General features: G+C 37.0%; 3 protein-coding genes across 3 annotated transcripts in view; 1 reads left to right on the forward strand and 2 right to left on the reverse strand.

Moving 5' to 3' along the window:
- Positions 1-13777: 13777 nt before the first annotated feature.
- On the reverse strand, positions 13778-38951 carry LOC145998571 (uncharacterized). Its single transcript, XM_083135000.1, has 2 exons — positions 38869-38951; positions 13778-14599 (listed from the first exon to the last, which is right to left on the reverse strand). The coding sequence occupies exon 2, from the start codon at positions 14589-14591 to the stop codon at positions 13830-13832; it is 762 nt and encodes a 253-aa protein (XP_082991126.1). The 5' UTR covers positions 14592-14599; positions 38869-38951; the 3' UTR covers positions 13778-13829.
- On the reverse strand, positions 37996-38881 carry LOC145998572 (c-Myc-binding protein). Its single transcript, XM_083135001.1, has one exon. The coding sequence runs from the start codon at positions 38739-38741 to the stop codon at positions 38409-38411; it is 333 nt and encodes a 110-aa protein (XP_082991127.1). The 5' UTR covers positions 38742-38881; the 3' UTR covers positions 37996-38408.
- A 13512-nt stretch (positions 38952-52463) lies between the features above and the next one.
- Positions 52464-72089, forward strand: part of LOC145998951 (uncharacterized) — a 115169-nt gene continuing 95543 nt past the window's right edge. Inside the window, exon 1 of the mRNA XM_083135780.1 lies at positions 52464-52568. The gene's annotated coding sequence lies outside the window, so the exon portion shown is untranslated. The remainder of the gene's footprint in view (positions 52569-72089) is intronic.

Consider the following 72089-nt stretch of genomic DNA (forward strand, 5'->3'; position numbering starts at 1 on the left):
CACTACAGTATGCTATAAATGCCTCTATCAATAGTGGAATTTCCCCAAAAGTACTGAAGAAAAGTATAATTAAACCAATACTCAAAAAAGGACTGGAGACAGAAATAAAAAAAAACTATACACCAATAACGATCACATCATCTTTCTCAAAACTGTTAGAGAAAATCATTTGTAATAAAATATACGAATTCTGTGCCAAATATAACAATTAGTCAACTACAACATGGTTTCCAAAAGGGTAATCGACAAGTACAGCTACTTCTCAATTTATTGAGATAATTGTAGATGCATTAGAAGATAATGATATACCCAGTGCTATTTTCCTGGATCTGTCCAAAGCCTTTGACTGCTTAGACCACTCTATGCTCATGCAAAAATTAAAAAAAAATTAAAAAAATACAATCTTGGCATTAGAGGAAATACATACAAACTGATAAAATCTTTTCTCACGAATAGAACACAGTACACCCAGATACTACATACTGAAAACTCCGTGGTTCACAAAATTATATCTGCCACTGAATATGCAAAAACAGGAGTCCCTCAAGGCTCCATACTAGGCCCGCTACTGTTCATACTATATACCAACGACTTACCCACTCCAGACAATACAAATATTTTAACATACGCAGATGACACAATTATAACTTGCAGTGCAAATACACAAGAACAATTAGAAAGACAAACCTACATATCAGTAAATATAATAACTCAGCACTTAAATTCATATAACTTGAATATAAACTATCAAAAAACAATGTATATGGCTTTCAATCCTGGAAATAAACCCAATTTTGATAATATAAAGTTACAAATAGATGATAATCAAATCAATTATGAAAATCCAGTTAAATTTTTAGGTTTAGTTATTGATGACAAATTAAGATGGACATACCATATTGACCATGTATGCAAAAAAGTAGGGAAAAACTTATATCTCCTAAAACTCCTAACACAATATCATGTGTCTGAAATAAACACAAATCTATAGTATGGACTCGTATATCCATAACTAAAATATTGCATAATAGCATGGGGAGGAGCTGTGCAGGAATACACTCAAAGATTGCTTACTCTACAGAAAAGAGTAATACGGTATATGTTCAAAATACCAATTAGAAACTCATGGATAGAATTATTTAGAGAAAGTAAAATTATGGCCATATATTCCCTATATGTTTATAAAGTAATTGATTATGTACTATTCACCGTAAATTAGATAAAAAATCGACCATCCATCAGCACAACACATGTCAAAAAGAGAACTTCCCACATGCAAGCACACAGACTTGCTCTTTCAGACAAATCAACTCATGTTGCAGGATTAAAATACTATAACAAATAACAAACTTCCCACACACATCAAACAAATTACAGAAACTCACAAGAAACTGAAAGCAATTAAACAGTATTTAACAGATATACCTCTATGTAATCTCAATGAATCTAAATAGTTAAACTCAGTGACGTGTGGTGACGTCGACACTTGGGGTAGCAATCAGTGGCGTGCTCAAGGGGGTTAGGTGTGGCTCATACCCCTCCCCCCTTTAGGGCCTAGTATTCCTAAAAATAGAATGTCAATAACAGGAAAAGATTACAAAATGATGAATGAGTACTAAAAAAGTACACGTAACCCCCACCCCCATTTGAAAATAAAAAAGATTTGATTTGACTACTAAGCGAGAGATCCTGGGTTCGAATCTCGGCTTGGCCATGGGCATTCTTTGAGTGTGTCCCTTCATCAATTATATTGTATCATCTTCGCGATTAGCCAAAAGTGGCGGAAAAGCAAAGTAAAATAAACCAAATCAAGCAATCAATCATTGATTTGACTTGATTTTTGTTACTTAGCGTCGCTTTTTTCTCACATTTGGTTAATTGCGAAGATGATACGATAAATTAATGAAGGGACAAACACAAAGAACACCCATGCTCATGTCGCAGTTCGAACCCGGAACTCCTGGTGTCCTAGCGCACTGTGATAACCACTCCCCCCCGGTTGGTTGATTTAGTGTTTTAAGTCCACTTTATGCACAGAAACAAAACAGGTAACAAAACACACTTTTTTGTAGTTTCTTCAATAATATTCATTTGGCTTCTTGAGTTCTGAGATACATTTTTCATTACAATTATTTCATTATTCACTGCAGAGTACAACACAGGAACAAGAATGCACGCTCATCACGGGTTCGAATCCCGGCCTAGATTGTTCGAGGTCCCTTCATTAATTTCATCACATCATGCTCATTTTCGCGATAACCAAATGTGGCAGAAAAGCGAAGTAAAATAAACCAAGCCAACAACAATATGAATGTGCGTTCTCTTGCCCAAATAAATACATCCGTTGGAGGCCAAGAGATTAGTATATTAAAAAAAAACCTACTAAAACGAGAGCGAGAGAGAGCCTGAGCAAATATTTGTAATTTAATCATTACATATTCCATATTTGAAAAAAAAAAAAAAAAAGCATAACATTATTGTCTACACATAAAACGTTCCCATTTCATAAATAATAAAACTACATCCCATATTATACATACATATTGTACAACGTGTAAAATGTTGTGTAAATACAGAGACCATAAGTACTGCAGAAAATTTTCCCTTGAGTTCTTTAGAGGATTTACAAAGGAATCGAATGGAAACCAATCCCCTATCTGTCCTATAGGAGATAGACTGAGGGACATGAAAGCACGGGCTTTCAACCATTGCAGCGGGGGCGAGGGTTCAAGGGAGGTAGAGGCAGAAATCTTCCCTTTTCCTTCGAAAACCTGTTTCTACCTGGAACTGCTAAGGCGGAAGAAGAGCGAGCTAGGCCAGTTTTGTCCGCGGATCACACCGACGGGCGAGAAGCGCGTGAAAAAGAAAGTGTTGCATATGAACTGTGGCTTTAACAAGACAATAAATATTGTGATTTGGAAATAATTAGAGATGTGAGATTGATTAATCTATCTCTGCTAGACTAGCTACTCCTCAGTGCACGTCACTGGTTAAACTGGATTAGTAAATTGAAGCATTTAAATTATTTTGATATTGTATGTTTCCTATATTTGGATTTTCTCTTTTACAAGTTTAGTATGTGACACTTATAACTGTTTAACCCATATGATTTATTTGTATTTTTGTGTTTGCATTTTGTTCTTTTCATTGTAATCCTACTCCATTTGTATTATTTAGTATTGTATGACGTTTTCCACACCCATGGATATGGGTCTACGGAAATAAAGAATTTATTATTATTATTATTATGAAATGCAAGAAGGTAATATATAATACATACTATATACCAATAATGATGTATGGAGCAAAGACTTGGACAATGAGAGAGAGAGACAAGAGAAAGATGCAGGTAGTGGAGATGAAATATTTAAGGAGTATATTGGGGAAGTCTAGAAGGGACAGAATAAGGAATGAGGAGATTCCACAGACAGTGGGTGTGGTGAACCTTCCGGACAAGATAGATCAGACACAGACGAGATGGTTTGGACACATGAAGAGGATGAATGCAGAAAGACTGCCAGTAAGAGCTTACAATGCACAAGAGTGGGAATAAGGCCAAGGGGGAGACCAAGATGTCGGTGGAAAGAGCAGATAAGGGAGTGTGTTAGGAGAAGAGTACAAGATTGGAACACCATGGAAAGAGAGGAATGTTGGAAGACCAGAAGAAAATGGAGGGGGTTGATTTGTATGGCGACCCAGCCAGAGGCAGGAAACAGTGAAGGATGATGATGATATCCGAGTCTTGAAATTAGAATTAAATTAATGTTTACAGCTACATATAAATATAATGGTGTATATCAACATACTTTAACTAGGAGCAATGCAGTATTTTGAATGAACAATATGGATGGCAATTATTTTCGTCACCAACTCCTTCCAGGATGATAATTATTATGATCATGATAGACAGCAAAATTTTCTGAACTTGCAGAAAATCTTGGTAACTGATATCCAGGTATCTGAATTGTCTAGATATCTGTTATTAAGAGAAAATGGTAAATTTCTCGTATCGGACAAACTGATTTCTTCAAATTTACAGGAGAAATTACTTACCGAATGCAGTTTCTTTATACTTCTGGAAGTTCGGGGAGGTGTTTTCTCGAACCGTTCAATAATTTTGCCAGTAAATCATCTATTTTTCGATATAAATGTGTGACCGATGTACGGAAGTTGTTGCATCCATTTCCTTCCAGCTGGATGTTGCCTGTGTGTAATGACGTAATCACGGTCAATGCCAGTCAGTGTTTCCAAACAAGTGCTTTTGTAACTGAAGAAAGTACGTTTCCGCAAATGGTTTGTGGGGCTGTCTGTCAATGGTTCGTGGGGCTATGCAAGAATGGTGTGTGGGGCTACGCATATTATTTCTAAACCAATTTTTAACTATTTTAACCTGAACGTGACCCTACCTAACCTAACCTTACCGGAAATGGTTCGTGGGGCTACATAGGTATTTTTGGGTGCAGTGGGGTGGAAACACTGCATGCCAAGTACGGTAGTGAAACTGTGACCGCCATTTTGCGTGTTACCGAAGGCAAAAAGAAATGAAGAAAACTTACTCGATATGTCGCAAATAGAGCTTCTTTCCGTGAAATAAACGAAATGCCACCTTCAACAATGTTTCTCAATGCAGAATACATAAGTACGAATATTGAAATTAGAAGAACTAGCAAATTTCAGTTGTTTGTCCAATACGAGAAATTTACCAAGAAGATAATTCTTCAATATTGGAAACTATATTTTGGATATCTTGATATGTATTTTTATCTCATATTTGGATTATCCATACTGTCAGTAATATATAGGTATCCATCAAATCAAATTATCTGGATATATATCATCCAAATATTTGGATATCCATTCTCTGTATATTTAGTTATGTGTCAATGTATCCAAATAACTGTAGACAACATTATCAGGATAGTAGAATTATTCACATAAATTACTTACATAGATATTTACAACCTGGGATATAATATCCATCATCTGGATTATCCGGATTGTCATTACCTTGTAATAGACTTGCTTTTTAGTAACCTTCTGCACAAGTAATCATTATTGTTGATGAATTGCTGACACTTTTGCCACAAATACAAAATTTGCCTCAAAATCCCAAGAAGAAATATACCTGTAGTGAAATTTTTGCTACACGTAACAAATTTTGTAGCAACACTATGGCTACAGCGAAAAAATGTAGTATTGCTACAGCTACAAATTTTGTAGCTACCTACTGTAGCACACTACTTCTGAATATTGTGTTTCACTAATCATCAACTTACATAGTTGGCAGTGCTCAAAGTGAGGGGGGGAGCAGAGGGATTGTATCTTCCAGCTAGGAAAATCTTCACACAGCATCCCCCCAGGTGTAAATGTAAGCAGCAGTGACAAACTGACATTTTCGTCAGACAGCAGATAGGCAGTGACATGCACTGAGGAGTAGCTAGTCTAGCAGAGATAGATCAATCAATCTCACATCTCGAATTATATTCAAATCACAATATTTATTGTCTTGTTAAAGCCACCACAGCTCATATGCAACACCTTTTTTTCCACGCTCTTCTCGTCCATCGGTGTTCTCCGAGGGCAAAGCTGGCTGGATACCCTAGCTCGCTCTTCTTCCGCCTGACCAGTTTCCAGGTAGAAACGGACGCCCAAAAGAAAAGGAAGATTTCTACCTCTACCTCCCTTGCCCCCTAACCCCGCTGCAATGGTTGAAAGCCCGTGCTTTCAGGTCCCCCAGTCTATCTCCTATAGGACAGATAGGGGATTGGTTTCTCATAGATTTTTTTGTAAATCCTCTAAAGAACTCAGGATAAAATTTTCTGCAGTTCTCTCTATTTACACAACATTTTACACGTTGTACAATATGTATGTATAATATGCGATGTACTTTCATTATTTATGAAATGGGAACGTGTTATGTGCAGACAATGTTATGCTTTCTTTTTTTTCATTTTTTTTTTTTCAAGTATGGAATATATAATGATTAAATTACAAATATGTGCCCGGGCTCTCTCTCACTCTCGTTTTAGTAGTGTTTTATTTAAATATACTACTCTTGGCCTCTAACAGTCATAAATACGGATGCATTTATTTGGGCAAGAGAACGCAGGTTCATATTGTTGTTGGATTGGTTTATTTTACTTCGCTTTTCTGCCACATTTGGTTATTGCGAAAATGAGGATGAGTGATAATATGATGAAATTGATGAAGGGACCTCATGCGAACAATCCAGGCCAGGATTCGAACTCGTGATGAGTGCGCATTCTTGTCCTATGTGTTGTACTCTGCAGTGAATAATGAAATAATTTGGAATGAAAAATGTATCTCAGAACTCAAAAAGCCAAATGAATATTATTGAAGAAACTACAAAAAAGTGTGTTTTGTTTCCTGTTTTGTTTCTGTGCATAAAGTGGACTTAAAACACCAAATCAATCAACTGTGCGGGAGTGGTTTTCACAGCGCGCTACGACACCAGGAGTACCGGGTTCGAACCCCATCCTGGGCATGGGTGTTCTTTGTGTTTGTACCTTCATTAATGTTATCGTATCACTTTCGCAATTAACCAAATGTGGCAAAAAAGCGACAAAAATGGAATCAAATCATTGATTGATTGCTCGATTTGGTTTATTTTACTTCGTTTTTCCGCCACTTTTGGCTAATCGCGAAGATGATATGATAAAATTGATGAAGGGACACACACAAAGAATACCCATGGCCAAGCTGAGATTCTAACCCAGGATCTCTGGCTTAGTAGTCAAATCAAATCGTTTTTTATTTTCGAATGTGGGTGGGTTTACGTGTACTTTTTTTTTAGTACTCATTCATCATTTTGTAATCTTTTCTTGTTATTGACATTCTTGTTTTTAGGAATACTGGGCCCTAAAGGGGGAGGGGTGTGACCCACACCAACCCCCCAACCCCCCTTGAGCACCCCACTGACTGCTACCCCAAGTGTCGACGTCACCGCATGTCACTGCAGATACGTAAATTTCTCGTAAGGGACAGACGGCTGAAATTTGCTAGTTCATTTAATTTGAATATTCGTACTTACGTATTCTGCATTGAGAAACATTTCTGAAGGTGGCATTTCACTTGTTTCACGGAAATAAGCTCTATTTGCGACATATCAAGTAAGTTTTCTTCATTTCTTTCTGCCTTCGGTAACACACAAAATGGCGGTCACAGTTTCACTACGGTACTTGGCATTCAGTGTTTCCACCCCACTGCACCTAAAAATACCTACGGAGCCCCACAAACCATTGATGCATAGCCCCACGAACCATTCATACATAGCCCCACAAACTATTTCCGGTAAGGTTAGGTTAGGTAGGGTCACATATAGGTTACAATAGTTAAAAATTGGTTTCGAAAAAAATATGCGTAGCCCCACAGACCATTCTTGCATATCCCCACGAACCATTGACACATAGCCCCACAAACCATTTGCGGAAACATACCTTCTTCAGTTACAAAAACACACGTTAGGAAACACTGACCGTGATTACGTCATCACACACAGGCCACATCCACCTGGAAGTAAATGGATGCGAGCTTTTGTGCATCAGTCACACATTTATATCGAAAAATAGATGATTTACCGGCAAAATTCAATGAACGATGTGAGAAAACACTTCCTTGAACTTCCAGAAGTATAAAGAAACTGCATACGGTAAGTAATTTCTCATGTAAATTTGATGAAATCCGTCTGTCTCTTACGAGAAATTTACCCAGCAGATAACTTCACCTGCCGCCTTTATGTAAAGTTAAGTGATTTCATCCATCATGAAACTTAGTGTATACCCTGTGAAATTTTTGAGACTAAGCACAGACCATGCATCAATTTAATTTAGGTTTTGTAGTGACAGTAAGATGAATCACGTTGTTCATTGCCAACAATGTGTGATGACTGTAAATACCTGCTAACTTCAGCAATTGGACTTAAAATATAAGGCAATATGTCTGAACATATGATGAACTGAAATATTCTCATCTGTGAAAGCAGACTTTTTGCTGCCACCTTCACTTCAGCAACCTGTTTTCATATAGCAGATCCAAAGCAACTGCACATAATTTATTCATTTCCAATATATGTGCAATTTATTCAGCAGCCAAATAGGGGTAACATAACTAATGAAGAAAGTATGTGAGTGTGTTAACAATAAGGAATTTACCAGGGAATGAAGTGGAATAGTTCAATTACATGAGAAATATGGCTCCCTCCTCTCCCGTTGGTTGCAACTTTCATCGACTTGTGTTTTTATAGAGTATGACATTGTTTAATAACAGTGATAAGATCCTTCTACAAGAAATTGTAAGTGAATATATTAGTGGGGACAACTCCCTCCCCATCAATGTGCATGCCTATGATCCAATCCTGATTAGGCTATCAGTGCATAAGGTGAAATTAAACTGTGTCAAACAGTAGATTAGTTGGTGTACAAAAACAACATCTGCTTCCACAAAAATATTGGGTATAATTACAGAATTATTTTCTTGTAGTTTACGGTTATTACAAGCATAAGAAAACAGTTTTTCTTTGTGACGTTTCAGGAGAACACACGCTCCTTTCGTCAGACATTTATTTTCATTTTGACTAAAGATACAGTTATAACAATGGTTAGTAATTTTTAAACAAAAAGAATCCATTATATAATGGACGTTGTCAATGTTACATTGTTGTAATATAGCAACTTAACTGTGAAAAAAAAGCAGTCTGTTGTATTTTTGAGATTTTTTAAATTATGAATCCCAAATATCATCAGGTAATTCAAATTCATCATTGTTTTCACACAGTCTCTTGATGTTTTCTGTTACATTAAATTTCAAAGATGGTGGCTTACTCCATTTGTGAAAAAGAAAACTCCATACTGGATCTACATTACCATTTTCATTATTTAATTTATTCCAGTGTTCTTCTGCAATGAACGAAGCTTCCCAGACATTCAACTCTGTGTTTCCCGTTAATCTTTTTAAAACCCTTCTCTTTTTAATCAAATGTTTCTCTTCGATGATATGAGTTGACAAACCTGTTCTTGGGTTTAGATTTATAATGTCCAAATCGTGTTCGTGCCATCTTATTGCCATTTTCCTTGCTGTTTGTCCCACATAATCCTTTGAACATGAACAACTTATATTATATATTCCTGTGGTTTCCGCATCTGGTAGAGAGTTTCTCATTTTGAATTCATTAAATGTACATTCCAAACTTCTTGGTGATTTAAAAACAATTTTGAAATCAAAACTTCTGAAAATTTTTGCAATTTTATGTGAGAATCCCTTGTGGAATGGAATGCACACAAATTTCTTTTCAACAGATTTTTCATCTTTGTCTGTATTTCTCTTTTCCTTTAGTTTTCTTGCTACTTGTTTTTTGATTTGGTTTATTCTGTTAGTGTGAAAGCCATTTTCTTTTGCTATATTAAAGAGCCTTTCTTCTTCATTTTTGATATCCTCATTATTAGAACATAGTCTTTGTGCTCTCAGGAAAAAAATTAAAAATATGTTATCCTTTGTTATACGCGAATGTTCTGAATTGGCATGGATGTATTTTTCACCCGCTAATTTTTTTCTATGGACTGATGTTTGAATTGTTGAGTCAATTGTCTTAATTTGCAGATCAAGGAAAGAAATTACATTGTTATTCATGGGTTCACAAGTGAATTTTATGCGACGATGTGATTCATTTAACAATTTAAATACGTCCATGATGGTGTTATCATTTTTAGCAATAATTAGCACATCATCTACATATCTGATGTAGAGTTTGATATCCGCACCTATTGCATTAACAATTGGAGATTCTATGTAATGAAGGAAAATGCTGGAGATGATTCCGGATACTGGGTTTCCCATTGATAGACCATTACTTTGCTGATAGATTTTGCCATCAAATATAAAGTAATTGTAATTTGCACATACAGTAAACCATCGAACCATTTCCCATGATTCTACTGGGTTAACCTTCATCTCAATAAGCCATCTGTGTAATGCATCTGTGGCACCTTCTATTGGGACACTTGGATATAAATTTTCAACATCAAAACTTGCAATACGATACTCATTATTCCAAACAATATTTTTTAGTTTCTGTTTCACTTCATATGCATTTTTAACACTGAATGGTGTTTGTTGTTTAATTATAGCAAGTCTTTCAACTAAATATTTGGATAGTTTGTATGCAGGATGTGTGAAAGTTGCAATGATGGGTCGTATTGGAGTTCCTGGTTTGTGAGTTTTTGGTAGTCCAAAGGCAATCGGCAGGGTTGAATTTTTGACAATGAGTTTTTTCTTCATTTCCCTTGGTATTGTGATACTGCTTTCAATTACTTTCTTTACCTCATTTATTATTTTATTTATAGGGTTTCGAGAGGTTTCTGTGAAATTGTTTACTTTGAAACATTCTTCCATTTTTTCTTTATAGTCCTTAATTCGGATAAGGACAGGTTTATTTTCCTTGTCTGATTTTATTAAGAAAATGTTGTTTTCTTTCAACCAGATCTTGAAGCCATGAACTTTTTTCCCCAACCTTATATGCTCTTTCTCCCGTTCTGTGTATTTTGGACCTCTGTTATTTCTTCTGTTGTATTCAAAACTTAACCGTTCATCAAGAGCATCATGTGTGAGACTTCATAATTTTCTCTTTTCCTCCTCATCATCTAAGAAATTCAGTGCTTTTTCTATTGAAATCACAAAATCTTCTTTGTGTATATAAGCATTACCAACTGCAAATTTCATTCCGAATTGAAAAATTTGTATATACTCATCAGGTACCTCAATATCCGTAAGATTTATAAATAATCTGTTGTCAATGTTCTTAGTTTCTATTTTACCAGTGACATTAACTGCTTCTCTTCTTTCATTGTTGTTGTGTGTAACTTGTTCTTCTTGAATTAGCTGGTAGAATTTCCTATCAAGTCTCCTTTCTGAAAGCTTGCTGTAGTGTTCTACAACTTGTTGTGTAGCTCTGTTTACTTTATCCCATATGAGTGGATGCAAAGAATTTGAATACAACAGAAGAAATAACAGAGGTCCAAAATACACAGAACGGGAGAAAGAGCATATAAGGTTGGGGAAAAAAGTTCATGGCATCAAGATCTGGTTGAAAGAAAACAACATTTTCTTAATAAAATCAGACAAGGAAAATAAACCTGTCCTTATCCGAATTAAGGACTATAATGAAAAAATGGAAGAATGTTTCAAAGTAAACAATTTCACAGAAACCTCTCGAAACCCTATAAATAAAATAATAAATGAGGTAAAGAAAGTAATTGAAAGCAGTATCACAATACCAAGGGAAATGAAGAAAAAACTCATTGTCAAAAATTCAACCCTGCCGATTGCCTTTGGACTACCAAAAACTCACAAACCAGGAACTCCAATACGACCCATCATTGCAACTTTCACACATCCTGCATACAAACTATCCAAATATTTAGTTGAAAGACTTGCTATAATTAAACAACAAACACCATTCAGTGTTAAAAATGCATATGAAGTGAAACAGAAACTAAAAAATATTGTTTGGAATAATGAGTATCGTATTGCAAGTTTTGATGTTGAAAATTTATATCCAAGTGTCCCAATAGAAGGTGCCACAGATGCATTACACAGATGGCTTATTGAGATGAAGGTTAACCCAGTAGAATCATGGGAAATGGTTCGATGGTTTACTGTATGTGCAAATTACAATTACTTTATATTTGATGGCAAAATCTATCAGCAAAGTAATGGTCTATCAATGGGAAACCCAGTATCCGGAATCATCTCCAGCATTTTCCTTCATTACATAGAATCTCCAATTGTTAATGCAATAGGTGCGGATATCAAACTCTACATCAGATATGTAGATGATGTGCTAATTATTGCTAAAAATGATAACACCATCATGGACGTATTTAAATTGTTAAATGAATCACATCGTCGCATAAAATTCACTTGTGAACCCATGAATAACAATGTAATTTCTTTCCTTGATCTGCAAATTAAGACAACTGACTCAACAATTCAAACATCAGTCCATAGAAAAAAATTAGCGGGTGAAAAATACATCCATGCCAATTCAGAACATTCGCGTATAACAAAGGATAACATATTTTTAAATTTTTTCCTGAGAGCACAAAGACTATGTTCTAATAATGAGGATATCAAAAATGAAGAAGAAAGGCTCTTTAATATAGCAAAAGAAAATGGCTTTCAAACTAACAGAATAAACCAAATCAAAAAACAAGTAGCAAGAAAACTAAAGGAAAAGAGAAATACAGACAAAGATGAAAAATCTGTTGAAAAGAAATTTGTGTGCATTCCATTCCACAAGGGATTCTCACATAAAATTGCAAAAATTTTCAGAAGTTTTGATTTCAAAATTGTTTTTAAATCACCAAGAAGTTTGGAATGTACATTTAATGAATTCAAAATGAGAAACTCTCTACCAGATGCGGAAACCACAGGAATATATAATATAAGTTGTTCATGTTCAAAGGATTATGTGGGACAAACAGCAAGGAAAATGGCAATAAGATGGCACGAACACGATTTGGACATTATAAATCTAAACCCAAGAACAGGTTTGTCAACTCATATCATCGAAGAGAAACATTTGATTAAAAAGAGAAGGGTTTTAAAAAGATTAACGGGAAACACAGAGTTGAATGTCTGGGAAGCTTCGTTCATTGCAGAAGAACACTGGAATAAATTAAATAATGAAAATGGTAATGTAGATCCAGTATGGAGTTTTCTTTTTCACAAATGGAGTAAGCCACCATCTTTGAAATTTAATGTAACAGAAAACATCAAGAGACTGTGTGAAAACAATGATGAATTTGAATTACCTGATGATATTTGGGATTCATAATTTAAAAAATCTCAAAAATACAACAGACTGCTTTTTTTCACAGTTAAGTTGCTATATTACAACAATGTAACATTGACAACGTCCATTATATAACGGATTCTTTTTGTTTAAAAATTACTAACCATTGTTATAACTGTATCTTTAGTCAAAATGAAAATAAATGTCTGATGAAAGGAGCGTGTGTTCTCCTGAAACGTCACAAAGAAAAACTGTTTTCTTATGCTTGTAATAACCGTAAACTACAAGAAAATAATTCTATAATGCAAGCAATGCGTACATACAAGAAAAACAATAATTACAGAATACCAGAAGTATCTCCGGTTGCTTTCAAATTTGGTATACTCACTAATTTTGACCTCAAAATCACAAATCTGCGGTTAAAAATTGGTGGTCACGTCTAGAAAATGCAAAATACCATGCATACATTACCGCTATGATTGTCGATACAATGGTCGCCATGTTTGATGATGTAAACAAGTGAAGTTCGCCATCTGTTCCATGGAACGTTACTTTACATGTGACAATATGGTATCTTCAGTAAATGTGGAAAACATACTTGCCCCACGAACCATTCATGTAAGGTTAAGTTAGGTTAGGCAAGCAAAGTTAAAATTCAGGGTATTCATAAACTATAAAATTGTTGTTTGCTTCATAAATCACCGGTGTTTACTTCGTTCACGGATCCCCTTATTTCTACTTATTTCACATTTTCTAGACCTGACCGCCAATTTTTAACTGCAGATTCGTGATTAGGATGCCAAAATTAGTGAGTATACCGAATTTGAAAGCAATCAAAGATACTTCCGGTATTCTGTAATTGCCCAAATATTGTAAGCAAAAGTTTAGAATAACTAGTCCATGCATGAACATTTATTAATAGAGAAGTTCAAATGAAAATACAGAAGTTATACACTACATCCTTATAGTACACAATGCAATATTAAAATTAAACAAAAATTATGACCACAATGAAAATATTTTACTCTTTGTGGAGCATTCTATTGAAGTCTTCGGATCGCCGAAAATAGTCTTCAAGAAGATAAATTTTGCGACCATTTACTCTGTAAATATCTTTCTCCCCTGTCGTTATTTTGTAAAGGTCACCTTCTCTAAATTCAGACACTTTCGAGTTAAAAGCACTAAGGTACACTGATTTGTAACTTTTAGCTTGATTGTTATGATATATGCGTAATGGAAATCTAACAACTACATACCTGATAGCCAAATATGTTAGCAACAATGCTACCAGAGCACCGTAATATTCATTGGCACTCTGGATAAATTCATTTGAACTGAAATCAATGGTTAATACATCTACAAAAGTGTAATACACAAAGTATAAACCTGATGCCACTACACAAACAAGAGATACTCGATAAGCACTTGACAGGTAACCTTGCATTGGTGCTCTGTATATTAGATCATAATCATCACTTATGCCATCCTTATGTCTTAACTTCAACTCCTTCTTTGTGGACTGCCCGTATTTGAAGCTTCTGTTGAACACTGCTGAAGGAATTTTGTGCTTATGAGAATGCAGAATGGTGGAATCTGGCACTAATTGGAATCTATTCCAAGTATTATTTGTAGCAAATGTACAGCTTTTGATAATTCCTGTAGACAAACTTCTGCAAATGTTTGAAATTGGCTTTTTGTGACATGAAATAATTTTGGTAACCCACAAAGGACTACTCCAAACACATACACTTGAGGGCCGTATCAGATGACAACAGTGGTACATTATGGTTCCTGAAAAGTACAACAAATATTATTATTCACAAAAGAGAAGTACGTATAATCAAAGGACTTAACAGTTAAGTTTGAAGACAAAATTCTAACTTGATGTCAGGTTTTAATAGCCATAAGCTCACCGGACAAAAAAATTAGTCACACCCTGGAGACATCACTCTAGTACCGAGTAACACCACCCCTGACCCTGATAATTGCCTCGATTCGGCGAGTAATTGCCTCGATTCGGCAAGGTAAGGAGTCCACAAGGTTCTGCAGGTATTCCACATCCAGTTAACACCATTCGTTGATCAGAGGATCATGTACGGCCTCCAAAATTGCCAGGATGCTGATTTCGGCGTTTCACCCGCTGTTCCAAATGTTCTATGGGATTAAGATCAGGTGATTTAGCAGGGCAGGCGAGGTGCGATAGAGTGCCTAAGTGTTTATCAAACCACTCACATATGCGTGCTGACCTGTGAACACGGCAGTTGTCATCTTGGTAAATGGGGGTGTACACAGTTTGCTCATCATGAAGATGTTGACTGAAGGGATACACCCGATCACCGAGAATGTTCAAATAAACATACTGGTTCATGTTCACGGTCACCTGAATGAATGGGCCCACTGCATATTAAGAAAAACACCCCCTGCCTGAATGACACCCTCCACACAGTGAGGATGACATGCCTCATTTGACTGTCTGTGCACTCAACGCCTAGCGTCATTTGAAAAGAGGCAAAATCGTAATTCAGCAGACCACGTTTGGTGTTGTCTGGATGCTCATGTAAGACGTGCAACTTTATGTGCCGCTGTGAGCAAAGGTCTCTTTCGAGGTACTTGACTCCATATACCCATGGCATGAAGTTCTCGTCGCAATGTTCACTCGGAAATTGGCTGGAATGGACCTTCATTCACTGACTGCAACAATTCCTATCTGCTTTGAAACCGATTGTCATTCACAAGACGTGGCACTCGTCTCCGGTCCCTCTGGGTTAGATCTTTTTCCGACCACAGTTCTCACGCCGTGTTTCATTGCCACCAGTGGTACACCTTTCCTTGTACACATGTTGGACAGTTCACGTCAATACCCCTAACAAATCTGGCAACTTCACTCACTGTCTGACCATGGGCATGCCCAAACACGATAGCCCCTTTTTTGCCACTCAGACACATCCCTGGCTTTGCCCATCTTGACACACTATTCCCGTACTGGACAACGTCTTCCACACTCAACGTTACTGCTATGGTCGCACAGCAATGATCCAGACACAATGCACCATGCCACTCTCTGCAACGCCATCTGTAGGGACATCAGGAAACCACCTTGCTTTTGCACAGTGGTGACTAATTTTTTGTCCCGTGAGCTTATAATTGCTTGCTAGAAGATAAGTGTGTCCAACTATTAGGTTTACATTTTTCATATTTCTGCATGTTGAGTCCAAACATTGTTATGTGTGTGACCAGTATCACCAGTTGAGGACAATTGAAAGAAATGAGAACCAATAAATCATTCTGAATCTCTGTTTCTCTTAAAACTAAAGCTGGCCTCTGTGACAGAGTGGTTAGCACAGCATGTTAGGTGATGTCTGGAGTCCCAGGTTCGAATCCCAGGCAGGGCATGAGTGTCTCTTCATCAATTTCATATCATTACTTTGTTCATCTCCACAATTAGCTAAAAATGGAAGAAAAACGAAGCAAAGTAAAATAAACCAAATCATTGATCAATCAATCTAAAAACTAAGATTAAATGAATGGGGAATGCAGAGAGAGCAATCCCTCCTTTTTTGCTCCCCAAATTAAAAGAAACACTTCCTTCTATGTATAAGGAGGTACATCTTACATAAAGTCTAATCTCTGGATGTGGTTTAATGAACAAAAATGATCCAAACTATTTATGAATGATCACTGGAAGCCCAATGTTTTAAGTTCAGCAAGTGGGTTAAAAGTTGTTCAAAAAAGTTTGGTTAAAAGTTGTTAAAAAAAGTTTGGTATAAAAGCAAACTCGTGGTTGTACGTACAAAAAAATCACATCATCTTATTGTCAAAACTTGCAGAACTTCACACTGTCTGAAATTTAAAACCATTTTATTCCCAAATTGACACATTGTAAAGCATTTTTTTTTATCCCTATACAACATATTGATTACAATAAGATGTGTTTACATCAGGCCATTTAAGTCATTCAAAGCACATAGGTAATAAGCGATCAGAGGGGGTTACATCATCTGAAGATAAGTTTAGCAACAGATATAAAGCTTTCATAATTACCCTTTATATTTCCCATTTTACAAGGAGAGGGCATGGCTTGGAAAATTGAGATACGGAAGGGACTTCGTGTAATGGTAGGGTACCTTATAGGTATTGATATGCCAAAGTACTAGAATGCACTAGATAGTCATTTACGAGAAAAAACACATCAAAGTTTTGAAGTTTCCATGCGTGTCTCATTAGGAGACGATATTGTGCAACTTCAAACACAGAACCTTTGACATGTGAAACTGATATGCTACCACCTGGCAGTCCCACAATATCTTTGCGTAATGAGGTGCGCATGGAAACTTCAAAACTTTGAAGCCTTTTTCCTCGGAAATGGTTGGCTAGTTCATACTAATACCTTGGCATATCAATACCTATGGGGTACCCTGTTGCTACATGAATTTTTGTCCCAAACTCAATCTACCAAGCCATCCTTCTTCTTGTTAGAGACTTTTCAACATGTGTGTTTCTTTCTTTCCTCTTCCTTTCATCAAGCACATGGTGAATTTCCAAACCAATCTTAATGGCTGTCAGTTGTTTTATTGACCTCTACCAATCTCCTCTAAATTAAAGACAACACACCAACCATTCACAAGCTTTTATGATCCTGTCATTGGAACAGGGTAAGATGCCTGGGCAGATATGATCAAAAATTTCCTTTTCTAAGGAAAACTCCCTCAATTTGCAATGATACAAGAGTTGCTCACATCTTCCCAAATGGAATGTTGTTGCAACACTACATGACAGAAGACACATGCCTGGTGGTTGCCACTCACAAAATTTCTTGTAAGTGAAGCCCCAACTGAACCAAGCCAGAAGAGCAGCCTACCTACTTTCTCTACTCGCTCGCTAGGGATGATGAGAACATAGCTCACTTCTAAAATTGGAGCCTCAGTTGGAATGGTTGCAGGTAGAAATGATGGTGCAGTGTGGAAGCAAATGAAAGGTAAAGTGACATGGGAACATTTTAGTTTTTCAAGTCCACTTTATGCACAGATAGGCTAATCGGGACTGGACATATAGTTTAAAGTGGCATCCGCACCACTGTGCAATGTGCCTCCACTGGGTTTCGAACCCGAGATGCACTTCATTGCAAGGCAATAACGTTACCATGCCTATAATGAATAACATAATGAAACTAATTGTGTTACAAATTTATTTGAGCATGCATATTCAACTGTGTGAACAGGCACAAGCAACCAAGACACTAAGAATCTGTACTGAATAAAAAAAAAATAATTAAAGACTTGTAGTCTCAATGAGCAAAGCATTACTAGATGTCCTCTACATGCTGTAAAAGTATGTCTGTGTTGTACAACACCCTGTCTACATGTGCATGTATATCTTGTGCGTACACACATATTAATCAAGCAGCCCAGAGCTTAATACTCGGTGGAGGAACATAGTGGTTCAGATCCCACTTTAAAAAGTAGGACCAACTCCAAATAGCTTTTCTGTGCATGAAGTGGACTTAAGAACAAATTTAAACAAGCATATACACATATTATTCATAGGATTGTTTAACATTTTGACCCTTCTCATTGTTTATGCCCTTAGTGATAAACTATTCTGGACATCACAATTTTTTTCAGATTCTGAATACCCTTATGCAAACATATTTTACTGGTGGCTGGAAAGGAAAGACATCCGATCGAAATTGTAATGGATGCTTAGGCTATTTTTTATGGCACATCAGAGAGGACAAGACTCTTATCAGAAAACAAATGTTGTAGAGAGAGATCATGAACTGAAAGGAAAGGATCAAGATCCATATGCATCAGAGAGAGAACATGAAATATCAAGCTTACTAACACACTAATTTCCAGGATCACGATCCCAAGTTTCTGTAAGTTTACAGGAAATGGTTGTGGAAGTAAGTTTGAAGATCAGAGAAACTAATCTGCATTTTAAAGATGCAGAAAGTTTATCGCCTTCATTTGGTTATTCACGATAAAAATTACCACCTGAGCGTTAGTGTTGCTTCCAATATGGCCGCTGTATGTAGGATACATACATACCTTGCTTACGTTCAGTTAGTAGACGTAGGTAGTACTAGCGTGTGATCATGCATGTTATGGAAGAAACGTTGAATATATGCTATATTTTTTAATATTGTGAATACCAGGAACTATAACGAAGGTCGAGCTGTGCTGAGAATGACACATTTAATAATGATTGGCAAAATAACACGGAAAATGCAGACAAAACTAATACATACAAACTGGCCCTTCAAAGCAGTGCTGAATAATCTGCACCTCATGTAACTGAAGCTCTCAGAAATTATTTGAAAATAAAGCAATTGGCCTTTACTTGAAAAGCTGGGGAGGAGAAAAATACCAAAATATCGTGCAGTTCTTCCTCCAAGGAGGCAGGATGGTTTAATAATAAAAAAAAAATCCACAATTTCATAACCAGGCTATCTTCACTGAAAAGTGAAAACAGATATCATGCTGAATGAAACAGCAATATTAGCATGCTCATTGTCTTTTTGTGGTTACATTCAAGACATTAATTCATTCTCAAACTATGGTAATTTTTGCACTTAATCGACTTGCACCTGCTCCAAATGTCACACCATAATACATTGCTTATCTGGATGCATTGGGCATAGAAAAAGAAATGTTTTATTTAAAACTTTATTTGCATGGTAAGATATAATCTCCAAAAATAAAGTGAGTAGACCCGTGTATTCTTTATAATTTTCTGCAGGATTTCAGTGTTATCCCTAATGCCAGTCTTCTGTCAATCAATCCTGTTTTTCCTTGATTTATTTACAAATTTCACTTTGTTGATTCCATTGGGTAGTATCAACAAAAAACTGAACATTAGACATTGTTCTTTCGCACATTTCCCATGATTTGAACCATCATGGGAAAAGGCTTAGCTTGCATTTCAGAACAATTACCCCTGATTTAATTTAACAAGCTGTTGAATTAGAGAACAAAAAAATATTATTTTCAGTTCTCCATTACTGGAACCAGTGAAAGAAACATTCCCATTATTTTAAGCAGGCCATCAATTTGCAAGGAAGCATGTCCCCTCAAGGTTGTTGACGCTTGCATCGGCATGAGAAATGGTTCATTGCTGTCCCAACCAGATGTGAAAGTGGAATGGGGGTTGCGAATGGGATCAAGTTCCAAGATTCCTTCACTTTTCCACAAGATTTCCAGAGGATGCTGCGGTGGGAAGCAGGAATCCATAGGCGTAACTTGACAGGGCAAGGCACAAGGGAGGACACCCCCCCCCACCATTCACAAATTCTGATGTTCATTAAATGTACAATGGTAGAAGAAATTTTTAAAAACCTTTTGGTACCTAATGCTCATGTTTTGCCCCCCCCCCCTTTTCTCAAAGTTAGGCCTCAAGTTATGCTGGTGCCGGAACCTAGAGGGGAAATATGTTGCTTTGATTAAATGGATGAGCGATAATCAGCATGCACTTTATTCGATATTTCAACCCAAGATTTCATATTGCAAAAATTGGTATATGGTGTCATGAAACTAGTCATACTCTGCTACACCATGCAAATATCCATACCTCATATAAGATTTGAACTCGGTACTACCAATATTGCAAGACACTAGTTTGCTCGTAAAGAGTGCCTATTTGTAATATGACTATAACAGGCCTATAAAAATACATGCATGTGAAAGTAATAAACATACTTTCAAATACTCTGTTCTCAGAACAAAAGAAATTGCATGGCATGTTCTGAGATTATTCATCCAATTGTTTGTGGTGCATGATTAATTAAATTATTATATTATTACCATACATTATTATTATTATTATTCCGAGATGCTTGGTTTGGACCCCTCCCCCAAAATATATTTCTAGATATATGCCCTTTGTCCATGTGTAAACAGTTTCTGTAATTTTCTCTGTTGTTCAGTTTTAAACTCATTCAGCAAATTCATATGGCTGTATGTACAATTCTCATTGCAAAAAAACAGAATCTGTACCTTTTTTCATTTTTAAAAGGGCACTATCTAAAATAACATCGAAACAAGCACCTCTGCTGTGTTTTGAAAAAACAGGAGCCATGTCTGGCCCTGAGAAATTGACAGAATGCAATGGATGGGCGAAGCTAAGAAAATGCAACTAAAAACAAGCAGTGTTCATTTCCCAGCTGCAAGTGTGCAACTATTTGACTCCAGCTTTTGGCAATCTTAGTGCCTTTGCCTTCCATGCAAGAAGTCCCAGGTTTGAATACCAGTGGGAAGTGCAAATCTTCAGTGTCGATCCAGAATCGTGAGGACAATTGGGGAGCTACTTGGAAGCAATGGTAGTAGACTCCTTGTTTGTTGTTCGTGATCCATCTGAACCTTCTACAAATTTCCTGTCAAAAACTTTATTGTTTGAGAGGGTACAGCACACCTCCTCCCACCCTCTTGGCTAAACTGAGAAAATATGACAAGAAGGTAGACCCAGGGCAAACACAGGTCAACAGACCTCGGGGGATAGACTGTGGCGGACACACTTGTCCCGGCCAGCATATTCCTATTAGTATGAGGCAAAATTGATAAATTTTGCTAAATTGCTAAAATTGAAATAAAGAACTGGAGATACTTATTTTTATTTCATCGAAACCCAGAGAAGGGACGTCTGTAGATTTTGCCAAGTTTCAAGTCATAATGGTACCAGTAGTATCCCAAGTATTATATTCGCAGGCGATATATATATATAAACAGCTAATAGTTGAATGCCAAAATGAGCATATCTCTAGTTTACAATTAATAAAGACGTATTTGAGAACTCACGTCTGGGTTTGATTGAATTGGTGTTTTAAGTTCACTTTATGCACAGTAAGGCTAACAGGGACTCGACCTACAGTTTAAAGAGAAATGTGAACCACTGTGTGCTTCCAACAGGTTTCGGACCCGGGACCCCTTGCTTACAAGGTGACAATGCCATCACTACGTAATCGGGGAGGCCAATGGGAATTCCCATTTGGTTACTGCATCCCCTCTCTGCTAATTTTTGGCTGGGGTGGGGGAGTATGTATGTAATATATAAAAATATTCCGATGCTTCAGGAGCAGTGGCTGAAATTTCACTCACCTCTCTGAAAATTTTTACAAAACCGTACTCTCTCACATTAGTTATGCGACATAAAAATTTGATTTCAGAGATGCGATTGACAACTTTGTTAAGCAAAAGGAGCAAGAGAAAGTACATACGAGAGGTAATCTAAATTGTTTTCTCTTCATTGTATTTGTGTTCTCTAAAGGAATTTCCTTCTAACATACCATGCTATATGAAATGCTCATACTTTCAGAATAACTAACTAACTAACTAACTCTCTAGCCTTCTTAAACCCGAAGGTTCATGGCTGCAGCAACACAGGCCTTCCATCTGTCCCTATCTTGAGCAAGATCTATATACTCTTTTCCATCCCTACCGATTTCCTTTAGGTCCATCTCAACGTTGTCCCTCCATCTTCGTCTTGGCCTTCCTACAGGTCTCTTACCATCTGGTTTCCCAACAAGAATCCTGTAAACTCCTCTTTCCTCTCCCATTCGTGCCACATGGCCTGCCCACCTAAGTCTTCTTGATTTAATTATTCTAATAATATCTGGACATGAATACAAATTATGTAGTTCTAAATTATGTAAACTTCTCCACTCACCTGTCTCCTCATCCCTTTTAGGTCCAAATATTTTCCTAAGAATCTTATTTTCAAATACTATCAATTTATGTTCCTCTTTTAATGTAAGGGACCAAGTTTCACACCCGTATAATACTACAGGCAAAATTACTGTTTTGTATATTTTAACTTTTAGTTTCTTAGATATTAAACGAGAAGACAAAAGTTTATGAAGAGAGAAGTAACATGCATTTCCTGAATTAAGCCTACTTTTTATTTCCTCTTTAATATAATTTTCATTTGTTAATATTACTCCTAAGTATTTGAATTTGGAAACTGGTTCAAACGAGTTGTTATCAATAATTAGATTTTGATTATTACCTAACACTTGGTTTCGGCCTGTAAGCATATATTTAGTTTTCTCTTTGTTAACTTCCAAACCTATCTCTTAAACAGTTTTGAAAAATATTTTAGCATTATTCTTAATCGTATTTATATCATCCCCCAGTAAGTCTACATCATCTGCATATGCTAACAACTGAGTCACACCATTTAATTTTAGTCCTTCTTTAGTTTCTTTTACCTTCCGAACAGCATATTCTAAGGCAAAATTAAAGAGCAATGGAGATAATGCATCTCCTTGTTTTAACCCATCATGAATTATAAATTTGTCAGACATATTATTACCCACACGAATTTTACTTTCTGTTTCACTGGTGCATATTTTTATCATACTAACAAGCTTCTTAGGTATTCCAAACTCTACTAATATATTATATAATTTATCTCTTTTGACCGAATCATATGCTTTTTTGAAATCAATGAATAGCTGATGGACATTTTGATTATATTCCCACTTTTTTTCAAGTGTCTGTCTGATGTGAAAAATTTGATCTGTAGTTGATCTGTTACGTTTAAATCCACATTGATAATCACCTATAATTTCATTAGCATATGGGGTTAGTCTTGTTAAAAGAATGTTAGACAATATTTTGTATGTTGTTGAGAGTAGAGAAATTCCACGGTAATTATTGCAGTTCATTTTATCACCTTTTTTAAACACAGGAACAATTATGGATTCTTTCCACTGTTGAGGGATTTCTTCTTTATTCCATATTAAACAAATTAATTTATGAATTTGACATATTAATGAATTTCCACCATATTTAATTAACTCAGCTGGTATTAAATCAATGCCAGGTGCTTTGTTATTCTTAAGCCTTTTAATAGCATCTTTAACTTCAGTCAAGTTAGGTTCTGGAACTAAAGGTTCTGCTGTGTGGACTTCATTTACTTCTGATTTATCTCCTACATGGACATTTAAAAGGTCATTAAAGTAGTTCTTCCATCTATTTAGAATATCGCTTGGGTCAGCTAGAAAATCACCGTCTTTATCTTTTATCAAGTTTACTTTAGGTTGCCACCCCTTTCTAAATTCATTTACACCTTTATATAAATCTCTGATATTTTTATTTTTGCTGTTTGTTTCAATTTCGTTAATTTTGCTTTTCAAGTAATCTCTTTTACTTCTAAACGTGCGGTTAACTTCTCGCTTTATTGTATTATAATTGCTTAGATTTGTATCATCCGAGTTATTTAACCACCTAAGTCTAGCCTGATTTCTTATTTCTATTAGATTATGACATTCATTATCAAACCATGGCTTACTTTTTCTTGGTTTATGGTATCCTATACTTTCTTTAGCTGCTGATTCTATTGCATTACGTATGTGCTCCCAATTCTTATTTACGTCTGTTTCATTTATATTTTCATCATCATTTAAATCCTGCAAGACATCGAATCTATTTGACAGTTTAATTTGGTAATCTTTCTTAATTCTTTCATCAGCAAACTTTCCTGTATCAAATTTTAAAACTTTTAGATTTTGTTGCTTATGATTTATCACTGAGAGTCTTTCTCTTAATTTAGCAATTACTAAATAATGGTCACTGGCACAGTCAGCACCTCTGTGTGTACGAACGTCAATTATACTAGTATGCCTTCTCTTATCAATGAGAATATGGTCTATCTGATTATGAGTTTTACCATCTGGAGAAGACCAGGTATATTTATGGATATCTTTATGTTTAAAAGTGGTACTTTTCACAATTAAATTCTTTGAGGTTGCAAAAGTAATCAATCTTATACCATTATCATTACTTAATTCATGAAGACTTTCTTTACCAATCGTGGGTTTAAATGTCTCTTCTTTGCCAATTTGTGCATTACAGTCACCTAACAGAATTTTCATATCATACTGAGAAAATTTATCAAAGACCTGATCTAACTCTGTATAAAAATCATCTTTAGTATTATCATCTTTATCTTCCGTTGGTGCATGTATGTTTATTAAAATAATTTTACACCACCTACCCTGTAAAACTGCATATGATATCCTATCATTAATAAATTCTATTGTTTTAAGAGCCGAGATAATTCTATTATTTATGAAAAAGCCTGTTCCAAAATTATGATTTTCAGTACCACCATAGAAAAAAGTATAATTTTTAGTTTTACAATTCCCTTCTCCTGGCCACCTAACTTCCTGGACAGCTACTACATCTAATTTATACTTCACTATCTCATTAACTGTACACTGAAATGCCCCAGGCCGGTAAAGGCTCAGAACATTCCAGGTGCCTAATTTAATATCCTTATTCCTAACGTAGATCTTATCCTTAGTCCAGGGACCTCCCAAAGTAGTCCCCACCCGGAGATCCGAACGGGGGACTATTTTACCTCCGGAATATTTTACCTTGGGAACATCCATGGCCTTATATTTCTGTTTCTTGACATGTCTTTTTACAGTGCAGAGTTGTCAGCTCTACGCCTAACCCCCGATATGAATGGAGGAACTACTACACAAGACAAACACAAACATATTAGACAGCACAATTACTACACAAGACGAACACAAACACATTAGACAGCATAACTACTACACAAGACACACACAAACACATCACAACTACTACACAAGACACACACAAACACATCACAACTATAACACAATATAAACACACACACACCACAACTACTACACAATATAAAAAAACAAACAAACAAACACACACACACACACATACATACACACACACACACACACACACTCGTGGAAGTGATCGATTTGCAATACCGGGACGGCGCCACTCGTCGCCTCCATGCTTCACTGTTGGAATAATACAAGCTTCCAAAACTCTTTCTCCAGGGTGGCGACGAATGTATTGGCGGTAGTTAGAACAAAAATTTTCTTATTTTGATTCATCCTTGCAAAGTACTTGTTTCCATTTTCGATGGTCCAATTAGCATGATCTTTGGCCCACTCCAGCCTTTTACGCTTGTGTACGGCTTTTTTCTTGTAACAAAAAGCTAAGGAAAAAGTTACTTTCGGTGTAGGGATTACGTTATAGTTTCAGGGCGCAAATGATATGATTTGGGTCATACTTTCAGAATACAATGTGTAAAGATCACTGCTTGAAGTGGAAATTGTTAGTTGGGATCTGAGGATATGCTTTGCATAACATCTCCAAGCTGAAGGGATACCATCAATAAAGATTTTAAGTAACACACATATACTTATATGGATATCCATGTATCCAGGGTTTAGCTGTGAACCAAGGACAAACTTTAACGGCATGTACAGGACATCAAAGAGAGTGATTTTTCTTGATAACATTTTGTTTGTTTAGGTCTCATTTCAAATCTACAAACTATCAAAAACAAAAACCCAATATAATCCTATATGTACTCAATGGGCAGATAGGAAATGATCACCATCAGAATATGAATATATCTGGATAATACTAAATGAGTCTCTTATGCAAGGGCATAAAATACAACAAGCAAGAATGAATTAATTAATTAATTAAGCAAAAGGATTAAAATCAGGGGTTTCATCTTATCAGCTTCTCTGCTAGCGTGATCTCGCTTCCTTCGAGTACCAACGTCTTTAGTGCGTTATCTGATAGAAAAAATGTCAGTGGCAAGAATGTTATGCATGACTACATACACACAGGGTAAATTATTGTTTTTCGAGGGGTGGTACACCGAAACAAGACCTGAACTAGCAAAAGTTTAAAAAAACTGTTTGTCATGCTGCCAAGTTTCGTTGGAGGTTCACAGGAAGTCCTTGTGCTGAAAGGGGGGGGGGGGGGGGATGAAGCTTGAGTCGAGTTTTAAGTTCATTTTATGTACACATAGGCTAATTGGGATTGGACCTATAGTTTAAAATGGGATTAGAAGCATTACTGGTATTGTTCCCGAAACCCTTCATTACATGGTAACAGAATTATCACTACGTCATCGGAAGGCACGAAAGATGTGTGTATGGGGGGGGGGGGGAGGGGGGGGTAATAATAATGTTGGTTGGAGCGTAGATTTTTACAAGGCATTGAAGGTGTACATATTTTTAATTTTCATAATATTAGGGCCTCGTGTTTACTAACAGAGGCCCTTGTTTTGCACCATGGGATTTGTTTTAGAGTTTCCACTCATTTTGTCAATCTAAATTCTTCCAATTATTCTGTGATATTTTAACATACTTTAACCCCGTTTACACTCTATTTTTAAAGTGACAATTCAAAGACAATGACTCCAGTTGGAATATTATTTTTCACTTACAGAAACCTGTTATGCCGATTACTAGAGGCACATATTTTTGGTAAATAAAAAAGCAAAATTTCGGTACAAAAACAGAGTCAATTTCGGGTTCAAAAGCGGTAAATAAATTGAAATTTCGTTGTTATAGCGGTGAAAAAAGCAGCATATAAAATGCATTTTGGTTTTAAAAATGTAAATATAATCACAAATTTGATTTAAAAACTGTACTATTACACAAAATAAACATATCCCTTCTAATAGCACATTAAATCATTACCAGAATATTAAGTTTATTCCTGTTTAAAGGAGTCAATTTTTGCTTCTCAAATGTTTGAGGCAGAATTAATCAATTTATCCGTGAATTGCATAACTCACAGCATACTTCAGAAAGTGTCGCGTCGGTATATAAATGGTAAATTTCGTGTTTAAGAGTCTATTTCGCATCATTTCGTGACAAAACAGGGTAGAAAAATGCACCTCACACCTTTCAGAAACATGAAAAATTAACATTACAATGTGTTATTTCACATTTCGTGTTTTCGTCAAATATGAAATATGCATGCCTCTACCGATTACAGTTTATAAATACTGTGGAAAATCAATTTTTATAATAGATCCAACAATCAATATTCCATAACTTTCAAAGATTTTTTTATATTGTTGTGAAATTATGACTTTTTCAACCAGAAGCCAACTTCCCACACTTTACCGGTCAGTGGGAACCCTGACTTATAATAATTTTTACCAGTTCATGATGAAAATGTGAAGATTTAACTTTTACAGCCAAGTCTTTTCAGGATATTCAACAAACTTTAACTATATGAGGCCATGTGACAACTGACTCTCTGGAGAATAATTTTAAACTGTTTGATGAAAATAATTTCCCCACACACATGTATTTGTATTTCTCTTATGGAAGACTCACAAATAAACAAACATGCCTGGGCTGGAGCTTGAAACTGTTTCATTCAATGACAAGATTGGAAGTCCACAGTTAATAAGTTTAACATATTCAGAATTTTGTTTTGTAACATAATCCTCTGAAGGGATCAGGTACATTTTGACCCACTGTAACCCATCCCCCCTGAGAATTATGTTGAATCATTTTTAATTCACAGATTTTGATGTTTTCCATAATATAAAATTGATGCCAACATGCAGAAAACACAAATATTGGATACATTTAATCCCAAAATATTGCCCACATAAGTAAAAACCTGCCATCTCTGTGTACTTTTGCCATTTTTCATTACTAAATATCATTTGTATGTACACTGAAATAGCTAAAAACATGTACAAAAGATCACACCATCATTCTTAACACTACTAACTGAAAGAAAACATCAAAAATTGCTATCAGCTCTAAACCTAAAAGTACTAACAAAACCTTGTAAAATTATAAACACCAATAAATCTAACTATTCCTAATGATAATTTGACTTCTATTTTGTTTTTATAAGTTTAAAGTTCTTTGCGTTTGATTTACTTTATTCTGTAACACGTTTATGAAACAGTAATCTGCTGCAGTTGTGGAATGTTATGTTGGGTGCTATATTAACTTGCGCAAAGCCTTTGGGCTATTCTGCTTCACGCAAAGGTAACAGACTTGCTTCACAATAACACATTCTCATGAGTTAAAACAACTGAAAACGTTGTTCATAAAGTTCCAAAATATTTCACTTTCTCAAGGGGCTACGATTGGACAAGGGTAACACATTTGCACATAAGGTACACATGCACAGATGGAATGGATTAATGTTCTTTTCACATGGAAAATAAAAATGATATGGAAAAAAGAATGCAAGCTTACTTTAATTGACACTTTAAGTAATCAGCATACCTTTCAAATACATGTACATGGGTGATTCCATGTAACATTTTCAAATGTTGTGTATTCTTCTAAGGATTGTATAAAAGCTTGGATTTTACTTTACAAAGTTAGTGTTGACAAGTATCACACTTTTGGAGAGTTAGGCTGCAATTATTCTCAAAAATTATACTGTTACTCAAACTCTGAAAATACCCCTTGAATCATTAATTGCCATTATGTGAGATGAATAGGCACACAAGAAAAATTCTGATTAAGCAAATGATGAAAGGTCAACTTGTTATAAATTGGATGCAACAAATAATTAGTTGTCTTTGATTTCCTAAATACTGACATGTAAAAATGTTATGGAAATGACATTTTCACTTTATGGATGTAACTTTTCTGCTGACATCATCACAGCAGTAATAAAAACTTCTACAAATACTCGTCACATAACCATCATACACATTTTCAGCCAAGTTGTGAGAATTGGCATTTTGGTTTCACTTTTCATGGAATTGCCCATAAGCTAGCATATATGAATACAATTTGATTCATGTAGGAAATGTGCGTACATGAGATGACTTACCAGCATTTTGATTTATTCAACATTCCAGTTTTCCTCTGACATTTCTCATAAATCAATATTTTCTTATTTCTAAATGTTCTTATTTAGCTTTATCAAACTTACTGTCACTAATTGCCAGGGTCACAATTCCAATTGTGTAATGGTTGTTGTCAGTTTACTGGAGATTCAGGAATGCATTTAGATTACTGTCAATGTGTGGGTTTTAAAGATGCAAAATTTATTAATTTGGAGGCAGTTATGGATGCTCCTATGTTGCCACTGGCTGAAGTGTTCCTTTCACATGGAAAATTTTGTATACACATGCAGGAAATACAGGAAGGTGTGAAAATATTAAGGCAACCAAATCAAACAATCCTTACCTACTAAAAACATATAGTGACACAATAAACATGTAGGAGCATAATTATAATGCTAAGAGTGCAAAACAGACCCACTTACCCCTTGCCTGACCATGGTCAAAAAGTTATGCAAACAGTGAAGTGTGGAACCAAAGTGACCGACAGAAAAAGCTGACTATTTTGAAATGTGTTTATAAATAAAACAATTAATGTAATGCAAGGTTTAATAATCAAAACTGCTACAAAAATAATTGCCATTTTCAGTGTTTACATTAAATTTTCTTTGTTTTGAAAATTGTGTCCAATAAATGATGACCTCCATTCCCTACACATTCATGTAGCCTTGCCTTTAAGTTGGACGTCGCCCAGGAACGGGCATGGGTGGGCAAGCGCCCACCCAAAAATTCCTGTGCCCACCCGATCAAATTCACTAAGTACATACTTGGAGATATGTGAATGTTGCAATAAATAAGTGTACTCTGGTGTTCATTATATGTATATTTTACTAACGAATATTATCTATACTAGAAATGTTCACATATCATCATCCCATAAAAAGCTGATTTAACTTTGTCATTAGAAAGCAATAAGGAATTACTAGAGATCTTGGAACAAGAAAACTGTGACCAATTGAATACTTCTATGATTAGAAGCTGCTATAGCTCGACCACAAGGAAAAAAACCTTCCGTCAAAGCGTTCGCGCAACTTCCGTACCGTTATCGGTGTTCGGGACAGTGTTGCCAGGTCAGATTTGAAAAATTCGGGAGATCGTTCCTTGGGAAACCAGAAGATCTGCTACAAAATCCGATGATCTAATAGTTGCGGATGAACGACATTCTTGAGGGCGGAGGGGCGGCATAGTCGTGCTCACGGGGGGGGGGGGGGGCAAGGGGAGTGGCGCTCATTGTTTACGGTGTAAACGTCACAGATACTTTTGTAACAATGGTGCTAAACCCAGCACCCTGTGTTTGGCGAAAATATTCCGAAGATCTCCATTTCAGGAGTGCACATGTTTCAAACAAAAGAAAGTAAACCGCCCGAGGGAACCGACCAACATCTTTCATCTCTTCCGCATTTTCCGGTTAGAGGGTGCGTGGAAAACACCCTCAAATTTGCCCTTTCTCAGCACCGACACAAGGGGTTTGCGATGCCTCTATTATCGCGAGGAATTTTTATGACAGGAAATGGTAGAAAGTTGTGTTCACAGATGAACGTGCCGCCTTTCGTTGTCGGCGATTTTCCACAATCTTTCAAGTCGAATGCTAACAAAAACAAATCAATTTGCCTTCTGCTGGTGTTCGGTGTACAGCTATCGATAGGGGTGGGCACGCGTTCTGCACCATAATGAGAAAATGCATTACGTATGTGAAATATATTTGGTGAATTAGACAGCATGTCTTCCTCAATAATTCAAGATAGCAACGCTTATGCTAGGGTGCCACCCATCCTCCCCATCTGCTAGAAATACACCCACACCCACAAACACATACATGTATAACATAATTAGCCCACGCTACGAAGTCAGCGTTTCTACCTAGCAAGGCAAGGACGTTTCACTGTGTTTGTGTCACTTCATCCATTTCATCAGTTTTTCATTCATACATATTATCGTACTTACCCGTAGAGGCACAAAAGCGACGTAAAATAACTAAAATAGAAATAGAGTTTAGGGTGGGATAAAATACAGCCATCTAAAAATAGTAATGTAGTAAAAGTAATAAAATAATGTCCTAGCACAATTGAGTAGCGTTTGACATAATTCCACAGTTCAAACAGCACTTTTCACGGCTGAGTGGAGTTCCACTCCACATCTCCCCTCCATGTTCAAGTAATATGAGCAGGAAACGTGTTTTTGAGCTGCCCGTTGGACGTTCCATAGCAATAGTTTATTAAGGATTTCTCCCGAGAAATCAATAGCCCTGGCAACGCTGACGTGAGCCAGCTGAATGTTCCTTCCCCCCTGCCCTTTCCCGCACCCGCCGGCGCGATGTGCTTCTGCGCAGGTTTTTTTGCTTGTGGTTCCACTATAGTGGCCTTAGGAGGCGCAAAATTATGCAGGGTATGGTCAAAATGAGATCAGGATTTAGGGTGAGCTTGAGGGCTGGAGCTCCCCTGTCGCAGTCTTCACTGAAAAAAAAAAAAACTGCTTTGAAAAGTAGGCTACCACATATAGAAAAAATTAGGTACACTGGATGTGATTAAAAAATGTAGATTAACGTATAACTAACCACCTCATGTAGCTTGGCGAAATGATATAACTGAAACTGTGGAGGGGATTGGGGGGTGGGGTCTTGGTGTTGTAAGCTCCAGGTCTTCACATATATAAATCCCGGCCTGCGTATGATTAAATTAATCTCTAAATAAACAAATAAAAACCTCAGCGTTGCTTCCTCCAGCAACACAATAAATTATTTCGACTTTTGAATTAGGTCTACATTGAAATTCGTTCTACTAATAAGAAGCAATCACAATAACCACTATAATACCGAGGTATATTCATTTTGATGTAACAGTTATGGGTTTGAAAATACATTGAAAATACAATCCCCCACAAATTATTATTTTGACTGGTTCCAGGCGCCAGAGAATCGTTTGCCTGCAAGATTAAAGTTTCCATGTATACTGCTCAGGATAGAGGTTGACATTTGAGCCCTTTCGAAAAGTTACCAGTATAGTGACCAATTTCGATGAATTCCTTGTGTCCAAAATCACATTCTACAAAATGTAAACTATTTGTTACCTCAGTGTATGTGTTCATCTAACCCTACGTGTATCACTTCTCCCGCATGATTAACGAAGATTACTTCAGAAACAGAATAACTACTTAGCTAACAGATTTTTCAATCTTACTTGACTATTACTTTTGGGCTATCTTTTGTCAAAATAGCCTTTCATAAGCCTGGGGATACTTTATGCAGAATGAAAAAAGAATTGGGTTTTCCGTGTGTGTGTGTTTACATTCCCAATAAGACATAACTTTCAATCCAAATATCCGATGGCGGCGATTAGGAGTAGCAAGGGGGGAAGTTCCCCCGCCACATTTTGCTATACTTGTTACACCCGGCCTCTTATAGACTTCAGACAGGCATATGACAGCGTCAAGAGAAACAGACTTCTAAAAATCATGAAAGAAATGAAAATACCAACGAAATTAGTTAAATTAACAGGAATGACATTAAGCAATACAACAAGTAAAGTAAAGATTGAAGGAGAACTTTCAAGAGAATTTCAAATAGAGAGAGGAGTAAGACAAGGAGATGTCATGTCAACCCTGTTATTCAATATAGCATTGGAAAAGGCAATTATGCATTTAAGTATAAATCCAGGAGGTACAATCTTTAACAGGATGAGTCAGTGCCTAGCTTATGCAGATGATATTGATCTTATATCACGAAACAAAACAGAACTAAGTAACGAATTAAAAAAATTAGAAGAGAATGCAGAGAATATAGGATTACAGATCAATGTACAAAAGACTAAATACATGCTCGCATCAAGAGAAGAGTCCACAGTTAATGAAAGAACGAAAAAGGTAGGAGACAAAGAATTTGAAAAATGTGATAATTTTAAGTACCTAGGATCGATAATAAACAAAACAAACAATGTATCTGAGGAAATTAAGGCAAGAATAGTTGCAGGCAATAGATGTTCACTGGGACTCAAGGAAGTTTTCTCTTCCAAATACATAAGCAGAAAAAACAAGATTAATATATACAAAACAATTGTACGCCCAGTAGTGACATATGGGTCAGAAACTTGGACGTTAGTGGAAAAGGACGAAGAGTTACTAAGAAGATGGGAGCGGAAGATTTTGAGAAGAATTTTTGGGCCGGTGAGAGAGGAGGAGTTTTGGAGGATGAGAACAAACGTGGAAATACAAGAACTATATAATAATTCAGATATTGTAACAGAGATTAAGTGTGGACGAATTAGATGGCTGGGACATGTATGGCGAATGGAAGATTGTAGAGTGCCAAAGAAGGTGTTAACAGGAGGACCAGGTGGAACAAGAAGAAAAGGAAGACCTAGAAAAAGATGGCTCGATGATGTAGAGGGAGACCTGAGAAGACTGGGAGTCCGAAGATGGAGGAGGAAGGCGATGGATCGAGACGACTGGAGGCTCGTCGTGAAGGAGGCCAAGGCCCTGCAAGGGCTGTAGCGCCAAGGAGTAAGTAAGTAAGTAAGTACACCCGGCCTCTTACTTGGCCTCTTAATGCTACCTAAGAAGTAAACTGTCCTTGCCCAGAGGTTTTGGCACCCGATAGCCGGTATTGCAAACATTCAGATACATTTGTCAGTTGTAATAACCTTGTAAGCCAAGAAGAGTGGTCATTAACCCCCAAGTTTCAGTCAAAATCTCATATGATGAAAATAATATGATCAGGAACATGGATTTAAACACAATTTATATCAGTGTCGCCTAATATATAAAGTGGAGTAGGTATGAGCCTTGTATTTTTGCACTTGAAGGACAAAATGTGATTAGAATGTATGGCTGCGCACACACAAACACTTCCTTGAAGTAATTGTGTCCATCGGAGACAAAGAAGTAGAACAAGATGCGAGAATAGATTAGAAAAGGAAGAGGGAAGATACCAAACACACATACATGTGATGTGTTGTGCATGGCAGTTAAGAGAAACATTTGAAGAATGGAACGAGAGAAAGTGAAAGGGAGAAAGATGTAACACGCTGAGAAAGAAAGATATAAGAAGGCATTAGGGAGTAAAACAGAAAAAATGAAAAGGAAAGTGAAAACAGAAGGGAACTCGGGAGTGTAAGAGAGAAGGAGATACATATGCATGCATGTCGTACATATATGTGTCTTACATGCATATATATATTTACATTTATACTGCCCACCCTAATCTATCAATATAAAGCTTCTGCCCACCCGGTCGAAAATTTCTGGCGCCGCCCCTGACGTCGCCCCCATGAGCATTCATTCGTACACTCAACTTTTGCACTGTTACCATTTTGTAGGGGTGGAAATGAAGATCCAAATGCAGCATCCTTCTAACACTACAGTCTGACACACCCAAAGCAGCAGCATGTTGGTATCTTTTTCAGACTTGACCCTGTCTCTCAAAAAGTTCTGACCCAAAGCAGTATCGTATCGACATGGAACTTCCTTCAAAACATCATAGGGTTTGGACAACTGACTCACCATTTTTAAAATATGCTTCTAACACAAAAGCACGGTGTCATCCAGTCCACTGCTCCATCTTAACTGAAATGGCGTTAAGCGCCCCCCCCCCCCCTTTTGCCCTTGAAAGACCTCACACAACAATCCAATTGTGTCAAAGGTAAACACCATTTTTGAACAACAATTGGTGATCTCAAGTTAGCTATTTGCAACAAAATAGCGGCAATTCCGAATGAAATGCTCATGAGGGCAACGTCCAACTTAAAGGCAAGGCTACATGAATGTGTAAGGAATGGAGGTCATCATTTATTGGACAATTTTTAGAGCAAAGAAAAATTAATGTTAGAACTGAATTTTGTTTTTATTCTACAAAAAATCCATGGATGAAAATAAATAACTACGTAATCAGTAAAGTACTGAGTTGGTAGATTTTTTAATTACATGGACCATGAGAGCAAATGCAGTTATTTGTGTTGGATCGATTTTACAATACTGGACAATTCCCCAAATTCGTTCATATTTCGCATACTCAATAATTTAAAGCTCTTAATCACGAATCTGCAGTTAATATTTGGCGGTCACGTTTAGAATTTTGAGAAAAAAGGTCTCCAATACTTAAAAAACGAAATATACATTCCTGATATTAATATGACCCCAAATTTTAACTATGTTTGCCTTGCCTGACCTGAATTTTGAGAAATAGGGTCTCCAATACTTAAAAAACGAAATATACATTCCTGATATTACTATGACCCCAAATTTTAACTATGTTTGCCTTGCCTGACCTGACCTTACCATGAATGGTTTTGTGGGACTATGCGTGAATGTTTTGTGGGGCACCGTAAAAAAAATGTCAGTTTCGTAGCATTTCAGCGACAATTCTTTTACTGCACAATCGTGATCAAGTGTCCTAAATTATTGACAATGCGAAATATGAACGAATGCCCTGTATTATAAATATGTACCCAACTGAAAGTTACTAAAAAAAACTTACGAAAGAAAGAACTTAATTTCATACCATCAAAGTCTAAGTCTCCATCTTCCTCATACCACGCAGATTACTGAACAAGTGAACACTACGTTGAAGATTCTATGCTTGTATACGGAGAACAATCGCAGTAATTGAAAAGCTTAATTGAACGAATGCCCTGTATTATAAATATGTACCCAACTGAAAGTTACTAAAAAAACTTACGAAAGAAAGAACTTAATTTCATACCATCAAAGTCTAAGTCTCCATCTTCCTCATACCACGCAGATTACTGAACAAGTGAACACTACGTTGAAGATTCTATGCTTGTATACGGAGAACAATCGCAGTAATTGAAAAGCTTAATTTACAACTTCTACATGTCAATTAACAATGTCAACACGTCACCCCATGTTAACCTCAGATACTTCATCGGGACTACGTATTTTTTTTCAGTATTAGAAACACAAAATCTTCCGGTACATAATGAGGAATCGTGTATTGTCGGTTGCGATCACGGATCCCCTTTTTTTAAAAATTCCACACGTGACCGCCAAACATTAACTGCAGATTCATGATTAGGAGCCCTAAATTATTGAGTATGCGAAATATGAACAAAATCGGGGAATTGTCCGGTATTGTAAAATCTTACCTTTGTCTCTTCCATGTGTTGGAACAAGTTTTGTATTACATAAAACATCAAAATCTGTCGATTAAAAAATAAATTCAATATACTTCTCGAGAGGGTACAGTGGGTAAACAGCCCCATCAAAAACATGTGTTTAAACAATATCTGGGTAACAGTTTCATACATCGGAGACACATTTCTTCAATTTTACACAAGAAACTACTTACGGAAATGAGTTTCTCCAAGATTTACAACCTTCGACGATATATATTATTCCTAAAACTTCATCATACAATGCAGCAGAACAATAAATAATCACTTTTCATGTAATAATATTGCGCATTTTGTGAAAATCGACAACATCATGCCGTTGTTTCCACGATGTACCTGCAGATGGCTCTAGCGTCGGAAGTCACGCGATCTCGCTAGTGGAATCAGGGTTTCCAAACGCACAATTTTTTTTCGAGAAACGTGCAGTTTTTTGTCGAGAAAGGAAAATGGTTTTTCGATGAATTTAGGGCTGAAATGAGTGCTAATGGAACCTAACCTAACCTCGTGTGAATGGTTCGTGGGGCTACCCGTGGATGGTTTGTGGGGCTACCCGTGAATGGTTTTTGGGGCTAATGTCAATGGTTTGTGGGGCTCCCCGTGTATGCTTTTTGGGGCTAACGAACAATGTTTCATGAAAATGTACAATTTCCAGACATGACCCCCGGTTTTTTACAACTTTCATGCACAATAGAGTTGGAAACATTGATATTCGAAAAAAATAGAAGCGTTATCATTCGCAAAGCAAGCGATATCGCACCGTGACGTGCTTTCTGTAGCATTAAGGAAAATGGTTTATTTTAGCAGAAAAAGTGTTTGTTTACGTGCAAAAACCATAATGGCACCTTCCACTATGTTCCGCAATACATAATTGGTAAGTACTAACCATGAGAGACAAAATATCCGATTTAAATGTGTCTCTGATGTATGAAACTGTTACCCAATATCTGAATTACACAATCTGAACCAAACCCATTCCCAATATTCTCAACTTCCCTATCCTGTTCTGCAACTTGTAAATACCAATGCCTAATAAGAACCTGTATCAAAAAATGCTCTGCATTATGTACATTAACAAATGTAGAAATTTACAATAAATTTTGTTTGACATGGTAAAACTATGTTTCAATCACCTATAGAGTACCCTGAGTTGCCTTAAAACTTAATTTCTGAAGTGCTCTAAGTGGAAATTATTAGGTGGAAGGATGTTAGCTCGAACTTGGAGGGGGAGGCTTCTATGATTAACAAGGGGACAATCAGCTCGGGAATGCTTTGTGAAAATATCGTTCTCACTGCAGTCTTACCAAAATATCTCTACCTGGGGGAATAAATTCATCCTTCACTTTGAGAAATGATTTTCTGAAGTTCACAAAAAAGCAACAGATGCAATGAAAATAATTCATTCCTTTCTGTAGTATAAATATTTCACAAAAGCTACAACGCTCATTCATGTAAACTATATTTTATACATTTTTATTTGCTAGAACTCTCACTGGAGCTACATATGAAAAAATAACTTCTCATTAGGACGGTCCACCTGCATCATCAAGTTTTCACTTCACATTCTAAGTAACATATGACACTCTTTTTACAATGAAATTTTGACATATACTCATTATGTAGGAACACTGTGAAGTTTCATAAAATAAAAATAATAACATTTCTCTTCTTAATTCAGCGTGAAAACTAAAAACAAAAACCTATGAAAAGTAATCATCATACACAGAAAATAGTGATAATCAGGAAGAAACTCAAAACACCAAAGATTCGTTACAAGTTCCATTGTGCTTAATCCGATAATGTCCACTGGGTAATATCAGAAACCGTAGCTTTGACCTCTGTATTATAGCTAAGCATCATTCTGTCGGCTGTTCTGCTCCTTCTGCAGGATTTTCTTCACTGGGGGGTTCATACTGAGCCAGTTTTGCTTTGAGATCTGTATTTTCTGTTTGTAAAGTATCCAACTTCATTTTACACTCTTCCAGCTCAGCCTTAACAGCTTCAAGTTCTGCCAGTTCAGGTCTATTTTCACTTAGATTCTGTCTAACATATTCCAAAGCATCAGAAGGTTTATCTGGTTCTTCATAGAGGCCAACCAAAACTTTCGTTAGGGCATCCATCACTCCAGCTCGTTCCAGGTATTTTCTGAATTCTTCCCTTTTGGAATCAGTTGGTCTGTAAGAAGTCATCTCAAATGTGTCACTGGTGAAAATAAGCTATTGGAATACAATCTATCTGAACAAAAAACATACACAATAAAGTGCAGCTACACAGCGTCTAATATAACCTAAAGAAGAAATTGGACTTCAAAATTACCTGTGTTCGTTATGTTTTTTCCCTCTTTCCTCTCAGAAACTTTCTTCTTTTTCTTCTTTCCATGCCTCTAGTGAATTTTTGGCTTTTGACCAGTGACCAGTTCACACAACGTATTGAGCTTTTTCAGCTCGTGCGATTATAAACGTTTTAGTTATTTATTAGCAAAATCTTTAATAATAATATCCATTTCCTAATATATTGCCGACCGTCCACCAGTGACGGCGCCAGAGGGGGGGGGCAGGTGGGGCGAATGAGGTAGATAGATAGATAGATAGATAGATTTATTTCCTGTAAGAACCATACATGTAACACTAATTACAGATTGGTATAGGAAACGTCATATAACATTACACTGTATTATATACGTATTATACATTACTAATACAAAATGTAGATAACAATTGATAATTAATCAAATTTGATTTGAAAAAATTCCACAACCGAATAAAAACAATGATATATAAGCATACTTTTAAGTTGATTTTTAAATATGTTGAGTGGACAGTCTTTTAATTTCTTAGGCAAATGGTTGTACAATTTATATCCATTAAAGTAAACACTCTTATTAAAATTAGATGTCCTGTGGCTTTCATAATGAATGTCATCTTTCTTCCTCGTTCCATACGAATGTACGCTGCTATTTGTTTTAAGATTGAGAATATTTTTCTTCATAAATATTAATGCTTCATATATATACAAACATGGTAATGGTAATATCTTTAGGCTTCTAAACACCTGCCTACACGATTCACGATAATTGGCACCGATTATTATTCTAACTACTCTTTTCTGTAAGATAAACAACTGTTTGGCACCAGGTGTATTTCCCCAAAACATAATTCCATATCTTAATCTTGAGTGAAAGTTTGCATGATAAGCCATAAGAACGGTTTCTTTACTACATATTTTGCTTAATACCTTAACTCCATAACAGACTGAGCTTAGTTTGGAGAGTAATACATCAGTATGAGTATTCCATTTCATATTTTCATCAACAACAACACCTAAAAATTTTGTATGTTGTACACAATTAATAATATCATTATTTATTTTTAGTATAGGTTTGGGACAATTAATCTTTTGTAGATTGTGGAATAGTATACAGGCAGTTTTTGATCTATTCAAAATTAGCTTATTTTCAATACACCATTGTGTCAAGTCGGTTAGTACTTTATTAGTTATAATTTCCAATTGGCACAAGTCACCATGCTTAGTTATGATATTAGTATCGTCAGCAAAGAGAATTATATTGGAGTCGTTAATATTAGCTGGAAGATCATTAATAAAGATAAGAAAAAGTAAGGGTCCCAAAATGGAACCTTGGGGTACACCATGTTTTAGAGGCAAAACATTTGATTGATAATGACTAGCATTATGAGTAACTTCAACATACTGCATTCTTTGTGATAGATATGATTTAAACCAATCATTGGCTGTGCCTCTAATCCCATACTTATATAATTTCTCAATTAGTATTTTATGGTTAACACAGTCAAAGGCTTTTGAAAGGTCACAGAAAATATTTACAGTATTTAATTTTGAATCCATTGAATGTAAAATGTTAGAAATAAATTCATAAAGTGCAGTTTCTGTAGACTTATTTTCTATGAATCCATGCTGACTAGATGTAATTATATTAAATTTTGTAAGAAAGTCTTTCAATCTTTTATGCATTAGTCCTTCTAGGATTTTATCTAACCATGACAATAGAGATATTGGTCTATAATTATCAATACTTGAGGTGTCACCCTTTTTATAAATAGGTATAACTCTTGATAATTTGAGCTTGTCTGGGAAAACTCCAGCTCTAAAAGATTCATTACATAAAAAGGTAAGCACTTTTAAGATATTGGGGGAACATTTTTTAATTATAGCATCTGGTATCCCATCATAACCTGCACTTTTCTTCCTCATGCGAGCATTTATGAGAGAATCAAGTTCGCGTTCAGTTACGGGATATATGAACATAGAGTGATTATTAGTTTTAATTCCTTGATATCTTTTTTTATGTGCAGGGAGTTGTTGGATTAATTTATCAATTTGATTTATAAAGAAGGAATTGAAGTTTTCAGCTATATTTTTGGGTTGAGTTATTTCTTCATTTGCCACTAGTATTTTATTAATTCCAGGTTTATCATATATAGTTCCCGATTCTTGTTTAATAATATTCCACATAGCTCTACTTTTATTATTTGAGGTGGCAATTAATTTATCATATTCATATTTCTTTGCAGCAGCAATTACCTGTTTGTAAGTTTTCTTATAGGATCTAAAATACTCTTTAAAATAAGGGTCGGCATTTACTTTACTAAGTCTATACAACATTTTTTTCTTTTCACATGATATTCTAATTCCTTGCGTTATCCATTTCTTAATTGGAGACTGCTTATTTCTATATGGTTTGGCAGGAAAGGCTAATTCAAAGTTGTACTGGAATATGTTTATGAAGGCATTAAATATGTCGTTGACAGATTGAGCTCTGTACACATCTTCCCACGTTTCAGATTTTAAGAGTTGGTTAAAATAATTAATATGTTCCATACTAAAATTTCTTTTATTGGTATATATAACATCCTTATTGATTTTATTTTTGTGAGTTTTTAAGTTAGGAATATTAATTTCAAGTTTCTGATACGAATGGTCAGACAGTCCAGCTTCACCTATACTTGATATGCAGTCACCTTTAGTAATATTAGTAATTATTTGATCTATACATGTTTGAGAAGTAATTGTAATCCTAGTTGGTTTGTCAATTATAGCATTTAAATTGAATTGTTTTAATAAGTTATTCATTTTTTTAGTATGGGTATGCTTAACTAAAAAATCAATATTTAAATCTCCACATATAATTAATTTATGATTCTTTTTTGTCAGATAATCCATGACTTTTATAAAATTATGAAAAAAGGCATTAATATTGCTGTCAGGAGTTCTATAAATTACTAATATTAATAGTTGAAGGGAATCAATTACAATACCACAACATTCAAAATCTTTTTCTTGATGATAGTGATCAAGTTTAAGTTCCTCGGTAGCCATTTCGTTTCTTACAAAAATACATGTACCTCCCCTATTAGGTCAACAGGTTCGCTCAATGCGAGACCAGCAAATAATAGGCATAGGCAGATCTAGAATTTGTTTCTGGGTGCACAACATGTAGGAGCTGCGCCAGGAGGCGCGAGGGGATGCTTCTGCCCCCCTTAAGTTTCTCCCAGATCCCGGTCCCGATTTTTCGGGATCCCGCACACCCCTTGAAATATTATAATGTGAATATGGTGATATAAAAATCTACGAAAATAACATTGATGATTTTTCAGATTGTGCGAGAATTTCGATTTCGTCCTTGCATATATGAATGGGTTGTTTGGTGAGTGAGCCAGTCTCCAGAAATATGCAGTCTGAAACAATGAGTAAAGTTTGTTTAATAACCATTGATGCTAGTCAACAAGACATTCCGATTTAGTTGGGTCAGTCAATTATTTCTAATTCCTGTCCAGACTTTCTTCAAACTATCAAACTGCAGTCGTGTTGCAAAAATATTTGGGATTCTTTTTTTAAATGTTTTTTAGACATGTTCTAACCCGTGGCGTAATAGACCATTGAGGTCACAGGCCTCACTCCCACCTGAACCTACTCACTCACTCACCCGAGGTGGGATATCATCCAACCACTTACGGGGTGACGTGTGGTCAGCACGACGAACCCCCAGTCATTGTAGGTTTCCATGGCCGGGTTACGCTACTCATTCGTAGCTCCCCAATATCCTTACGGTGGTGGCTGACCACAGGTCCCATTCACAGATCGAAATCTCAGGTGAAAAGTTGTTAGCTTTCCATCATGATACCTAAAATAGTATCATGCTTCCCCCAGGAGACTCGAGCCTGCGCGTGTTTTTTCAAGCTGATGTCGACATCTCCTTAGTGGCCTTATTATTTCAACCCATTATCATCACACTGTAGAAAACAACTGAATGAAAATAGTAATGAACATATTACTTTTGCCTTGCCGTTGGGCGTACAGTCATGGAAAAAAGTACTTCCACCATAGAGCCTTAATACCAGTAGTCTTGCAGGGGAAGGCCGATGGAGGCACAGAGTGGTTCGGATCCCACTTTAAACTGTAGGTCCAGTCCCGATTAACCTATCTGTGCATAAAGTGGACTTAAAACACCAAATCGATCAATCTTGCAGGGGTCTTTCACGACTGTACACTTAGCACTAGCAGCAATACTATACTATCGTACTATAACATAGGTGGTCACATCTAATACTCCCAACAGCATTTCGCCGACCACCGTGAGGGAGTGGTTAGCACAGCGCGCTATGACGCCATAAGTCCCGGGTTCGAATTCCGGCTGTTCTTTGTGAGTGTTCTCTTATCAATTTCATCATATCATCACTCATCCTCATCGTCGCGGTTAGCAAAAATTGTCAGAAAATCGATGTGAAAATTACCTAACTCAATCAGTCCAACTGCACATTTTGGATCTTCCCTTTGTACCACATTTTCCAATCTGTCCCCCTCCTCCTAAAAAAAGAACCTAGGTACAAGCCTGCTGTAGGAAGGAAGGGAACAGAGTAAGCATTTAAATGCCTCACGCTTGCTTCGTGGCAGTTGGAGGTGCTTTATTGTTAAATTATTAAAATCAGGAATGCAAGGTCAAGAGAAAGAAGACAAAGTGTTTCTTATTCGAGAAAATATTAAATGGGAAAAAATGTCCAAGCAAGTTATCGTGAATTCTTGCGTAAATATTTCACATGGGAAATACGACGGTAATTTTTACCCGTTTTCGGGCCACCTTAGGCTTATATGTTACGCCCTTGAATTGACGTATTCATTCAAATTATAATGTTTAATTAGAATTTAAAAGCAGATAAAAACATATTGTTTTTATTTTATTGCCACAAAAATGAGCCTTTTCCATATTTATTTCTCACTTCTATTTTTTACATTTCTCGTCGTGTCAATCCCATGGGACGCGAGGCCCAGGGCGGTCGCCTACTGCGCCCTCACCTTGCTACGCCACTGTTCACATACACACATAATATACATATATGAATATATGACGTGTGCCTGTGTGTGCACAGACAAGCGGGCATTCTCCAGACTGAGAACCGGTATTTAAAAGGAGCTGCGCTTGTCTGTGGTGTATGAGTTCGCACACTGCACGAATTAAGATTTTTGCTTTGGGAAAAGGGGGGGGGGGTGTCAGCCAGCATCAGTGGCGTATTTGTGATTTCATTTTTGGAGGTAGTGTTTTATTTGTATGTAACTTTAAAACTTACGATAACATTTACACTTAATGTAGAAACAATTAGTATTCACATTCTAAGAAAACCCAATCTCATACACAAAAGGAGCTATCGAACTAGTAACACCGAAAACTTAATCAAAATTATATTTCCAAGTTCAAACTTAACGTCCGTATAACCTACCTACAAGTTTCTTGTGAACACTTTAATGCATTTAAAATATCAGCACTAGTGCCATGAAAACTCAAGTGTCTCCTTGAGGTTGTTCAGTTGCAGGATGGTGTCCTTCTTTTATCGACAAAGCAGCTGCATACTTTTCGGCAGTGAAATCTTTGATGACTTAGACCACTAATGGACACGAATGATTTTTCGATTGTGTTTGCTACATATACTGTGACCAGGCTATATCTCTGGAGGAAAGCCGCGCATAGCGGCAGAGAAGGTGGAAAATCGAGTGGGCAGAGCAAGCAGTACACGCTGCAGTCGCTTTCCCCCTCCACGCAATCCCATTCCCTCTCGTGTGTTTATTGGTGGAGCCGTCTCGCGTCACTACTTGCGCAGAGACTTGTTTTCGTTCGCTTGCTCCAGAGATAGCCGGAACAGAGTATAATTGAGGAATGATATACATACTTTTTCTCCGAGGGGATAATCTCTGGCAGAGATAAGAAAAGCTCCTAAATGTGCCTTCATGTGCCACATGCACGGGGAACTTTACCTTTTCCTTACCGATGAGATTATTTGTGCTTCGATTTCTTTAACAGTCTGTAAAAAAATATGGTTGAAGGATTCTATTTTATGCTACTCGAACTCTTCTTGTCAACTGGGATATAACGATCTCATCATTTTCGATAATAGTTAGTCATGTTGCGGGGGGGGGGGGGGGGGCACGTGCCCCCGCTAAATCCGCCAGTGCACGGGAATGCATATATTCAGGATAGTGAATCCCATTTTTAAATGGCTTGTAGCATTAAAACGAATCCTCAACGAGGAAACCGTTACTAAGAAAAGTTGTTTGCCTTGACATCTTCTACACACTGCAACACCTTATGCATTCATGTTCAAGTTGCAGTAAAATATATTCCGATTGAGAGAATATCTGAAATTATATTATACTTATTTATGTTCATGTGCTATGAAGTGGATTCTCCCACTTCATTAATCCTAAGTCATTTTGTGGCTGGCAGAATCGACATCCTTTAGAGAAGAAACATGATGTTTGGGAAAGAAAACGAGTTTTGGTAGGCTTCTGCTCAATGGTGGCCCCGCAGATCCCGCAGTGTGGGGGTGGGAAGTGGGGAGGTAATATGGAAATTAATATGAAACATTAATGATTCGGTAACCGAAGAAATCATTCACTACTCAAAACCCAAAAGGTTCCTATTTGCTTATCGAATGTCAAAAAATTGATTTTGAGCAATAATATAATAATAATACAATTATATATAACAATGCACATAAAATATTTGCCAAATGATCTACCTAACCAGTACAAAGTCTATAGTGCCTAGTTGGCCGAACCGAATCATTTACACGGAATGAACTAGTTAGCGGAAGTGACAACAGGTGGCAGCGCGACTGAAAAGTGGAAAGAAAGTTGATTAACGAAATTGGAGGAGACAAAAGATGATTGTATTGATTAAAACAAACGATAGATAAGTGAGTCCGGATTAAAAGATTGTATACGAAGGATAGGAAACATAAATTGAAAAGGAAATTATAATGATTAATAATATACACATATATTGAATGTATAGCAAAGTAAGGAAGTCGGGATGTCATTTCAAAACCGTGTCTTTCGGTCTTTGATCGAATTTGTTTCTTCGGTTACCTCTGGCGAGGAGTATATCGTTAGATTTTGGTTGATTTATCTTTGTTGGCGCTATAGTTACCTTAAGCCGCCTCAAAGCACTACGGTTGCGCTAGCCATTTTAGACGCACTGGGCCACAGGAAGCGCTTTTCTTTAGCGATCCTGGGTTTTCCCTTTTTGGTTTGATATAGGAGGTGGCGCTATATCCAGATTTGTCGCCCCTGAATATATTTGAGCTTATGTTCAGGTCTTCACGCCTATAAAAAGGGCAACAAGAAGAAATAAGAAGTAGATGATCCATTCTTCAGAAGATATAGAAGAAATAGATGATTGCAATAAACAGAAGAAATAAGAAGTAGATGATCCATTCTTCAGAAGATATAGAAGAAATAGATGATTGCTGTAAATAGAAGAAATAGATGATAGTCGTAAATAGAAGAAATAAGAAGTAGATGATCCATTCCTCCGAAGATATAGAAGAAATAGATGATTGTCGTAAATAGAAGAAAAAAGAAGTAGATGATCTATTCTTCAGAAGAGATAGAAGAAGGAAGCAGAAGGTAACCAATTTTCCATCCTTGGAAGAGAGAAGAAGAAGGCAACCAGGTTACTAGAAGAAGAAAGAAGAAGAAGCCAGTTTGTCTTCCATCTAAGAAGAATCTAACCTCAATATATATATATATATATATATATATATATATATATATATATATATATATATATATATATATTACCTAGGTATATAATCCTCATATATAATCTCTGTAAACTGTGAAGATTTTCAGAATATAGATCCTCATTTCTTATATCTGCTTTTTGATTTACATTCTCAAAGAAAGAACCTATTACCCTGAAGATATTGGAGCCGTGGTATATTAATTGAAGCAGTGCACACAAGGCACGTAGCATGGTTCAAGAGACTCCCCTTATGGCAAAAAAGGTCCGAGGTAGACTCTGAGATCCTACAAAAAATTTCTACCTTACGTAGGCAAAACTGTTAAAATATTATTATTGTTATTAAATTTATTCGATTTTTCTTGCATCTGAATGGTGTTAAATTCTAGATTTTTTTGTCTAAAAATCTAGCCTACTGGAAATTACAGAGAAAAGCTATGAAACTCGATTTATATACGGCTCCTTATTCATTTCTGAAGGAGGGGCAAAAAACTGGTATCGCCGTCACTGCTTTTGCTAGTGTGTATTTACGTTATTCGTATATAAACATTGAAACCCGTAATCAAGATACGGTTTTCAGTGGTTTTCAATTTCAAATAGCTGTAGTAGCGATTAGCCTATTACTGCTGAACTTTCTCTTTCTATTTTTATTTTAAGTTGCTCGAACTTTTTTGAGGGGTCTTTCGTATTTAACAATGCCATCTCTTTTGATGTCTTGGCTTTTGAGGGGCACGTGCCCGCCCCTGTGACCCCGATAAATCCGCTATTGGCTGTATTGTCCTCAAAATTGGTGAGACCCAAGCGAGGCATCTTATTGGGCAAAGAGGTATAATATTGAATGGAAGGCCATCACAAGAAGAGGATGATAGATCTTGCGTTTTTCAAGATTTACTCTGTGTTCGAAATAAGAAATACTGAAATTGAATAAACGCACACGCGTGCAGGACACTATAAAGAGTAACCTTGGTCATCTAATCCACATTGTTGATGTGTCCGTTTCATGGTAGAATCCTGCGTAATTTTCTGCGCCTCTTTGTTTGCAAAGTTTCTGTTTGCAAAAGTTTTGCAGTCATAAATAAAATAAATAATTCGAATTAGAAATCTGAAAGAATAAGGACCTACGTAAAATGTCCTCACACAGAAGCCTCAATTTATGAAATTTTCAAGACAAATAATATTCTCTTGTAAAATGATTGAGTTGGTGTTTAAGTCCACTTTATGCACAGTAAGGCTAATTGGGACTGGACGTACAGTTTAAAGTGGGATCCGAACCGCCATGTGGCTCCACCGATAATCGAACCCGGGACCCCTTGATTACAAGGAGACGACGCAACCAGCGCCATTGGGGAGGTACTCTTGTAAAATGAAATAATGTTGGAAGTTATATATTGAGCTCCTTATAAGGGAGCGCTCCGGTCGGAGTCCGTGATAATAATAATCGTCCTTGCCGCTCCTGCAAACAACCTTTGTCAATAAGTAAGTGAGAGAGAGATAAAGTTGTACACGATACTGATAGTGATATTATGTTGTGGTGAAGAGAAAAATACATGATTAGTAAGTAGCATACAATAATAATAATAATGAGAGAAAACAATAAAATTTACAAATATATTTTTTTTAAAAAAATCCTATGCGGTCCCTTGACTTGTTCTCATCCTGTTGCTGTTTGAATTGAATTGTTGTTTTAAGTCCACTTTATGCACATATAGGCTAATCGGGACTGGACCTACAGTTTAAAGTGGAACCGAACCACTGTGCATGTGCCTGCACAGAATAGAATAGAATAGGATGCGTTATTGTCGTTAAGAAACCTCAAGTTGCAATAGACAGTGTCATACAAATTTAATACAGTACAGGATACATTGTTAGTACAAAATAAATTTACACCATAGCTTAATAATATAAATTGTACAGTGAGTTACCTTATATTACAAATTGTCTCTTCAAATTCTTCTATACACTAAATACAATTATTGATTAGCCATTTCTTTATGCATTTACTAAAACTATTTAGAGTCAGTGATCTTATCTCCTGAGGTAGTTTGTTGTACAATTTCATACCAGTATTATAGCTGTATCGAACCCGGGACTCCTTGATTACAAGGCGACGACGTTACCACTACGTTATATTTCCTCTTTCCACTATTTTATTCCTCCCCTTTCTAAGTGGTAGAAAGAGAAGAAGAGGGAGAAAGAGAGGGGGAGAGAGAGTGACAGAAAGGGGAAGAGAGAGCGATCTCTGAATAAGAAAGAGAAAGAGACAGAAAGATAAGAATATTCCTCTCTCTCTCTCTCTGTCTTTCTATCTCATTTCCTAGAGAGAGGAAGGAAGCGAGTAGAATAATAAAAAAATGTAAGAGAGATGGGGGGAGAGAATTACCGTGGAGAGGAAAAGACAGAAACAAGAGACGTAGACCATCCGTCTCACTCATTCTCTCTTTTTCTCTATCCATTTATCTGTATGCTTGTGTTTCAATTTTTCCTTATGCGCGAGACAGAGGGGCGGAAAGAAGAATGACAGATGAGAGAAAGAAAAGAAGAGAGAAAGATAGAGAGAAGAAGAGAAGGAAAAAAGATTGATTTGCTTTATTTCACTTCGGTTTTTGTGCCACTTTTGGCTAATTTGCGAAGATGGGGATGAGTGATGATATGATGAAATTGATGAATGGACACTCACAAACATCCATGCCCAGGCCAGGATTCGAACCCGGGACCCCTGGCGTCGTAGCTCCATGAGTTAACCACTCTTGCTCTTTCTTCCCTCCGAACTATCTCTTTCTGTTTTTTTTTTGTTCACTTCTTTCTTTTGCTTTCTCCGTTCTCTCTCTCTCTCGCAAAAGAAGAAGGAATGTTTCCCAATCCACCCCCCCCCTCTCTCACACACACACACATATCTCCAGGGTGCGAAATCATTGAAAACTGGTGGGGGGGAGAAAGTTCTTCATCTACAAACCCCCTCCCCCACAAACATGTGTAAATTATACGATACATATTTGTAATGTTATTAAAAATAAATTACTCAATTAAAATTATTATTATTATTATTATTATTATTATTATTACTATCATTATTATTTACATAAAGGAAATTAATTTGTTACTTTTATACATATCAGATATTGCAAAGCAGCAAATTAATTCCTTTACTAACTGGTTAAAGATGTTAATAAATTATGAAATAGTTCAAGTGGTTTTATTATGTGTAAGTTTTTGTCTAGTTTGTGCTTCATGATAAATCAATTAGATTTCATAGTTATTATTTTCTTGCATTCTTGTTTTTCTTTTATTGTGCGTATTGATATAGATTTGTTAATGATCTCTTGAGAGAGAGTGCATTCAATACTCACCTACACTAATTTGTGTGTGTTTTCGATATTATTCTTAGTAAAGTATATTTTAAATTAAAAGTAATTGCTTATCTTTTGTCTCTTATAACAAAACTCTCCCCCGAAAATTTTTGGTGGGGGAGATTTTTGAGGCCAAGATTTTGGTGTTAGGGAATCCTGTCCCCCCCAGGATTTTGCACCCTGCATATCTCTCTTTCATATATATGCCTTCTTATCTCTCTCTATTGTTTCCCATCCTATCTGTCTCACCCTTTTCTTTGTGTCCGTGCGGCGCCAAAGAGAAAGAAAATAGAAAAAAAGACAAGAGAGAAAAGGAAGTGATTGAGGTTTTCCATCTTCCCTTTTCCTTCTAACTTCATTTCCCGGGAAAAATACCCTTCTCTTTCCCTTTCTTTTTCGCTTCTCCTCTAGCTCACTTCCTCTCTCGAAAAAGAAGAGTGAAGGATAGAGAATGAGAGAGGGAGGAGCAGGGAGGGAGAGGTAAAGAAAAAAAGAAGTGATATTGAAAGAGGCAGGGAAAAAGAAAAGAGCGAAAGAAATGCAAGGAGAGAGAAATAAATGTAAAATGAAAGAAATAACGCTATTGCTTTGTCCTCTGGGGGGAAGGAGAAGGGAGAAAGAAAGATAATAGGAGAGAAAGAGAAAGAAAAAATAGATAAAACAATAAGGAGTAAAGAAGAGAGTGAGAGAAAGACAGGGAGGGAACACGGACAAAAAGAGGAAGAAGCACGCGTGAAAGATGGACGAAAAGAAAAAAAACTCTCTCCGTTTCTCTTTCTCACGCACACCCAGAGAAAGAGAGAGACAGAGAGAATCGTAGTAAGTGCCAAGAAAATAGAAGATACATAACAAAAAATCAAGACAATGAACAAATCTCTGGTGACTAGATAAAGAATAACATTCCCTCTACTTTATTATAGATCACCAAAATCGTTCTGCGTCTTCAGATCTCTGGGTGGAATTTTACCATTCTTCCACTCAACGGAAACTAAAAAATACGCCCCGGTCAATGAAAGAGCCACCAAATTTAATTAACTCACCATATTCGAATTGATTGTCTGTGAAGGGAAGGAGATTGTAAAAGAGTGCCGGAAAATTTGGTTCAAAAATTTTGTATTGTATAACCTAAGAAAGGTTGCAAAATTTCGGTGATATTAATTGGGGGAAGGTTGGTTTCTATGAACCTATTCCTGCGTGCCTCATTTTTTGGTGCTTTTCCATCTTTACTTTTGTCAAAATCCACGTTATCCGCTAATTTAAGTATATTGATTATAATCAACGCTTTAGGTGGCCTCCCCGATGGCGCAATGGTAGCGTCACCGCCTTGTAATCAAGGGGTCCCGGGTTCGATACCCGGTGGAGGCACAAGTGGTTCGGATCCCACTTTAAACTGTAGGTCCAGTCCCGATTAGCCTTACTGTGCATAAAGTGGACTTAAAACACCAACTCAACTCAACTCAACTCAACGCTTTAGACAGATTTTCTCACTTCTTTTGAATTCATCTGACTTCTTTCGGCTATGTGCAAAATGCTTGAGTTGCTGTTTTAAGTCCACTTTATGCACATTAAGGCTAATCGGGACTGGACCTACAGTTTAAAGTGGGATCCGAACCACTTGTGCCTCCACCGGGTATCGAACCCAGGACCCCTTGATTACAAGGCAATGACGCTACCACTGCGCCATGGGGGAGGCCCATGTGCAAAATGCATTTTATACTTTAGTTGAATATATATTCCTATATTTCCATGTCGTAAAAATACTTGCTCGTATTCGTACTGGAAAGACTCAACAGGGATATTGAGTAATACACAGTATGTTTCTATTATTAATTCAATCTAATTCTCAATAATAATAATAGGCATGTAGCGGTTTTAATTCGTGCGGCAATTTTGGTTTCAATAACAGAATACAACGCCTGCATGCTCACTTCACATCGCTGGTAGATTAACCTAATAATAATAATAATAATAATTGAAGAGAAAATAAAATAAGCAGCCGTATCGTACTCTGCCGCAGTCATTTTGCCGCCCAAAATCGTGCGTCTTAGACCCGGGACCTAAGCCTAAATCTGGTGAGACTAAATTTATTTATTTATTTTTGGCACGCTGATCCAATATATGAAAATATCTAAAAGTAGTTTTCTGGAACCACCATTTCTCAATGCTCAGGTAAAATTTGAACATTTTCTGTCGACTGGTCTTCGAGATATTAGTGCTTACACAGGCTTGATGAGGGAAGTGTTCAAATTTTCGACAGGGTATTAGATCACCTTAGGATAAAATGTTAAAGGTCCAACTTCAGTTGAGGGAGCTCCAATACATTACAGAGATGAAGTCGAGAGCTGAAATGTTTACAAACCTTTCCATTAACTCAAGGAATGACGATTAGTTCTCGACACTGAAAGATCTAGAGCCAATTTGGCGGGAATGCGCGGAAATGATGCGCAGTCGCGCTGTTGCAGTGGGCCTGTTAGGGCAGCTGGGTTATCGATCAGTGATGCTGGTGTTGGGCAGTGGAAAAGAACAAGTCTGGTACGGAATGGAACTTCGATTGTCGTCTGCAGCTCTCTCCAGGGCAACGGATAATCTTTCATCTCTATAGCCACGGAAAACTGCAGGTAAGAAGACTGGGCATTTTAAAATGTACATATAGCTACCACTCTTATTCTGGTGTGGAATTTTTCCCAAATCAGGTGCGGTCACTGTCTCAAATATCACGGGTTATTGGTGTAGAAAGCTATGAATTTTTGTAACCTGATCCTATCAGAGCTAAGATAAGCAACTATGGTCCGATTTGCCCGTCTGTCTGTCCGTCTGTCGTGCCGTTTAACTCGGAAGCTACAAAAGCTAGAAAGGTGAATCTTGACAAGTGGAAGTATACCCCCTGTGATTTCACTAGCGAAGACTATCTACTTGAGCTTCCTAGCTCCCCTGTGTCATCTGTCGTTATCTCGTGAACAACACTGCGTAGCAAATAAAACTTAGTGGGCTCCCGAGAGAGAAATCTGTTACCGAGGCTGGTGTAACGACGCTTACATAGGTCTTATCATGTCAGATATCGAAATCAATGAACTGAATCGAAAGGTTGATAGGTCTATGGGTAAAACCTATGCAGACCCACATATGATCACATTGGCAAGTCTCCAAAAATCTCTGGAGCAGTTGAGGATTGTTATAAGAAGGGAAATACATTCCTCCTCTTCTTCTTGCTCTATAGTATTTTATTTTCACACCCCAAATGTTACTGCTTTGGCAATCTATTAGAATATATGATTAGTACAATTTGAGTATATATTATATAAAATGGTGTTACAAATGTGTCCATAAGGTTGATTCCGGTCTCTTTTATCACTGAGGAAGTATCATTATGGAGGAGAATTCGTGTAGGAAATCAGGTGGAAGGAGAAAAAGAGAAAAATAAAAGCAGGAGAATAGAGGTTAAAGTCTGAAATTCGACCGAAAGCCTTAATCTTAGAAGTCAATGGTGGATAGAGAAATTATAAAAAATGTAACATTCAGCATTCAAAATGCTGTTACTTACTAGAGATGGAACCGGCACTAGACGAGACCCAGAACGAGAAAGGCCTGTGCAAAAACGCGCTCGAGACTTTGCTAAATTATAACGCATGATACTAGACAATTTTCCCTATAGCAAAATTACTTTACTATGTGAATTTATATGAAGTTATTGCAGCCCCGTAGCTAGATATTTTGGCGCCTTAGGCAGAATTGTGATTTTTCGGAAAGAGATCACAGAAAAAAAATATTTCGGGGCAAGTTGAGAATGTCAGTAAGCAAGCATAATGTAAAATATATCCATTACAGGGCAAGTCTAACTTCGTATCAACCTCAGGTCAAAAAGGATTTATGATAGAGATCTTCTCGTGACGTGGTCGAACAGGAAACGTCATGTACCAAGTCGAATGGTGAAATCTATTTTCATGTGGTGATCCCCCAAAGGAAGTATCTTCATAACTTGAAAACCTTCAATGGGAACTAGGCTCGAGAAATACCTTGTATGTCTTCCTTCTCTACCTCTGCCAAGTGTAAATTTCACCGTCTTGACTTCCATGTCTCTTTTTAAAGCATTGAATGGCGCCCTAGGCGTCAGCCCTCCCCCCTTGGTTACCGCTCTTTACGGGCCCGAGTGATTGTGTACATTCAGGGTAACGTTCAGTTTTACGACGTTTCGTGGTGTCGAAACGAGGTATCAAACAGAGATAAAGTTATGAAGAAAAGTTATTTTGACTTAATGATTTCTAAACGCTGAAAAGGTAGTTTGTGCATTGGCACACTATATATGTTGCTAATACCATAGGGACTAGGGACTTAGGACGAGAACGATACCAGGTGTTTATGAATCAAAACGATATCAATTGATTGGGTTTATTTTGCTTCGTTTTCCTGTCCATTTTGGCTGATCGCGAAGATAGACATTTACAACTGGAGACAAGGTCGAGAATGAGAGACAAAAAGAAACTTCACCCTCCCAGTGCTCCTGTTTCGTCTCGTCTCTATATTTACTCTTCAGTCTCATTCTCGAATGATAAGTCTCGATTTCGTCTCGAAATAATGAATACAAAAATGTAATATAAATCTTATTAAAAAAAACTAAAAACATAAGTTTTTGTACATAAAGTATGACCAGGACCTTAATAGCCATTCCTTGCACAATACACAAATGAAGAAAATACAACTACTATGATGCGATTCCAAGGTTTTTTTCTTCCTTAACAACACTGAGGACGTGCGACATGTTTGATGCAATATTTATTTGCCGACTTTATTTCACGTCATCTTTGTCACGTGACTGCAGATTAGATCTGATCGCTTACTTGCAGCATTCAGGAGAGAAACCAGGTACGTCTAGTTGGAAAGCGAGGGCCATTTCAAGTTTCGCACCTAGTTCTGAGTTGTTTTAGTGCAGAAAGGTAGAAAGGTTATTTCAGTGAGCAGCAAGCGGTAGAACCCAGGAAGGGGCTAGTGAAATGCCATGGAGGGGATTCTGTCTGCAGGATTATTTCCAGGAAGGAACACCAAGGCATTTTTTTCTCCCCCAAAATAACCTGAAATCAATATTCTTACAAGCTTGCATCTATTTTACATTTTGGCCAATTTAAAAGAGTTTCCTATAATATTCGATGCAATGTGATGTAATTGGAATGAAATTACATTACAAGATATGAATGTCCTGCAATGTCATTTTATTTCATGTTCAATTGTTCGAGAAGAGCGTGCCCTCCGCTGCAACCCTTTTGGGGTGCCAGGATCAAAGACATAGACATTGAGAGGAACAACGATAAGAAAATGTTGGATGCTTCCGAGCCAGATTACAAGGGAAGAAGTACTAGGTGGAAATGTCGATAAAATTACTTACATTTACAGATATTGCAAGTGACGATTCGCTGAACAATAATTTGGTGTTTCATATTCCACGACAGGTTAAAAGAAGACCCTCAATTACCTATACCTGGCTGTAGAACATTCATAAAAGTACGTACTGTACACTGCACAAGCATTGCACGGCAAATTGTCAATGATTATTTTTATTAATTTTTGTCTTGCATTTTACGTGTTTTTAAGAAATGACATAGAATGCATCAGAAAAGAGAACGAAATAGTGATAGACAATTTACCTATTGTTATCTTTACCTGATTGTACGTACCAGAAAACTGTTCTTTATATTTGTACATAAGTTTTAGCCACCTCGAACGCGTCAAGTGATCGACTCAATCTCTCAACCTAAGCTTCTGGGTTTGCTTCTCGGCGTTGGCTTAGGTGTTCTTTTAAGAATATCCTCACCATTCTAATCGAATCACCACTCCTACCATTGTCTCGATTAGCCAAAGGTGGCAGAAAAGCGACATAAAATACAATAATACAAATAGAACCCAATTATTGATTGCTTAATATGTGTGAAAAACTCAATATGCTGACCAAGGCAGAAATTTATTTTATTTTAAAACATAAACTAAATTTCTGCCTTGATCAGCAAATTAATTTTTTCATATCATGGAAACAAGGCTTAATGGTGTTTATGTCTTAATATGTGATGTATAATGTACAGAACGGTTGTTTTTTTAGATTTTTTATAATAAGTAAATTAATACACTTGTGTACAAATAAATTCAAGACTCGATACGAGACTTTTCGAGACCGAGACGGTACAGAGAACGGGTATTATCGACAGAATAAAGTGAAGACATAGGGCTTAGTACTCGAGACTGGCATCCTCACTCACGAGACAACTAAGTCTCGTTATAACATCCCCATCCTTGGGCATTACAGTACGTAGACCTCTTTCGCCCGAGAAGCGTGAAAGGTCCTACCGAATTAGAACTCGAATGACTTTCGATGGTAGAAAAAGAAGACGATGAAAAAGAAAGGTAGTGGAAAAAGTGCGAAGAGAATCAGTTGTAGACTTGCCATTAATCTTGAGACCAGCGACCACCGGAGCACGGCTAATGTCTTCCGTTGCAGAGATTCTCTGGATCGATGCCAGATTAGGACAGAGCGAAAATTACGTAGCAGACAACTCCCCATTCTTTACCCAAGACTCGCTTTCATATCACTTCCGTTTTCAGACGAGGAGGAAAAAACTCATCGCGTTCGGATGTCGCAAATAGCAAAGAAGAATGTCTGAAACATTCAGTTTCTTAACATTTGAAGTTTGTAGCGATTGCAGTTGTCCTTTATCGAGGACATCATTTAGGAAACTACAAGTCGTAAGTACAGTCATCGAGAAAGATACGCATACTCTAAGATTGTACTACAAAATTCACGAATTTGTTTTAAGTCATGTGGTATTGAACAGTGACTTTGCGAAATCTGTATGCAAACTATGCACATTTTGAGAGTTGATATTTTTCAAAATACTAGTATAACCGCGGACCAAATGAACCGAAAAGCATATTCTCGGTTCATTTTACATTTCTGTTTTTGTAGCTTTGAAAATACCTCAAAAGTATTCTCTAGCTTCAAACCTTTCAGAAATCTAGATTCCTTAAAACCCTTCTCACGAAAATCACTCATTGAAAATATGCCAGAATTTTTGTTCAAGATATGAATGTTTCCCAATAGAAATTGCATGCTTCTGGAGATTGTGTGGGCGAAAAAAAAATATTATAGTTGTCTATTCGGACTTGGCATACAAATTTCCAGAAAGTATAATGTGGATTGATGACTTTAGGGAGTAATATACCCTCCTAAAATTTCAAGGGTTACAATGTACCCCTGTTCCTTTATCAATTCATCATTCATCCTAATTATCACGATTAGCCACAAGGGGAAGAAAAGCGACGGTTGTTCCAGCAGCCTTGGAAACAGAGTACCTTTCCAAAATGTCGTTAACCCACTCCTTTCAACTTCTACAATAATATTTTCAATATAGGGTCTTCCAACAATAGCATTTCGTAACCACTTTGATGCGCATTGCACTCTGCCAACAAAGTGACGATTTTCTTGATGCAATGTGACCCCCCACATCGCCAGAGCTTCCTTCAGTCGAACAGGTAGAGTAAAAGTATGACCGAAACCCGATCCAATATGATATCGTTACTATTCAACTTTGCAAAATATCACTTTTTTCTTGGTTTCCTAACCATTATGTTCAGAACTGATAAAGGTGGTTGTACTGCTGGACAATGTGACAAATGGCGTTGCCAGATACTCTTTTTCGGGCGAGCTGAAGGGTGGACGAAATATTTTTATACATGTGAGCGCTACTTTGATGGTCATACTGTTTACTGACACTCTTCAGAAGCATTTTGAAATACTCTTCAATGTTTCTGAAGACCCAAGTTATTTTGTGATCCCTATTCACCATTTCTTTGTTCTTTGTCTGCCTCTGTTTCTCTCCCTCTCTCTCATTCTTTATTCCTTCGTTTTCCTATCTATTTTTTTCTTTCTTTCTCTTCGGTTTTTATCTATTTCGATCTTCTTTTTTCCTATCTCTTTTCCATCTTTCAGTTTCAGCCTAGCTCTGTGGCTAAGCATGTTTAAGTAGTCGACTTTCAATCTCGCCACCGAAATTCCTTAAGTTCAAGTCCTGGCGGGGGTATGGGTATTCCTTGTGAATGTTCCTTCATCAATTTCATCTACTCATCGTTCATCCCCATCGTCTCAATTAGCCAAAAATAGCAGAAAAGCGACTTAAAATAACAAAATACAAATATTTCTCTATCTCTTTCACTTTTTCTATCTCTCTTTGATTCTTGCTCTATATTCTGAAAATCCCTTATAAAGGTGTTTGGTAGAAGTTAGCCCATGCAGTGACAACGCCCCTGATTATAACAACTTTGAAAGGAAAGAATAGTTATTAATTTTGTTGTTTGTTACTCTACTGACACTTTTCAGAAGCAGTTTGAAATATTTGGCCGAACTCTTTACCACAATGTTTCTGAATAAACCCGGTTGTTCTGTGATAACTCCTGCAACAGAAAGAGCACGACAATCACTCTGCAAGTACTTTGGTAACGACACCAGTAAAACCGTAATGATCTTCAGAGATAAATGGTGCAACTAAGAACTAAACCGAGTGAGACTCTCGTATATGATAAAGTCACCATCTCACCTCGAATGCCTGTCTCGCCTTCGGTCTCGTCTCGTCAAATTTTCCGATATCCGTTTCGGATGCAATGGATAATCCGAATATCCCGATAATTAGGATATCTGGATAATCCGAAAAGCAGGATAAAAAAATATCCGGATAATTGGAAACATCCGGACAGAACATATTTCATGAAGGATTTGTGGCAAATCCGATTCCGTGGACGAGACGCGCGTGGGCGAAGCGCACAAAGAGAATTCGGTGGTTCAGGTCTTGGGTTAGTCTTGTGTACAAGCAACTTGTATATTACTAGAATGACTAAGCCTAATCCACAAATACAGTCAGAAAATATACAAATATTTACAAAATGACATCCCCATCTACAGACATAACTTTTACTTTTCTGTAGAATAGTACAACCAACTTGTACAAGCGGCCTGGTGGCCTTGTCAATTGGCATGCTATAGACTTAAAATTATGGCACCATATTTAAAAATGTATATACAATATAGCGTTTTTCGTGTCGTGTCGCACAATGTGTCATAAGTAGTTACAAAATGACATCATTTACAGAGATAACCCTTATTCTAGCTTCGTAATATACTCCAGTGTACGTAAGTATTTCAGCAAATCTCCTTCCAAGTACATATTCAGAATCCTCCGTATTCGTTGGTCAACCTAACCTAACCTAATAATAATATTCACGGGTTCAGGTTCAGTCCGGGTTAGCCTCACTGTGCATGAAGTCACCAAATCCATTAATCAGTCAATAACAATATTGTTTCTATACTACAATTATAACAATAATACTAATAGCACTCCTACGACTGACAACTCCTACAACCCTCCACTCTACTATCTTAGTCATACGACCGGTCCCGCGAACCGGAAGTTAGGTGCAGTCAAGATCACGAAGTCAGGTGCGCGCGCTTCAACCCCTGTGCGCTTCGCCCACGTGCGCTTCGACCATGACGAAAATGACGAAAAAAAAGAATATGTGGATAGCCCGTAAAACGGATAAATGATAAAACTGTCCGGATAATACATACATTGGGATATCCGAATAATAAAGATAACCTGAATATCCGGATATTCTTGATATCGAATATCCAGACAATCCGTATATCAGAATATCCGATATCAGCATATTTGAAATCCTGATAGAAAATTATCCCATATCCGGATAAACAATCCCTAGTCTGGAATTATATGGTTTGGTTCTCATATCGATTCTTAAACTGTAGCCTCGCCTTTGTCTCGATGCGTGCATTTGTCAAATTTTGAACTGTAAAAGAAAATGTATGAGTTCAAACATTACTGCAATTTCTCTTTGGGGATAGAACGAATTTTTGATGGCCTCGTGTCTCCCTCCTCCTCCACCCGCACTTGTTCACATTTATTTGAAAGTGTAATTACAGTTGAATAGACCAAACAAACTTCCAATTCTATAGTAATCAGTGGCCTAACCAGAATATTCTAAAGGTAGAGGTTGCGTATACTTTCCTTAGTAATCAGTCCTTATTTTCCCATCTTTTCCTGCATTTGACGTTATTTTTTTTAAGGAATACTGGGTCAAAGGGTGGGGGGGGGGGGGGATTGTAATTTTTAAAAACATTATTTAAACTATCTGAAATCTATACTATTTTATAGATAAGATAAAGATTGCTTTTTAAGGCACTGATTCCAGCTGACATCTCGAAAAATTTCTTCGTGTGCCCTAGACCTGGTTCCAAGGGTCATAAAGTCACATCGCAGGAAAGAATGGGGACGTCATTTTATTTTTAGAGTGGACCTTCCTTTGCAGAGCCGTTGCAGATCCTTAACTCGCAAACGGAGAAAAAAAATGCTGTGGGACAATTTATGGGTCCACGGAACAAAATAATCTAGGTCACCATTTTCTGAATGATTCACATATTGTTCCTCTTATTAAATCTTCTATCAGCTTTATTCGTAACCTACTTTACCTTTGGCTAAGCCTGGCTTCTGTAGATTCTCTCTTTGCCACGGCTATTGATCTATGCAGCTCGAGATCGGTTAATTGAGCATTTCGTTGTTGTTTCCCCCTATCTACGGCTTCGTTACAGTTGGCCGGATTCCGATGCTGCCCTCTACATTCGCTTCAGGTAAGCTGTCATTTCTTGTTGAAATGTATTATCACGTCGGTCGTGGACAAATGAAATCGTTTGTGTGTAAATTGGAACTCGAATGTAAAATCTAAAATTTACGTATTGATTTGCTTGCAGTGGCGGCGAGGGGGGCCCGTTGTCCCCCACTTTTTGAAACTTTTGCTCCCGCACTATGCTAAATCTTATCTACCAAGGGAAAGTAAACTGTCCATGCCCCCGCCCCCCCCCCCAGTTTTTGGAACCCGATCGCCGCCACTGTTTGCTTGTAATGTTGCCATAAACACAACAGAGAGGTGATATATAATTTGAAGAGAAAAGTGTGATTCAACTACCGTATAAACTGTATCAGAAAACTTTTTCCTCTCGTCAACAAGAATGACTTGCCGCCTAGGCCACTCGGCCAAGTCAAGTACGTCAAGTCAAGTCACGATTAGCCTATCTGTGCATAAAGTAAACTTAACACAAAAACTAAAGAAAGAAAAACCTCGTGTATTCAGACATTTAAAAATCTGTTTATTCCAAAACTGTGTTTTTCCTATTTGTTCGTAAGTTTATGTACGCACAGTATGTTATGATCAGAACAAAATTTTTGTATTAGTCTTATGCCAACCTCCGTGGCGGAGTGGTTAGCACAGCGATCTACGACGGCAGGTGTCCACGGTTCGAATCCAGGCCTGCGCATGGTTTTTCTTTGCATCCCCTCATCATTTCATCATTCACCCTCTTCTTCCGATTAATCAAATGTGGCAGAAAACAGAAGTAAAATAAGCAAAAAATCAACCAATGCATTGAGATTATTTTCGTCACCTTTCTGCCTATTTAGGCTAATCATGACAACGATTGATAAGGACTCGAAGGGAACACTCACAAAGGTCCAAGGGTGGCTTTCACGAGGAGGAAAACTTCACCCTCGCCCTCCGAAAGATAGGCGAGGGCGAGTTCAAAGTCGAGCCGTGAGGGTAGTTGAGTCAGGACTCGAACCCGGAACCCATAGCCACACAACGAAGTAAAATTATCACGCTGCCTAATCATACCTTTAAAAACCAACTATATTAAATAGAGCACTCGAGCCATACAAATCCTCAATTTCTTAGATTCTGGTACCACAGAATTCGGTACTTACAGGCATACCAAACTACAATATAAACTGCAAACACTTTCATACAGAATCTCCATCTCACGAAGAAATAATTGTGTACTGTAATACTGTGTCCATACACTATTTTATGTAATCATTTCATGTATGTAGTAATGTTATTTTCTTGTATACTTTCAAATATTGTAATGGGAAATTTAATAAAGTGGTAGAGCAAAACAATAACAGGGGAACCGTAATTCGAGCGAAAGACGTCCCAGTTTATTCACAGAGGCACTGGGACAAAGCGTATGCCCTCGAATGCATACGGGTGGAGGTTTGGTAACATTCGGGGGTTCCCCCCTTATTTATGCTCCTTCGACACAAGATTTACTTGTGCTTAATAGTATATTGTAACCAGACGGAAAAGGTGCATTAACTAGAATAGCTTGTTCATAGGCGTAGTTTTGTCCGTCCACTTGGGGGGGGGGGGGGGGCTAACTGCTTTTATCCATTACGAACTTCATCATGGCCATTCTCCTTGCGAAACAAGCATGAACGTCCGCAGGAATTTTTTCTAGGGAGGGGCTTGTAATGTTTGTTGTTTTGGGGATGTTTCTGCAATACTCTTTCAATAATTTACATATATTACTGTGACTAAAATGAAATTATGTGTGTGTGAAATATATGATTTTTGGTTGACTTTCATTTTTCCGATGTCCATGAAAACAGGTGATTCGCACACCATCTTATCCAAAAGAAATGGAATTGTGTTTATACCGAGTGTTACTTTTATGGAAGGAATAAATACACTCTTATAGATGGTTGCACATATATTAAAGAACACATTTCTTCTTTTGGAAAAAGAAGGTATAATTATAGTGTGTTATTATTGGGTAATCCTGTGTTCTTAGTAATGAACTAATTATAATGTTGCAAGGCAAAGCACTGAGAAGCACTTGAGATTAGTTCCATGAAAAAACTAAGATTTTACACAAATTACATAATTGTCTTATCTAAATGCTCTCTTTTGCCTTTCTGTGTAAATTCCTGACTACTTCATTGTGGTCCACTACAGTTTCTTTTTCTATGTCCAATAGTATCTTGCCTTATGGTTGACCTTAGACATAATTCCAGACGTCTCATTGCAGAAAAAGACTGTTCAGCTGTAGCCGAATACAATGGCATACACTGTGCAATATTCAACTCCTTTGTACAATTGAAAATGAATAGCTACCCAAGGTGTGATTTCTGCTCCCAGCCTTTTGCCCCCTCCAATTTACGCCATGCTTTCGGATATTCAGAAAAAGTATACTGGAGAAATGAATTAGGAAAACGAAAAATTCCGAACTATTGCAAAATTGAGAACTTGGCAAATTATTGAATTATTCTTCATCTGAACATTATGTTGGCTTAAGGATAAAGTCGGCCTTTTATTAAAGAGAAGGTGTGACTTAAACAATTATTAGAAATGAGCCTGCTTATAAGTATACTAAATAATCGGGTGAAGAATACAGAAAGTTGCAATTTACGTGATGTATTTCTTCAATTATCCTCTGAAAGTAGACTTTTAAAAGAGGGTTCACAACAAAACAACTTTTCCCTTGCCAGGTAATTTCAAAAGGACACCAAGTATGACAGGTTTTAAGAGATATATCGTTTAATTTTCTTTCTCAAATTAAATATTCTAAGTTTGTTCACCCGACGCCTGACTCTTACTATTAACAAACTCTTTAATAAAAACGAGTAATCACTCTGTCATCTTTGCTTGATTTCACAAACAGTATGAGCCACTGGCGTAAGCAGGATTTTTTTTAGGGGGGATGCTGGAATTGTAATGGTGGATAGTGGGTACGTACCTGCTTTCTAGGAATGCAATATTTCGTATATTTAGAACTTTCCACTCTCAAAAGTTAAAATTGGGGGTCAGTTTAAGGGGAGTTTACATTTACCACTCTGGGTTTTTTCGAGTTCTTCATAACTTTTATTTGAAAATGTTGCGAAAACTCAAAATTTCGGAGGGAGCCGTATCCCTGAAGCAGTATCATTAGAGGTGATGCAGAAGACTCACCCGTCATGAAGAGAGTTGACCACAAGTTTCAACTGCACCGACCTAGCATAATGGAAGATACATATAAGACCCGCGCATCTGCATACATATTCGTGACATGGCGCAACGTACACAAAAGACTTGGAAAGGAGCGATTATGAACTATAATGGTCACTTAATAAAAGTTATTGCGCGCGATTTAATCGCATCCACACGATCGTGACACATTTACATTTACACGACGTTCAGGTGTACTTCTTTAAATGACTGGTACGCAATACAGGAACTGAATGACCAGTACGCACTTACTTTAATTTCACTATTTTTTCTGACGCCTTTTCCCCATCAAAACTGCTATTCTATACAAGTCTCTACGACTCTTTTTCATGTTAAAAAAACTCAATTTTAGGAGGGCATTATTCAAAAACTCACTTTACGAAAACCACTGGCGTACGCAGAGGGGGCTAACGGGGCTACAGCCCACTCCAAACATTTTGAGAAAATCCAAAGTTTTCAAATGAAAGCATTAAAGAACTCTGAAGAAACCAAATTGTTAAATGAAACCCCGCACCGCGATTACAATATTTTGTCTTGAAACAACATTTAAGACGAAGGTTAAGAATGGTAATTATGAATATTTTACAGTGTACCCTCCACCCCCGTTGGAAAGCAGAAATATAGATGCAGGTGTAATATCCAGTTTTACAATTCCAGCCTCATCCGGAAAGAATCCTGCGTATGTAAGTGTGCCAAACTGCTATTGTTTGAATGTAACAACTTTGTTTACAATGCACTCCAAGGTGGAATATCAAGAGAAATAACCGTCATATATTTTCTTTGAACTTTGATTTTTATTGAACATAATTGAAAGTCTTTCCTTAGTTGTCACTGCCCCACCGCCACCACAAGAGTACCACATGGAAGATTCATGATGAATTTTCTATCTTTTTGTGTGTGCTATTTCTCTTTCCTTATTATTTTGTACATATACCGCATGCGTTTCGGGGGGGCTAATGTCAGGCTCTGGGGGGGCCTTAGCCCCCGTAGCCCCTACCTAACTACGCCTATGAGCTTGTTTCAGAAGAAGCTCTGTTTCATAGACGGGTGGAATCTCCAGATCTCCAGCGATGACATTCCCTGGAAACACGCAAAGAGCTTCCGGAAAAGACTGGAGCAAATATTGATCCCCGATCTGAAGGGAAGGAAAACGACGACCTTGCACACGGAGAGAGAAAGAGTAGGAAGAATTTTAGGCTAGCCTCAAGGGTGAAAAGAACATTTGCTTAAGGTTAAAATGCACCTTCTCTCTTTCTAACACACAAGAAGAGAGAAATAAGTCACTTTAATTTGTATTTTATGTCCGAACACTGCCCTACAGTTCTATGTGACAATCATTATACTAAAATTATGTTTCAGATGAATAGACGGATCTGCTGACATTGTCTATAAACTGTTCAAAGTCTGGTGCAAAGTAACACTACGCGTTATCTTACATACTCAGAATTGATGTAACAGAACACTCTTGTTAGTGTTAAAGCGGAATTGGCTTTTACACTCGATTAAATGTTATACTATTACACTAATTGTGGCATTTTTCTTGATTTCACTATCAGAGCGATAATATTCTGTATATTGCATGTGTTTACATATGATGTTTCGTGAGTTGTAAATAAAAAGACAGTTGAGTGGAAGAATCGTAGCTATCGTATCGTATCTAGAAGATATCCTTCTCTTCGTTAGAGAATCTGTCTCCTCTAATGATAAGAGGACATAATAGAAAAACGAATGGACATATTAAAAGAAGAGGTTTGATGTGAGTGCTCTCGTCAAATTGCCTGGAAATCAGTTACGCACTTCTTCACTGATGGAGAAGTAAAAATCTGGTTCTTTGTTGAGATCGAACCTATATGCCTCGCTATACGGTAACCAACACTCTACCAATACATTCATACATTTTCTATCTTTCCATTAAGTCTATTTCTTCCCTCGATAAACTCTCAACACCTGAAGAACTACTATCTCTAAATTTCTCTAATAATTGTTAGTTTCATTGTCTATTAGCACAAATCACGTATGTAAAAAATTATTCAATTTTACTGTGAAAAATGGCATGTTTTACATATTGTGTTTTTTATTTAATGTTTTTGGGACATTCCTTTGGAAATTCGTGTGCGTGTGTGTGAGAAGAGTGGTGTGCAGGACGTTGCTCCACGTATTATTTTCTCCAATGTAGAGTTTGCACAAAGTGAAAATATAACGCAAGTTCGCCGAGTTCGTTCCAAGCAAACATACCGTGGAACCAAGCATTCTCCATTCTCGGGGACAAGTGACATTACGTCCGCCATTGTTCATCTTGTATTTCTCTTTGTCATGAGGCTCATCCCTGATGCCACAGTGGTAACACTGTCGCCTTGTAATCGAAGGATCCCGGGTTCGATACCCGATTGAGGCATAACTATAGTGATTCGGATCCCACTTTAAACTGTAGGAGTAGAGTAATCAACCCGGTTCTAAGCCCGAAAATGGGGCTCCGTGGGGCTCGCAGTGTTGCAGTGTAAACGTTCTTATACGTTCTTAAACGTTTCAACGTTTATATAAGAACGATAAAAACGTACTATGATACTCACCTTCACGATTAGTCAAACGTAGTATTCATTCGCACTTCATATTTTCCGTCCTTAAATTCTAATAGTAACAAAAGCCTTCCATCTCTCATTTTTATATTTAATTCTGTGCAAATCACATGCCTGGAAGCTTGCGTGTATCACCCTCACTGTTTATTCAGATTTTGACCTTAACTATTGATCATGCATTTTTTTTATTGCATATTTCCCATGTCAACACAAAATATATATTTTCTCTTGGATTAATTTTAACTATGATGATGAAAATTAGAGAAAGAGTAGAGAGAGAGAGAGAGAGTCCTCCTCCGTAGCTGAGCGAGTTACGGCGTTCACTCGTCTTGAGATTGTTCGCTGCGAGACGGCATAGGTTCGAATCCGGCTCTGGTCGGAATTTATTCGGCCTACGTATAGGGCCGGTAGCAACCCACCATCGTGAGAAAATTGGGGGAGCTACGAGTGACTGGTGTAAGCTGGTTTCAGATATCTTCTATAACGGCTGAGGGTTCGTCGTGCTGACCAACATCGCCTCATTGCCAGTTAAAGATAACTCTAGGTAGGATTGAGGAAGGGGGGGGGGACTGACAATCGGGAGATAGCCCATAAACCTTCGAGGTTTTAAAATATGAAAACTATTCATTCCACAAAATCTAAAATTTCTCGTCATTGTCACGTGAGATTTCTTTTCAATATGACTTCTGCAATACTAATTAGTTCCTAAGTAGGATAATGAGATGGACAGAGAGAGATATTAAAATATGAGACCAAATGGTAATGTATCGACGTCTTGTAATCAGTGTGTCCTATTCCGAGTTCCAGTCAGGTCGCATAATGTTTCAGATTCCATTTTTTAAACGTATCTCGAGTCGTGATTAGCCTATGTGTGCAAAAAAAATAATGTTAAAACAAACTCTTGACCTCAATAATACAAGTTGTGTATTTTCTTTCAGCTGTGGTTCCCTCTTTTTCGCGAGAAATAACAAATTAACCTAATCATTAACTCAACAAATAAAAATGCATCTCTAAAATTAATTAATAAAAACTGTTATTACACCCAAAACCTCTATTTTATCGTAAATGTAAATGAAATGTCATCTCACATAGTAAAAACAATATGAAAATTGTTCTAATGAGTGATATACAATTGTCAAACACATACATGAATACATTATGTTACAGATTCCACCGATGTAGTTTCCGGTGAAGTGATTATGGTGAAATTACTTTCCAGTTCTCGTCGGTGAAATGTTGATCACACACCGGACACGTTTCAATGTTATTGCAAGATTGAAGTTCATCGCTGGATAATGGAAACATTTGGTTTCGATTCGCATAAGAGGCTGCCAATGGTCTCAACCTCTTCAACCATCTTTTCAAAAAAAATAAAAAAAAAAGTTTGATTACATCTGGTCCTCGGTAAACATACGGTTCATCTATCCTATCCTGTCGCACAACAACATATCCGAAACTCGAGGCTTCGTGCGGTGTTGTGGAAGAAAATTCGGGGATGAAGAATATACATGACTCGATTTATTTATTTCTTCTCTTTTTTTCTGAGAGCATATGCAAGTCTTATTCAAGAACTGGAATGATTGTGCCTTTCGAATAGAATTTATGGAGGGGTAGAGAGAAGGCCAATATGGACGGGTTAGAAACAAGTGATGTTATGATGATAGCCGTCGCTATTTCAGAGTGGCAAATGTTTAACATTAATTGTTGAATTTTATTTTAGGCTAGGCATATTCAACATGCCCCACTTCGTCAATTTTATCAAAACAACCATTATTCATCCTCATCGTTGCCATTAGCCAAAATAGCCTCGCTTCTTTTTTTTCACAATTTTCGTAGTGATCTCCGTTCGCACTTGGCTTTTGTAGATTAACAAAAATCGCCTGAAGTTTGAACACGTCATACTGGTGCAAGCTGTTTTTGTGATTGTTCTCCTCGATTATTCAAAGTGTCTAATTTTCGCATATTCAAATACACACAAGTGAAGGGGGTTCATGCCACATTAGTGATTTTAAATTGTATTCTCGGAGCCATGCACACATTTCCTAACATTGTTGCCTTGTAGTCGATGAGTTGAGCAGGTACAGCTGTGAAGTTGTTAATAAGACCCAACACAGACAAGTCACCCCAACATTTGCTTTTCGACATAGATTTTTAACTAGAAAATTGTTATGATTACAGTACACCCATATCAGTATACAATAACATGGTGCCATTTTTCTGTTTCTGTTGCCAACAAAAGCAAATCTACAGACCACAGGTTCGAGCAATAAGACATTAACTATATTTTACAGCATACATGTAGGTACGCCCCGCGAGGTGTATTATTGGAAGACTCAATACATGTGAGCAATGGAGTAAATTTTTTTTCTTTTATTTTGATGTCCATGCATTTATCTGAACCCCCTTGTCCAACCAAAACAAAAGCTCCGGTCCCATCTGGAGACTGCAAAAAAACTGATATGTATGTTTATTCAGAAAAACCATCCATGGACAATACCGTTGCACCCTCCATGTGCATTTTCCTTGTTGGCTGAATGCGAAGATGGCCGAGACTGCTTTCGAAATTGCTTTCAGCCTCGCATCACGATACAGCCGTTTTCTACAATTCTATTAGCCTACTATTATTATCTAAAACTATTTCATCACACACAATCAAAAAAAGATAAAAAAATAACATTTCTCTCCTTCCCTCGCTTTTAGCCGTCGTCCAGTGTCCTTCTAGATAGCATGACTAGCAAAAGTATTAAAATCAAAATATGAATTATCCGTTATAACCCCTCCCCTCATTTCTTTACATGCACGCTCGATGACATTTGAAATAAGCAAAAAACACACCGCTATGCTTAAAAAAACATCCATTGTACAACTCTATAGGTCGAGGTTCATAAGCCTCGTCCATCTCATGCCAGGGGCTGCATATCTTGTGTACAGTTTATAGTGGCATCATATTCCTTCACTCGAGAGACTTGCAAGACAGCTCAGGTTATAACTCTGTTTTAACTAAAACTAAAAACTAACTCTCTAGCCTTCCTAAACCCGAAGGTTCATTGCTGCAGCAACACAGGCCTTCTATCTTTCCTTATCTTGAGCAAGATCTATATATTTCTTTCCCTCCCTACCGATTTCCCTTAGGTCCATCTTAACGTTGTCCCTCCATCTTCGTCTTGGCCTTCCTACAGGTCTCTTGCTATCAGGTTTACCAACAAGAATCCTGTAAACTCCTTTTTCCTCTCCCATTCGTGCCACATGGCCTGCCCACCTAAGTCTTCTTGATTTAATTATTCTAATAATATCTGGACAAATTATGTAGTTCTAAATTATATAACCTTCTCCATTCACCTGTCTCCTCATCCCTTTTAGGTCCAAAGATTTTCCTAAGGATCTTATTTTCAAATACTCTTAATTTATGTTACTCTTTCAATGTAAGAGGACCAAGTTTCACATCCATATAATACTACAGGCAAAATTACTGTTTAGTATATTTTAACTTTTAGATTCTCAGATATTAAACAAGAAGACAAAAGTTTATGAAGAGAGAAGTAACATGCATTTCCTGAATTAAGTCTATTTTTTATTTCCTCTTTAATATAATTTTCATTTGTTAATATTACTTCTAAGTATTTGAATTTGGAAACTGCTTCAAACGAGTTGTTATCAATAATTAGATTTTGATTATTACCTAATACTTGGTTTCGGCCTGTAAGCATATATTTAGTTTTCTTTTTGTTAACTTCCAAACCTATCTCTTTAGCAGTTTTGAAAAATATTTTAGCATTATTCTTAATTGTATTCACATCATCCCCCAGTAAGTATACATCATCTGCATATGCTAACAACTGAGTTACACCATTTAATTTTAGTCCTTCTTTAGTTTCTTTAACTCTGTTTTAAGAAAATATTAATCGTCAGTCCATATGACAATGCTTGCTATCCGTACACAAACAACTCGCTCTTGCAATATATTATCTATTGTGAAAAATTCTCGCATGTTCGCAAAACAGGAAATACACGTCATAGCTTCCGTGAATCGAGCACAAGGTTACTGGAGCACGCAAAATACCGTATGCCAAGAATTAAATATTCCAAATGCAGGCATCATGCACAAATAGAATAATCAGGTTGAATTTACAGTCTAAAACCACCATGTTCTGGCAGCAAGTATCAAAAACATGTGGTTAGGAGATTTTGATAGGGAGTGAGTAAAATAGTTGTTGCAAGTTACCTTTTAAAACCCAGTACATGTGTAGGAATATATTGCATATAAGCTGTCTCACTCTCTCCGTATGTGTGTCAGGTGGTCGTGTCGATCGTTAGTTGTATGTCACAGCTTAACCGTACTAGGTAATATTTTTACATGAGGTAAGTTGGCATACTCTGCAAGGGTATATGTTTCAAGCTTCTAGCTGTAGAAAATTAGCTTTAGCCTATTTGCAATGTGTAAGTTTGGCTCGTCGAAAGCAACTCAAACAGTGTTGCCAGCTGTAGGTTAATTTTCCCCCGTTATACAATTACAAGAGGTGAGTTGCTTATACCCTATCTGGAAGATGTGTCCATAGCTTATGTCGTAGGTTAATTTAGTTTGCAATAGATCTTGTGTGTTGGCCCTTACAAGTAATATAGCTGCCTTTCTGCCTTTGAGTCACCTGTAAGGCTATATGTGGGTGGGCAAGTGAGGTTAGTTTAGTTTACGATAGATCGACCTGTCATGCTATGTACTATTTTCTGCTTTTTGAGTTACCTGTAAAACTATATGTGGGTGGGTGAGTGAGGTTAGTTTAGTTCACAATAGATCGCACTTTGAATTTGCTCACACTCTCTCTGTCTGTGTGTCGTGTCGATCGCTAGTTGTATGTTACAGCTTAACCCAAACTAGGTAATATTAACTGTACTTCAAAAAATAAAAATTGTGTGTATCTCATGTCAAACTAGAAATAAAAAAAATCAAACATTAAGCATTCATGCAGATTAATTAAGCCGTAAATTCAAAATTTTGGCCTCCACACAAATCGCATTACATACATACATACATGTGGAAAAAACAGAAGTATGCATGTTTTTTCACCCGTGGCATTTACAAGAGCCCCCTGTAAGTAAGACTAATCGGGGCTGGACCTACAGTTTCAAGAACCACTTGTGCAAGTATCGAATCCTTGAATACCACTGCACCATAGGGGAGAAGGTCCGGTGAGAGGGGGGTGGGGGTAGAGAGCTGGAAACATTAACACCGCTATTGCCAGTTAGTATCTTCTTCATCTTATTGCATACTTATCATCTTATAGAAGATTACGCCGTCAACTTGTAACTTGTAGGTTAGCCTCGCCTGTGAAAATATCATATGTTTAAAAAACAAGAGGTTTGTGAAGCAACTAGTCAGTGTTGCCAACTCCTATTGGTAGGTTAGTTTCGCCTGTGAAAAATCACATGGTGAAATTTTCTTGGGGTGGGTTGAGCCCCACTGAGCCCCACTTTTCGAGCTTAGAACCGGGTTGATTGGTCTACTACACAGCACAGTCGATTTCAAATACCGCTACAATACAATTTTTGCAACATAAGGAGAAAAACATTATAGCAGGGGGGCCCAAAACATCATAGAAGAGGTCCCGTTAGGTCGTAGCAGGGGCCAGGGATTTCCTTAACAAAAATAAATTTTGATTATCACACACACACACATTGTAGAAAATCACACATGAGAGTTTTAAAAAACAA

The sequence above is a fragment of the Lepisma saccharinum genome, chromosome 14 (assembly GCF_977018435.1).
Source record: "Lepisma saccharinum chromosome 14, izLepSacc3.1, whole genome shotgun sequence".
Lineage (NCBI taxonomy): Eukaryota > Metazoa > Arthropoda > Insecta > Zygentoma > Lepismatidae > Lepisma > Lepisma saccharinum.

Bases quoted from the DNA above. Each gene is read 5' to 3' on its own strand.
- LOC145998571 (XM_083135000.1), bottom strand. From the start codon at position 14,591: ATGTACCACTGTTGTCATCTGATACGGCCCTCAAGTGTATGTGTTTGG.
- LOC145998572 (XM_083135001.1), bottom strand. From the start codon at position 38,741: ATGACTTCTTACAGACCAACTGATTCCAAAAGGGAAGAATTCAGAAAA.